A 72089-nucleotide genomic window follows, 5' to 3' on the forward strand; every position below is an offset into this window, starting at 1 on the left:
CAGGAGGGCCTAACTCCAGCTCACTCCAGAAACTGGAAAACCTAATACTGGCTCCCTCCAGAATCAGCAAGGTTTAACATCTGCTCCCTCCAGAGTCAGGAAGTCCTAACACCTTCTCCCACCAGAGTCTGGCAGTCCTAACACCTACTCACTCGAGAATCAGGAAGTTCAAACACCTGATTCGTTAGAATCAGGAAGGCCTAACTCCTGTTCCCTCCAGAAACTGGAAGGCTTAACACCTGCTCCCTCCAGAATCAGGAAGGTCTAAGACCTGCTCTCTCCAGATTCAGGAATTCCAAACACCTACTCCCTCCAGAATCAGAAAGGCTGTACATCTGATTCCGACAGAATCAGAAAGACCTAATGCTGGCTCCCTCTAGAAACAGAAAGTCTTAACATCCGCCTCCTCCAGAAACAGGAAGGCCGAACACCAGCTCCGTCCAGAACAAGTCAGGCCTAACACCAGCTCCCTCCAGAAACTGGAAAACGTAACACCTGCTCCCAGAATCAGGGAGGTCTAATACCTTCTCTTCCCAGTGTCCAGAAGTCCTAACATCTACTCCCTCCAGAATCAGGACAGTTGAACACCTGATTTGGCTAGAATCAGGAAGGCCTAACACCATCTCGCTACAGAAACTGTAAGGATTAACACCTGCTCCCTTCAGAATAAGGAAGGTCTAACACCTGCTCCCTCCAGAACCAGGAAGGCTGAACATCTGCTCCCTCCAGAATCAGGAAGGGTAAAACCTGCTGACTCCAGAATCAGGAAGGCTCAACACCTGCTCACTCCAGAATCAGGAAGGCCTGAAACCCGATTCCACTAGAATCAGGAATGCCTAATAACCTGCTATCTCCAGAATCAGGACGGCGTGACATCTCCTCCCTCCAGAACCAGGAAGGCCTACCACCTGCTCACTCCAGAATCAGTGAGGCTTAACATCTGCTCCCTACAGAATAAGGAAGGTCTAACACCTGCTCCATCCAGAATCAGGAAGGTCTAACACATTATCCCTCCAGAGTCTGGATATCTTAACACCTACTCCGTCCAGAATCAGGAAGGTCGAGTACCTGATTGCTCTAGAATTAGGAAAGCCTAACATCGGCTCCCTCCATAAACTGGAAGGCTTAGTACCTCCTCCCTCTGAATAAATATGGTCTAAAACCTCCTCCCTGCAGAAACATGAATGTCTACCACCTGCTCCCTCCAGAGTCAGGAAGTAGTAACACCTACTCCCTCCTGAATGACTAAGGCCAAACACCTGATTCCTCTAGAATCAGTAAGGCCTAATACAGGCTCCCTCCTAGAAACCAGAAGGCTTAACAACTGCTCCCTCCAGAATCAGGCAGGCTGAACACCTGCTCCCTCCACAACCAGGAAGTCTTAACAACTGCTGCTTCCAGAATAAGGCAGGCCTAACACCGGCTCCCTTCATAAACTGGTAGGCTTAACACAGGCTCCCTCCAGAATAAGGAAGGTCTGACACCTGCTCCTCCCAAAAGCAGAAAGGCCGTACACCTGCTGACTCCAGAAGCAGAAAGGCTCAACACTGGTCACTCCAGAATCAGGAAGGCCTGATACCCACTTCCACTAGAATCAGGAATGCCTAATAACCTACTCTCTCCAGAATCAGGATGGCGTGACACCTGCTCCCTCCAGAGTCTGGATGTCCTAACACCTACTCGCTCGAGAATCAGGAAGGTTGATCACCGGATTCCTCTAGAACCAGGAAGGCCTAACATTGGCTCCCTCCAGAAACTGGAAATTTAGCAACTCCTCCCTCCGAATGAGGAAGGTCTAAAACCTCCTCCCTGCTGAATCATGAAGATCTAACTGCTGATCTCTCCAGGGACAGGAAGTCCTAACACCTACTCCCTCCAGAAGCAGTCAGGCCAAATACCTGATCCCTCCAGAATCAGGGAAGCCTAATACTACTCACTCAAAAACCGGAAGGCTTAACAACTGCCCCCTCCATAAACTGGAAGGCTTAACACCTGCTCCCTCCAGAATAATTAAGGTCTCACACCTGCTCCCTCCAGAATCAGGAAAGCTGTACACCTGCTCCTCCAGAGTCAGGAAGAGATTAACAACTGCCCCCTCCATAAACTGGAAGGCTTAACACCTGCTCCCTCCAGAATAATGAAGTCCTAATCGGTAGCCTTGGTCCAAATCCAGAAATGTAATTGTGTGCTTCGAGATCCTGGTGTCAGCTGACACTCTAAATATAAGCCATGACTGATTATGACATAGTGGTCTCTAGGAACCCAATGTTAATTACACTAGCCACAACCTGGTGCCAGATGAAATTCCAAGTATAAACCAAGTCTGATTATGGCATTATTGTTATTGGAATTCCACAACTATACAGGCTAAAATAATTTCATATTTTATTGTCAGCTTGGTGCCTAGAAATCTTCCTGTAAGGAGCCCCTGTGTACTCCCTCTCTGGGACTGACAAATTGACCTGAGGCCCAGAAAAAAAAACCTTGTCTTTCTTGGGAAAGGGTTGACACCTTCCAGGAAGACATGAAGTGCCCCAGGGCCAGGGAGAGAGCCAGTGCCTCAAAGGACAGACATTGCTAGGCCAAAGAAAATCATATCAGGGTGGTAATTAACATAACTCTTTGATGTAGACACACAGGAGAAAAGGAGGCAATAGAGTAGTCCAGCAGAGTAGTTTCAAGCAAGAGAGGTTTCACCACCTTGGGAGTTCCTAGGGCTCCTATCATCCTGCCCGCCTCCATACTACCTGCAACATGGCACCTTGGGTATGATATTACCAGGCAGAACAGCTGCCAGGATTGTTCCCCTTACAGAAGGCTAGAAAGGAATTGATCCACTATACAGGAATTTCTATTTTTGGAGGTTAGACCACCCCCATTGATTCATCGTTATTTATTATTATTTATTTATTTATTTATTTATTTATTTGTACCGCACCATAACCCGCAGGTATTAGGGTGCCAAAACAGAAACAAGCATGAACTAAAAGAGTAGGGCCAGATTTTGTTAAACATTGTTGGACCACTGAAGAAGAAGCAATGTGCTCACTGAGGGTGACAGACCCTGCAAGTGCTCTCTAGAAACCTGCTGAAAAAGGTACTTTGCTTGCACTTGGATACACAAATGGACTCCCAAGACAACCTGAAGACAAGAAACAGCTCTGCTTTCGAGCTGCGCGTTATAAGAATATAAATAAATAAATAAGATGCTGCAACCACAGCATGATGATTTTCGAGCCGCTGAAACCACCCAGAGCTGCCTTTGACACTTGCTGCTTTCAATCTGTTGTAGAGCCGTCAAACCACTTACTCGACCAATCACCTGCCTGACCTCCAGTCATTTTCGTGTTGATCGTCATTAAAGAACTGCATTGCATCTTTGAACTCTGCCAGCTGCCTCGACAAATTTCAGAAGCCCCATTGCTGGATTGCCTTGAATCGACTCTACTGGCTCGACACCCGTGATCCATTAGGAACCATCGACTTGAAGCGTCTCAATGCCAGCTCATCCCATTTTAAGCACCTAGAGGCTAGGCCCTATGCTGAACATGCATTAAAGGTATTTGAAGTTGTTCTGTCCACCTGGACTGCCTTACATGACCCTAGTGACCAGTAAGACCACGTGCTGTACCTTCCCTAAAGACATATTCAGTGAACTTTACATTGCAGTTAAAATCGTTGCCTGTGCACCCTGTCTTCAAAAATAGAGTGCCCACTTTCATTACAAATTCTGCATATGTTGTGTCTTCCATTACATGGGCGGATTGTTAAAGTATTTTTGATTTGGGTGCTTATATTTTTTGTTTAATTAATGTATCCTATTAATGTATGGCCTTGGTTGGGCATTCTTTTATTTTGGTGCCCCAGTATTATCGTTTTTCGCTCTGCTTCTCTGCTACCACACATCCCTCCTGAAGAGTATACCCTGCCGGTGGCCCAGGCTTTCTTAAAGAGGCAAAGGAGGTATACATGTCAGGCTGTGCTTGTTGCACCTTTATTATTGGGGTCACTGCTGGTTTACTTGGAGTGTTATGCTGGGCAGGATTGTCATGGACTTCTCATTCCTGTACACATGCAGAGCAGAATTAATGTTGTCACAGATTCTACATGTATTATATGTCTCGACATTTTGGAGAGAGCAGGTGTTAAGCCTTCCTGATTCTAGAGGAAGTAAGAGTTAGAACTTCCTGACTCTGGAGGGAGCAGGTGTTTGGCCTTGCTGATTCTTGAGGGAGCAAGTCTTAGACCTTCCTTATTCTGGAAGGAGCAGGTGTTAAGGTTTCCAGTTTCTGGAGAGAGCTGGTGTTTAGGCCTGCCTTATTCTGGAGGGAGCAGGTTTTACACCTTCCCGTTGCTAGAGGGAGCCTGTGTTAGGACTTCCTGATTCTGGAAGAATCAGGTGTTTTGCCTTCCTCATTCTGGAGGGAGTAAGTGTTAGGACTTCATTATTCTGGAGGGAGCAGGTGTTAAGCCATCCAGTTTATGGAGGGGGCAGTTGTTAATCTCTTCCTGACTCTGGAGGAGCAGGTGTACAGCTTTCCTGATTCTGGAGGGAGCAGGTGTGAGACCTTAATTATTCTGGAGGGAGCAGGTGTTAAGCCTTCCAGTTTATGGAGGGGGCAGTTGTTAAGCCTTCCGGTTTTTGAGTGAGTAGTATTAGGCTTCCCTGATTCTGGAGTCCTAACACCTACTCCCTCCAGAATCAGGAATGCCGAACACCTGATTACCCCAGAATAAGGAAGGCCTGACACCTGATTCCTCTAGAATCAGGAATGCCTAATAACCTGCTTCCACCAGAATCAGGAAGGCTGAACACCTGCTCCCTCCACAACCAGGAAGTCTTAACACCTTCTCCCTCCAGAATAAGACAAGGCTAACACTGGCCCCCTCCATAAACTGGAAGGCTTAACACCTGCTCCCTCCAGAAAAATGAAGGTCTCACACCCGCTCCCTCCAGAATCAGGAAGGCCATACACCTGCTCCCTCCAGAGTCAGGAAGAGCTAACACCGAATCCCTCTAGAATCAGGATGGCCTAACACCGGCTCACTCCAGAAACTGGAAAGCTTAACACCTGCTAGCTCCAGAATCAGGAAGGTCTAACACCTGCTCCCTCCAGAATCAGGACGTCATAACACCTACTCCCTCCAGAATCAGGAATGCTGCACACCTGATTCCCCCAGAATAAGGAAGGCCTGACACCTGATTCCTCTAGAATCAGGAATTCCTAATAACCTTTTCCCTCCAGAAACAGATAGGCCAAACACCTGCTCCCTCCAGAATCAGAAAGGCTTAACACCTGCTCCCTCCAGAATAAAGAAGGTCTAACACATGCTCCATCCAGAATCTAGAAGGTCTAACACCTTCTCCCTCCAGAATGAGGATGGCAAAACAGCTGATTCCTCCAGGATCAGGAAGGCCTAACAGTGGCTCCCTCTAGAAACCAGAAGGCTAAACACCTGCTCCTTCCATAATCAGGAACGCCGAACACCTGCTCCCTTCACAACCAGTAAGGCTTAACACCTGCTCCCTTCAGAATAAGGCAGGCCTAACACCACCTCCCTCCAGAAACTGAAAGGCTTAACACCGGTTACCTCCAGTATATGGAAGGTCTAAGACCTGCTCCCTCCAGAAACAGCAAGGCCGAACACCTGTTCCCTCCACAGTCAGGAAGTCCTAACACCTACGTCCTCTAGAATCAGGAAAGCTTTACACCTGCTCCCTCCAGAATACAGATGGTCTAACACCTGCTTCCTCTAGAATCAGGAATGCCTAATAACCTGCTCCCTCCAGAGTCAGGTAGACCAAACACCTGCTCCCTCCATAATCAGAAAGGCTTAACACCTGCTCCCTCCAGACTAAGGAAAGTCTAACACACGCTCCATCCAGAATCAAGAAGGCTTAACACATTCTCCCTCCAGAATCTGAAAAGGTTAACACCTGCTCCCTCCAGAGTCAGGAAGTCCTAACATTTACTCCCTCCAGAATGAGGAAGGCAAAACACCTGATTCTTCCAGAATCAGGAAGTCCTAACACAGGCTCCCTCTAGAAACGGGAAGGTGTAACACCTGCTCCCTCCAGAATAAGGCAGGCCTAACACCAGCTCTCTCCAGAAACTGGAAACCTTAACACCTGCTCCTTCCAGAATAAGGAAGGTCTAAGACTTGCTCCCTCAAGAATCAGCAAGGCCAAACACCTGCTCCCTCCAGAGTCAGGAAGTTCTAACTCCTACTTCCTCTAGAATCAGGAAGGCTTAACACCTGCTCTCTCCAGAATACGGATGGTCTAACACCCACTCCCTCCAGAATCAGAAAGGCTTAACACCTGCTCCCTCCGGAATAAGGAAAGTCTAACACATGCTCCATCCAGAATCCGGAAGATCTAACCCCTTCTCCCTCCAGAATAAAGAAGGTCTAACACCTGCTCCCTTCAGAGTCACGAAGTCCTAACACCCACTCCCTCCAGAATGAGGAAGGCAAAACACCTGATTCCTCCAAAACGAGGTAGGCCTAACACTGTCTCCCTCTAGAAATAGGAAGGCTTAACACCTGCTCCCTCCAGAATCAGGAAGGCCGTACACCTGCTCCCTCCAGAGTCAGGAAGAGCTAACACCTAATCCCTGTAGAATCACGATGGACTAACACCGGTTCACTCCAGAAACTGGAAAGCTTAACACCTGCTAGCTCCAGAATCAGGAAGGTCTAACACCTGCTTCCTCCAGAATCAGGAAGTCCTAACACCTACTCCCTCCAGAATCAGGAATGCTGCACACCTGATTCCCTCAGAATAAGGAAGGCCTGACACCTGATTCCTCTAGAATCAGTAATTCCTAATAACCTTCTCCCTCCAGAAACAGGTAGGCCAAACACCTGCTCCCTCCAGAATCAGAAAGGCTTAACACCTGCTCCCTCCAGAATAAAGAAGGTCTAACACATGCTCCATCCAGAATCTAGAAGGTCTAACACCTTCTACCTCCATAATGAGGATGGCAAAACAGCTGATTCCTCCAGGATCAGGAACGCATAACAGTGGCTTCCTCTAGAAACCAGAAGGCTAAACACCTGCTCCCTCCACAACCAGAAAGGCTGAACACCTGCTCCCTGCAGAATAATGCAGGCCTAACACCACATCCCCCCAGAAACTGAAAGGCTTAACAACGGTTCCCTCCAGTATATGGAAGGTCTAAGACCTGCTCCCTCCAGAAACAGCAAGGCCGAACACCTGCTCCCTCCACAGTCAGGAAGTCCTAACACCTACTTCCTCTAGAATCAGGAAGGCTTAACACCTGCTCCCTCCAGAATACAGATGGTCTAACACCTGCTTCCTCCAGAATCAGGAATGCCTACTAACCTTCTCCCTCCAGAATCAGGTAGACAAAACACCTGCTCCCTCCATAATCAGAAAGGCTTAACACCTGTTCCCTCCAGACTAAGGAAAGTCTAACACACGCTCCATCCAGAATCAGGAAGGCTTAACACATTCTCCCTCCAGAATCAGAAAAGTTTAACACCTGATCCCTCCAGAGTCAGGAAGTCCTAACACTTACTCCCTCCAGAATGAGGAAGGCAAAACACCAGATTCCTCCAGAATCAGGAAGTCCTAACACAGACTCCCTCTAGAAACTGGAAGGCTTAACACCTGCTGCCTCCAGAATAAGGCAGACCTAACACCAGCTCTCTCCAGAAACTGGAAAGCTTAACACCTGCTCCTTCCAGAATAAGGAAGGTCTAAGACCTGCTCCCTCAAGAATCAGCAAGGCCAAACACCTGCTCCCTCCAGAGTCAGGAAGTCCTAACACCTACTTCCTCTAGAACCAGGAAGGCTTAACATCTGCTCTCTCCAGAATATGGATGGTCTAACACCTACTCCCTCCAGAATCAGAAAAGTTTAACACCTGCTCCCTCCAGAGTCAGGAAGTCCTAACACTTACTCCCTTCAGAATGAGGAAGGCAAAACACCAGATTCCTCCAGAATCAGGAAGTCCTAACACAGGCTCCCTCTAGAAACTGGAAGGCCTAACACCTGCTCCCTCCAGAATAAGGCAGTCCTAACACCAACTCTCTCCAGAAACTGGAAAGCTTAACACCTGCTCCTTCCAGTATATGGAAGGTCTAAGACTTGCTCCCTCCAGAAACAGCAAGGCCGAACACCTGCTCCCTCCACAGTCAGGAAGTCCTAATACCTACTTCCTCTAGAATCAGGAAGGCTTAACACCTGGTCCCTCCAGAATACAGATGGTCGAACACCTGCTTCCTCTAGAATCAGGAATGCCTAATAACCTGCTCCCTCCAGAATCAGGTAGACCAAACACCTGCTCCCTCCATAATCAGAAAGGCTTAACACTTGCTCCCTCCAGACTAAGGAAAGTCTAACACACGCTCCATCCAGAATCAGGAAGGCTTAACACATTCTCCCTCCAGAATGAGGAAGGCAAATCACCTGATTCCTCCAGAATGAGGAATGCCTAACACTGGCTCCCTCTAGAAACCGGAAGGCTTAACACGTGCTCCCTACAGAATCAGGAAGGGTGAACACCTGCTGTATCCACAACCAGGAAGGCTTAATTCTGTTCCTGCCAGAATAAGGCAGGCCTAACACCATCTCCATCTAGAAACTGGAAGGCTTAACACCTGATTCCACCAGAATAAGGAAGGTCGGAGACCTGCTCCGTCCAGAAACAGCATGGCCAAGCACCTGCTCCCTCCAGAGTCAGGAAGTCCTAACACCTACTCCCTCTAGAATAATGAAGGCTTAACACCTGCTCCCTCCAGTATACAGGCGTTCTAACACCTACTCCCTCCAGAATCAGGAAGGCTAAACACCTGATTACTCCAAAATCAGAAAGGCCTAACACTGTCTACCTCTAGAAACCGGAGGTGTTAACAACTGCTCCCTCCACAATCAGGAAGGCTGTATACCTGCTCTGTCCAGAATCAGGAAGGCTAAACACCTGCTCTCTCCAAAATAAGGCAGGCCGAACACCGGCTCCCTCCAGAAACTGGAAGGCTAAACTCCTGCTCCCTCCATAATAAGGAAGGTCTAACACCTGCTCCCTACAGAATCAGGAAGGCCAAACACCTGATTACTCTAGAATCAGGAAGGCCTAACACTGACTCCCTCCAGAATAAGGGAGGTATAACACCTGCTCCCTCCAGAACCAGGAAGGCTGAACACCTGCTCCCTCCAGAATCAGGAAGGGCAACACCTGCTGACTCCAGAATCAGGAAGGCTCAACACCTGCTCCCTCCAGAATCAGGAAGGCCTGGCACCTGCTCCCTCCAGAATCAGGAAGGCTTAACACCTGCTCTATCTAGGATAAGGAAGGTCTAACACATGCTCCATCCAGAATCAGGAAGGTCAAACACCTGATCACTCTAGATTCAGGAAAGTCTAACACTGACTCCCTCCAGAAACAGGGATATGTAACACTGCTCCCTCCAGAATCAGGAAGGTGCCACGCCTGATTACTCCAAAATCAGGAAGGCCTAACACTGTCTCCCTCTAGAAACCGGAAGTCTTAACAACTGCTCCCTCCCCAATCAGGAAGGCTCTATACCTGCTCTGTCCAGAATCAGCAAGGCTAAGCACCTGCTCTCTCCAGAATAAGGCAGGCCTAACACCGGCGCCCTCCAGAAACTGAAAGGCTTAACTCCTGCTCCCTTCATAATAAGGAAGATCTAACACCTGCTCACTCCAGAATCAGGAAGGCCTAATACTTGCTCCCTCCAGAGTCAGGAATGTTTAACACTTGCACCCCCCGAATAAGGATGGCCTGACACCTGCCCCCTCCAGAAACAGAAAGGCTTAATACCTGCTCCCTCCAGAATAAGGAAGGTCTAACACCTGCTCCTTCCACAATCAGGAAGGCCGTACACCTGTTCCCTCCAGAATCATGAATGCCTAATAGCCTGCTCCATACAGAATCATAAGGATGGCCTGACACCTGCTTCCTCTAGAATCAGGAATGCCTAATTACCTGCTCCCTCCAGATCGTGGTCTCCTGTCACATGAGCCAAGGATAAAAATAGAGTTCGAACATTGAGTCCCAAAACACGATAGTGAGTGCCCGCAAGCTCATGCATTCTAAAGATAAGGATACTTTTGCAAGGCCAAGTTCAAAGACAATCTTCATGGCAGAAGGCTTTGGTGATGAGAGATGCAGGTCAATTTGGGTGTGGAGGAAGTGTCATACAAGCGTGCCAACTAATTGTAGTGGTCCATATAATGAAGGATCTTATAGTTTGAAAACCAATGAGAAAATATGGGCAGCCAATCACAATCCTAGTTCCTATAGAAAATATACTTAGATGTTCCTTTTAAGTGAAACCCATCCTTTAGCAGGTTTTTCATTATTTGCCACATAGTATGACATCACCTCTGATGTATTTTTGATATATAACGTTTGTTTTGTGAAAAAATCACTGAGAGAAATTGAGCATATGTCCGTTGATGTTTGTTGTAACTCGCTGTTTTAGATAATTGTTAATAAAACAGTACTTTGCCATCCTCCTGAGTTGGTTCGGTTATTTGGACTTGGAGTTATTCTGTGTGAACCCATCAATTGCATACATTTTCCTAAAGGGCCCTAAGCTCATGTGGTAGCGGTGCAGATGGTTCAAAGCTCCAAACCAGTTTGGCTCCAGAGTTTCAGATGAACGGGCATCCTCTGCCATTAGCTGGAAGATTGCAGCGTTTCCTGTGGAGAATGGCCAAATAGAAATAAACTATGAACCGAGACCGTGTGCAGGTCCCCCTTTCCCTGGGCGCTCTGCGGATGGAAGGTGAAGTTGTCGGATTGGAGGAGGAGTCGATACCGAAGGACTTGAGTCGATTAACGAATGGTGAGTAGACTAAAGGGAATGGCAAAATAAAGGGACAGGATTGTGATAATTTTGAGTAACAGGCAATAATTGTAGAGATAAGAGAGGCTGCCTAAGATTCCTAATTCAAGGGAATTAGAAGGAGACATTTCAAACTCCAGTGGGAGTAGGATAACATATAAAACGCATTGATCAGGACTGCGTAAGGTGATGTCTGAAACCCTGTACAAGGTAAAAAAGTAAAAGGCGAGGGAAGACGTGATCACAGTGTTTCATAGGTGTATATTTCTGAATAGTCTAAATGTTCTCTGCTGAGTAAAATATCAAGGAGCGATAGAAATTGTGAAGAATTGAAAATGTAACATTGGATATAGATAAAGTGTAGTAAAACTATTGGTGCCAATCAAAAGAATAGATAGGTCACTGAAACAAATGGATTGAGCAGCGATTGATGGTGCTTGATCATATTTGTAGTCTAAAACATTGAAAAAGTGGTGCTTTAAGCCAAGGTAAATGATATAGTATCGACATTTAATTGAGACTTGTCATTTTGGGGGATACTCCTCTCATGCACCTTTGCAAGACACTGCCAAAACATATGCCCAAGCTCAAACAGTACAGTGCAAAATTGGTAAAGGGCAGTGCAGATAAAATGTTCATGCCAGGGCCACAAGGGGGATTATTGTCAAGAGCGGTATTGCAACACATGACGACATACTTGCACGCTGTGTACACAGGGAATAAATTAGAGAAAAGATTTGCAATTTTAGAGCTTCGGGAGATGTATCAAGAGAAAAGAGAAGACCCGCCACCTGAGGAGTGGAGGCTTAAAACGCATAAGGTGGAAAGTGTTGAGCCCTCAGCTCCCCTTACCTTGCCTGGGGCAAAGAGTACTGATACGGAGGAGATAGGAGTGTATCCTTTAAAGAAATTAAAAGCAGCAACGAGTACAGTAACCCGATATATATGAACCCTCTGCTTACACTAGAGATGATAGTCCGGACGAGAATAAAAGAAAGGAAGAGATTTATAAGATTATACAAGATAAGGAAGACAAAAGTGAGAGGTCAAATTTGTTGGCAGAAATAGACAGAGAGAATAAGAGTTGGAAGGGAGAGAAGGATAAGGCTGCCAAATTAGCACTTGTACAAAATGAATGGATTGGAGGACAGATATTACTCAAGATAGATGGGAAAAGTACTGAGGAGGCTAGGCAAAGAGATGATAAGGACGAACAAGAAAGAAAGAATAAGGAATGAGAGCAGAGATTGAAAGAGAATGAGCAGGAAAGGAAAAGCTGGGAGTGACAATAGCAGATATAGCAGGAGGAGAAAGAGAAAATTGAAGAATGGACAGAGGAACAAAGAAAGTACGACAATAGACTAAGAGCAATAGAAGAAAAAGATAAAAAGGAATGAAAGAGAGAGGAGGAAGAAGCACAAACACTAAGGGACAAAAGATTACAGAGACGAAGAGAAGAAGAGGACAGAAGGGAAGGAGTAAGGAGAGAAGAGCAATGAAGGCAAGAGGATGAAAGAATGAGAAGGTATGCAAGAAAGCAAAGGGAAGTAGGCGAGGAAATAGAACGAAAAAGGAGACAGCGAGGTTTTGATACCAGTCTGATTCATAAAGAGCAAATGAGGCTGAGCCCAGAAATACGATGGGACAGAGTAGAAGAGATTCTTCCGATAATGGAAGTAGGGCCAGCTGTATCTAGTGCAGCTCTAGAAGAAGTAAGATTTGATGCAGAAAGCATTGAAGAAAGGATTGATAAGGTATATCAACAGTTAAGATGAGTTACTGAGTGTGGGACTCGAAGGAATGGTGATCTCTCTCCAGTATCACAATTACAAAGTGAGGAATGGAACTTGTTTAGTGATGAACCAAGGACATTGGGCCTCATTACAAGTATGGCGGTAAGGCAACAATGGCGCCGGTATCGCTACCGACACTGTTGCTACCGTACCGCCATACAAGGAGTGCTGGTCGCAGGTACCCTTGCACCCACCAGGTCTGACCAGGTTGCGTACCGGCACCGGCGGGCAGAACAGGATGGTAGCACCGACACTGGTTCCGTTATTAACGTTATTAGCGGTACTAGTGCAACCAGCCTCCCCTTCACCATTCAGCCCTATGGGGCCGAATGGGGATGGGGAGTCCCTTATTCCCGGCACCCGTGAATGGGTAATTACTGGGTCCATCAAACTCAGCATGACCCAGTAATTGTCCATTCTCGGGTGCCAGAGAAAAATGGATACCGGAGGCAGCCGTGCCTGTGCTACAGGCATGGCTACTGCCAGCCTCATGATGAGGCCCATTGTCTTTGAGCAGATTGAACATAGGCATGGGTGAAGGGGATGATAGTCACACTAGTTGGGGCCTAGACATATCAGACGAGGAAAGCCAGTCTGGTCTTGGGGCAGGAGGAGGGAATGCATGCGCTCCAGACAGAGGCCCGCAAATGGATAAGGTAGTGAGAAGGTCAGATCTGCAACAACCTAAAGATAGAACACCAGATCCCATAGCATATCCTGAGCATCCCTGAGTATGGTCACATAGTGAGAGGAGAGAGTCTCCAACATATGTAAGCAGGTTAAGGTCGTTACTGACAAGGAGACAGGCAGGGACGATTATCCCTGCCATGGATAGACCAATAGTGGGATATGACTACGGGATGTGGTTCACACAGTTCCCCTTATTAGAGAAAAGGGGAGCAAGACCGCGATATATATTCCATGGCCACAGATGGACAAGGAAAACCTAAGATGCAAGCTCCCTAGTTTGACATCTGCTCCTGGGAAATGGATATACAAATTAGAGAAAATGACAGGAGGAAATATTTTTGGCCATAGGGGACATAAAAGGTCTCCTGACAGCAATTCCTGGGGAGAGGGCTGATGATATATGGGGAAGAGAGGGATGTTCAAGTGTGACTGCGTAAAACACAGTTCATGATGGAGCGCCGTTTAATAATTGTAAGCTAGTGTTTGGAGGGCTCACAGGGTACAGTATCCTGACAGATCAGATATGGGTGCAATTATGACACATAAATGAAGGAAGATGAAAACCCTATTGCTTACATTCAAGATATTCAGGTGAAATGGCAACTTGAAAACCGTGAGCTGTGGGTAAAGACAGTGGCATTATTTTACCACATTTTATGTCAGGGTTTGCCTGATCCAGTACAAAGGCAGATGAAAAAACAAGTAGGTATGGAAGTGAAGCCATGGGATGAGATACAGTTGACAATAGTGCACCATTTTCAGTTATTACAAGAGAAAAACAAGATGAATGATGAGAATAGGAAGATCGAGGAAGCCAAGTTAGATCAGAAAAAGTTGTCAAACCTCCCAATAAAAGGGGTGGTACTGACAAGCGGAGAAGGTTTCAGAAAGCATGAAGCAATATGTACATTGCAGGCAAATAATTTGCGCCCGAAGGACCAAGGTGGACATGGGTTTACGTCACGAGGCAGAGCTATGGGTTTTGGAGGAAGAGGAGGCAGATTTCAGAATCAAGGTGGGTTCCAAAATACACAGAATGAGAACCAGAATACTCAGGGAGGATATAACTAAGGAGTGATTAACAGGAGGGTAAGTCCAGTATGTTGGAATTGTGAAATGACAGGACATATTGCGCGCTTATGTGAGTGCCATGGGAATGTGTAAAATGGCCAATTTTCCAGAGATCACACATCTTATCAGGCACATCCACCACAAGTACAGCAAGTCCAACAGCAGGGACAAGTACAAATGAATCTGCCACAAGGGCAGTCACATCAAAGCCCCTATGCAGATCCAGCAGTATGCAAATACAGGACACGTATTGATACCTAGAATTGGAGGTGTCACTGTGGTATGAGGAAATCCCTTAACAGGGACAGTGATGAGCTTGTATCTACAATAGGACAGCTCAGAGGGTGATCTGATGTGTTCAATACTATGAGTGACACCAGACCCTCAAGAGGAACCAAGGGTCGATGCAACGATAGGAGTCAAATCCTTTTCTTTTTTTGTAGACACTGGAGGAACTTGTTTGTGTATATGAGAAGGAAAATATCCAATGTCAGGTATTGACATGAATACTCAAGAGTTCACTGGAGCTACGAGCCGAGTTTCTTTTACTGAAAAATAACCAGTATCCATAGGAGAATGTAACATGTCCGTTCCTCTGTTACATTCACGACAGATACCGATTAACATTTTTGGAAGAGACTTAATGAGGAAACTTAACATGACGATTTCATTTATGGAGCAGGAATAGTGTGCTCCACTCCAGGAATACAATATTTAAACATGGGAGAGTTCATAATGATGTTCACAGGGCAAGTGGCTCTGTGAGGCATTCATGCAGATCCAGAGATTGTTCTATATGGGGTAAGCATTTACTGACATGACTACCTGGTCTGGTAGGAAAAATTGTGAGGATACCTGATGATTATTTATTTATACCACAAATACTTATGGATGAGGAGGGTGGATCAACTATTCCTAAAGAGCTGGAAGCAGCTATAGTACGAAAAGAAATGTCAATGCTCGAAGGAGTAGATGATGACAGAAGACCAAGGAGAACAGTGATTGCTCTTGAGGAGGGGTATAGATTGAATGATGTAACTGATGATGGTATGTTCAGTGAGGACCAAAGTGATGATAAAGTAGTGTTCTTTATGAGCATTACGTACTGGATTAGGATAGAGAAAAGGGAAGTTCCATAAAGAATGGTGATAATGCAACAGTGACCAACATTCTTTCATGAGGATCTTGAAAAAGTGCTGAGTGCCTTATGGGCTACAGTCCCTTGTCTCGAGAAGCTGATAAAGCATATATCAGACTATTTCAGCACTGATGAATCCAGGGATTCTTGTCCCATCAGAGTCATCATGTAATACCGTGGTGCATCTGATGAAAAAATCAAAAGGAGGGTGATGGAGATTTAACCAGGATGTGAGACCTCTTAACGAGATTGTAGATGCTGAGTTCCCTTTAGTTCCTAAACCAGCGACAATAGTGTGAAGTATCCTAGTAGAAGCTTGATACGTCACAGTGATCAATTTGAAAAATGTATTTTCATCTATCCCGTTGCATAAGGACTCCCAAGACTTGACCTCATATACGTTTCGTCAAAAGAGACTAAAACATTTTAGATTGCCTCAAGAGTACTGTGAGTCTCCATCAATCTTTAACAGTGTCCTACAGATGAATCTAGGCAATCTCGAAAGTGCAGTGATAGAATATGTAGATGACCTGTTGATTTGCAGTAAAAGAGAGGATGAGTGCAGACAGGACTCTGTCCAATTAATGAATATTCTAGCAGACAAGGGATATAAGGTGAACAAAGAGAAGTTATAGCACTGCCAAGAAGAGGTGTTATACATAGGTCAGTTAATTTCGCATGAGGGAAAGAAAGTGACATCTGAGAGAGCTGAGATGATCATGAAAACATCAAAACCAAACACAGTGAGACAGCTGGAACAGTTTTTGGGTTTGTGCAATTATGTCAGAGCCTGGGTGTTTGATTATAGTATGTACACAAGGCCACTTCTGCAAGCATTAAACAAATCATAAGTTGGTAAAACAAAGCTAGAATGGACCGAAGAAATGGAGGAAGGATTTGAAGAATTGAAAAAAGCAATTTGTACAGCCACAGTTTTAGGAATTCCCAATTATGGTGAGTAATATAATCTATTTTCACACACAGATGAGTCAGTAATGACAGCAGTGCTTACACAAAGAACCACATTGTGGTACAAACCTTTGGCATATATCAGTGGGATTTTAGACCCAGTTATGAGCGGACACTTCCCTTGTGAACAATCTTTGGCAGCCACCGCGTTTACAATTGAGAAGTCCATAAGTATTATCATGGGCTGCTCTATGACCCTTTTCCTAGAGCATGCTCTATTTGCCATTCTAGAGAAACCCAAGAGCACATTGACATCCAGAGAGCTTCAGCTTACGAAGTAATGTTTTCCAAACCCAGCAATTAAAATTATAAGATGTAAAATAGTGAACCCTGCCTCTTTTCTAGCTGAGCGCATAGAAGAAGGTGATCATGTGCATGAATGTACAAATTATGTTGAATTTTATGATGATATACCCCGTGTGAAGGAGTGTGCTTTAGCGGGAGGGGAGATTCTTTTTACTGATGGTTTTTTGAAAATTGATCATACTAGTGGGGAAAGGCATTCAGGTGCTGCAGTAGCGAGACACAGATGAAATGGAGAATTCAAAGTAGTAGGAAGTGCAAGGCTACCGTCTCATTTTTCAGCGCAAGTAGCAGAATTAGTAGCGCTTATTGTCATGCTTGGAAAACATGAAGGGCAGGAAGTGACAGCGTACAGTGATTCTGCCTATGTGACGTCAATGGTACACGCAGGGTTGGCACGTTGGAAGAGGAAGATTTACCTCTGCACAGACGGCTCTGAAGTACAGCATGCATCCTTATTGGAGAGATTCATTAAGGCACTACAACTCCCAGTACCCATAGCAGTCATTAAATGCACAGCGCATACTAAGCAAACAGATGTTATCTCTTGCAGGAATGAAGCCGCAGATGTAGAAACCAAAAGTGTTGAACATTGTCCTGAAATGTTGAGTAATACCTCAACTGAATGATGTGTTTCAGAATTTACATATCGACTATGTCGATATGCTGCAGACATGTAATGGATATAGGTATCTATTAGTGGTGGTGTGTCCCTTTTCTAGGTGGATCGAGGCAGGTCTGAGTACACACCCTGATGGCACTTGTACAGCAAAGTTTTTAGTGCACAAAGTATTCCCGAGGTGGGGTGTGTGTGAAGTACTTAGCTCTGATAATGGGCCGCATTATGTTAATGAGCTATTCGACCAAATAAGGATTTTACTAAGTATAAAACACAAGTTCTCTTCTGCCTATCACTCACAAGTGAACAGCAAATGTGAGAGATCCAACACCCTCCTCAAAGAAAGGATCAGCAAGATTAAATTGATGGCAATCAATCAATCAATCAATCTTCACACTTTCTTACAGAATCTTAAAAACGGTCCAGTGATAAGAAGATACCTTATTGCTAACATTGAACAAATTATACAGTTGCAGACAAAAAAGAAATGTGATGATTGTATTAAAAATGATTAATGAATAAAATGGTATGATCATAGAGGGTGAACAATTACAGCAAGTAAGGATGGTGCGAGAAATGGTTGCCCAGATTTATATGCATGATATATATTTGCGTGATTGTAGTCATTGTCTTTCTGTTCCTTATTTTTCACAGTCTCTATCATCTTAGTACTTCTGCTCAAGGAAGAGTTGCTATGGTTCTCCTCTCTGTGAAAACAAATAATGACAAACTCTTTGATCTCTATAAGTATATTGGGAGACATAAACGAGATGCAGAGGAAGATAGAGAAGGGATAAATACCTTTCTAGATAATACAGCTCACCTGGGGAATAACATGTGGTACCAACACATGAAAAAGGTGGGGGTAAAAGCATATAATGGGCTCTGCTATGTCTGCTCTCTCATTCCCTATGCCATGACCACAGTAAGGACTTTAATTGCAAAGGAGGTTCCAGAGCATCATGCAAACTGCCTCAGCTGCATTGCAACATGTACTACTCAAGGACAGTTCGAAGGAAGTTGGGCGACCTTGCGATGGAGATAGATATTGTTGTATCCATGCCAGGATGACTACATCAAGACTCTACAAATGGAGAAGGAGCCTGGGTAGAAAAGCAGGATGCTTGTGTAGCCTGCCAAAGGACAGGATGAGGTGATCATTGAAGAAATGAAAAGGATGAATTGCCCAGATGTGACAGAGGTAGCCGGATCACCTGGATGTTGGGAACAAACTCAATTATGTCCTATGTTGCTCATCTTCTGAACACCGATTACGTACAAGAGGTGCAGAAGGTGAATGATGGATGCTTAAAGCCATGGGACAAGCACTCCAAATTGTTGACATGGGTAGAAGATGAATCAGGCCCAGTAGTTGTAATTCCAGTGGTTAATGCAACACTATGCTTCTGAAGACACAGAAAGAACCATGTAGGATATAACAAAGAATGCAAAACTGCAATTGACATTGCTGGGGTGGGAGAAGGGACAGCCGTCCAGATGGATAGATATTGGGCTTGTGGATCTAGAGCCTATTTGAGGTTGCCCAAGGATTGGGGCAGAGTATGTTCTTTGATGTTTATCCACGTCCTAGCGTTAGTGATTCCTCAAAGTGATCTGAAAACTGGAGAATTTCCAAAAGTGGATACCCATTTGAGAAAAAGAAGATCACTTGAACTTCTCTGAGGACAAAAAGATAACATTATTTCTTAGCCAAATCGATAACAGCGTATGAAACCATTCCTGAAGAGCACAGGTTGTTCAGCAGGACTGCTATGATAATGATGACTATATTTATGCCTGGAATCTACACAGAGACGAATGCCAAATGGTAACAAATCACCAGATGGGAGCTTTTGCAGACAATCAATTCTACCATAAAGGGATTCAATACCATTAAAGAAGAGCTGAGGGCTATATGACTGATAACCCTCCAGAATGGGTACATCCTTGATATGATCACAGCGATGGAAGGAGGAGTTTGCACCAAAATCGGGCCATCATGTTGCACATGTATACCTTCTCGCGACCTTGGCAGAGGCCATACCGTTGTTGACAGACCTGCATAACAAGATGGAAGATGAGACAAATGATATTGAAGATGACTGTTGGTTTGCTTCCTTGTTTTCTTGGATCCCTCAGTGGTTGGCAAACATATTCAAAGTTCTTGGAGTAATATTGGTGTTGGTGATGTTTTGGAATCTGATTAGTCAGGATGGTGATTTCCCAATGCAATAAAATGGCAAAGAAGGTGGTAGGGATGAAGATCATGATGGATATCAAACCTGAACCAAATGCAAAGGAGCTGACTGAGGACACTGTCAGGAAATACATACAGGCCAGCATCGTAGCACCTGAAGGAATGAATTTGCTGTATACAAAGAATCATAAGAAGTACGTGGGATGATGGGTCTATTGTACCCCGAATGGACATTCTAACTACATGACCTGGAGTGTAGATGAACATGAACATTTTACATCAGCAGGCACCCTAAGGGCGGCGACGAAGATATGGACACCAAAGAAACACTTCTTCAAGAGAAAATACCTGGATGTGGAAACAATTGAGGAGGTGGTCGACCAGAGGGGGGAATGTAGAGGAGCAGAGGCATGCCTCTGCAGGAAACCCTGCTCCCCTGCCCCCTGTCACATGAGCCAACAATGAAAATAGAGCTTGAACATGGGGTTCCAGAACACGATAGTGAGTGCCCACACTCCCATGTATTCTAAAGACAAGGATACTTTTGCAAGGCCACGTTCAAAGACAACCAGAAGGTTTGGGTGATGAGAGATGCTTGGCTAATTGGGTGGGGCAGTAGTGTCATGCCCCATCGCCTTATACCTGCATCTGGGTTTACGTGCTGCTAAGTGAACCGAATGTTCCAGACATTGCACAAGCGTGCCAACCAATTGTAGTGGTCCATATAACGAAGGACCTTATCATTTGAAAACCAATGAGAAACCATGTATCTAATGTTTTGTAAAGATTACATCTTTTAGAGGTCAGCATCTATTGCCCACCTGACAGTGGGCAGCCAATTACAATCCTGGTCCTATAGATAATATACTTAGATGTTCCCCTTAAGCCAATCCCGTCCTTTAGTAGGTTTTTCATTATTTGCCACGTAGTATGACGTCACCTCTGATGTATTTTTGATATATAACCTTTGTTTTGTGACAAGATCACTGAGAGAAATCAAGCGTATATCCGTTGATGTTCGTTGTAACTCCCTGTTTTAGATAATGTTTAATAAAACAGTACTTTGCCATCTTCCTGAGTTGGTTTGGTTATTTGTACTTGGAGTTATTCTGTGTGAACCCATCCATGGCATGCACGTTCCTATAGGGCCCTAAGCTCAGTAATGGCTGTGCTCACTGCCCACATCAGCCTTAATATAGTTGGACCTGCAGGTTGCTCTGTCGGCATCCATGGGCGAACTGGGGCAAACAGGGAGGTGAACTGCCCCGTGGAGCTGCCCTTTGCCTCTGTCCCTTACCCAACTGGCTGCCTGGGCAAGGCTGCCCAGGGTACTTCTGTTAAGAAGTGAGCTATCACTGTAAACAGTCAATGAAAGAGGAGGGGGGTGGCAAAGGGAGGGGTGGGAAATGGGTAAAGCAGTGCAGCAAATGAAACAAAAGGAGGAGAAGAAGTGAGAGAAGGGCAGACAGACAAAATGGAGGGGCCAAGAGAGGGGACCCTTACCGCAACGTCGACTAGGATGGAGCAGCAGGACCCTATTTCACAGGCCTGCTTCAGTTCTAAACACAGTACGGGAAACAGATCGGGTCCGGAAGCTAAGCTTCCACGGAACAGCCAGTCACAGCAGAGGGGGTGGGCAGCAGGAGGAGGGGTCAGTAACAGGTACAGGAGCACAGCAAGTGATATGAAAGAGTGGGAAAGAAGAGAGAGAAGGGGCAGACAGACAAAATGGAGAAACCAAGAGTTAAATAGAATGTGTGATAGAATTATGGATGAAGGTGTGGGGCAAAGAATGAACACAGTAACCTGTTACAGCACCTAAGCAAGCCCCTCAGAGTCTGTCAGCTACTGGTAAAATGCACTGGGCACAATGCTTAAAATGATTAAAAAGCATTGGGTAAGTGGATGTGTGTAGATGGGCCTTTAATCACCTTAATCCAAACAAGCCCACCATTTAAGAAGTGAATGCTCAGTTGCACATAAAGCAAGGTTATTGTACAATCGTCCGTGGAGGAGCTAGATGACACTGCAGAGTCAAACTAACCAAGGGTTCACTGAACCACATAAACTGACAAATTATGTGCATGTTTGCAATGGTTAAAACTCTCCCATATTTTTAATTACAACCCACACCCAATACATGATTGGTCAAGACCTATAAAAAGAAAGCCCCTCTTTTTCCAATTCCTCCATTCTCATTGGTAGCCATTTACTTAACTACTATCTTCATTTCATGTGTAGAACACAGCTCCTTTTTGGATTTGTCTGTGGTAGGTCATGATATTACCACACAATAAAAAATGCACTTACAAATATAATTCATTACAAGTCCCAGCTGGTCTGGGATCTTTTTATCTTAAATGTAATTTGTACAATACTTCAACAACATGAGAAAAGCAGAAAAACAAGTTCCATTTGAACTGCCGATAACCATCTCATCCACCCTAACTTTTCCTGGTGTCCCAAACATTCTAAACTAAATGACTACCATTTCAACAGACACACACATCTGAGAATACAATTGAAACGTCTAGGTATCGATCACTTCTCTTCACACCAATGACCGGGCAGGAGCCCCCCACCCTCCATCCAGGGCTGCAGGAGCAGCACCATCTATGGATCAGCGCGACCGCCAAGCAGCATCCGAGCTGCAAGGTCAGCGCGACGTGTGCTCCTTCCTCGCAGCATTATTGTAGAGGTGCGCTGCATCTTGTGTCTAATTGTGGACTAATTATGCCAGATACTGCCTCCACAAACATTCTATTGGGACCATTGTGAGAGTGCCCCTCTTACATCCATGCACGGCCTCCACGAAATGGCCTGCACCTTAAGATGGCCGCTGCCCAACAAGACTATGTGTTGTTTATGCTGGTTGCCTAGCAACCTGCTCTTCTATGGCTTCAAAGCCAACAGCGAGCGACCAGAGGCAGAAGCCGGCCTCACTCGACTAAGGCCTCCCGAACAAGGCCTTCACCTGTCCCTGCCTGTCCCTGCCTGTCCAGGATGGCCAGGGGCCAGGGCACTGAACGCTGCCCAGCACTTAACAGCCTAAATCCCTCTAACCCAGGAAGCGACCTACTTGCGTGCTACTGCCAGACATAATTGTGCTGCTTATGTAAGTAGATGTAGCTTCATGCAGTCGTGAGTTTTCTAAATGCCTGCTGTTCATCAGCTTGCTGCATATGCATGTTACATCATATATGCCTCACCATTCGGGGTGGCCTACTGTACGCCTATCAGCTCGCTCCGCCGGAGCATTTAGGCTCACTGTAATCAATGACACATGCCAAAACAAAACACCATCACCTGCTGTTCTAAAACGGTCTCTCTCCGCCTTTTGTTAACACTGCACTCTCAAACCTACACTAGTGCCTTGAGGCTACCCATGTGGTTAAGAGTGCCGTTGTAATAGATTCCAGTCTGTGATGCCATCAATGTTGCCATGTTTGCTATCTTGTAACTAATGCTCACGCTCACCTGCATTTATCATTGCGTGTACTCTGTCCACCTAGCTGAGATTAGCATGCCTCTGAAACCCTAGGCACCCACATAACGTGCACTAATCCTGCCCCGTGAACCCTTCTGTTCATGCACCACAAATCCTCTCTACCTAGGCTGCCGCACCACTCCACTGCATTATGTTTGTTCCTTACTTCCACACATACCGTTTACTGCAACCTGCTCAAACGTATGTTCACTATTATTTAGCAACACTTACCAGCAGGTCCATTGACTGATTGCTTGATTGGCAGCATCTAATATCTGATACACCTGCTTGTCCCACTTCACCTACTGTGTAAACAATACCTGTTGCTTTCACTGCCATCTGCCATTACTAATTAGGCAGTCTCAACCCAGTTGCCTGATTCAGCTTTTAATGATTGTGCTATCTGCTGCATTATAAATTGCACCTTATTACACCCATCTGCCAATGTGGCTTATTGCCCTGATTGGCAAGCCTTTGTAACTCAACTATTATCTCACTAACCCCACTGGCCTGGGCCATTGTATCCACCTCCCTCACCACCTGCCTACTAGCTGCTTGCCACTACTGCATAATACCTTGTTATCTCCACTACCTTCGGCCCTCCCCACATCCGAATGGCCCATCTTTGCCTTGTAGCTCTCACGTTGGCTATCCTTCTTCTAACTCTCTTCGCCATGACAACCGCAAATATGCCCCCCGCCATCCCTCCCAGGGGTCTCAAATCCCCAGACACATGTAGCCATCTCACCCCTGATGAATGGATCCGCCTCTTCGCTTCCACAACCACCCCACTCATCCCATGCTCACTCATTATGAGAAATACACACACCAGGAACTATACCAGAGGCCTTCAGATCCTATTACTAGTCCAACACTAGACGTAGCACAAGGCAACCCACACCTAAGGTCAACAAACACAGCCTCACTGCTCCACGGGATGTCAAAGGAGCCCGGATCAATGCCTGCTCCCTAGGAGCTCACTCTACGGACATTGCTGATTTCATTATCGCCTACTAACTGGATTTTCTTGTCATCTCAGAAACCTGGCTTAACCACACTTCAGGACCAGCACTAGCTCTAGCCCTCCCAGACAATTACACCATCATCAGAGCAGACAGAACCTCGGGGAAAGGAGGTGGCGTAGCGTTCATTGCCAAAACCCACCATGGCCTCAGAGAATTTGCTAGTACCCACATTCCGTCTGCAGAACTGCTCTCAGTCAAACTACCCCTCTCACCAACAATCACCATACTCTTGCACCTTATCTATCGTCCACCCGGCCCCATCTTCTCATTTGAGGAAGACATTTCAACCCTTCTCACCCAAAACACCAAACCAGGATCGCATATTATTTTGCTGGGGGACATGAACCTAGGCCTCCATGACGCCAAACACTCAAACGCAACTGCACTAGAGAATACGATCCCCCAGATTGGCTTTAAATCACGCATCCTTAAACCCACCCATGACAAAGGCAGAACCCTGGACTGAGTGGCCGACCTCAACTGCTCCAATACAATCCTCAACAATGAACCTTGTGAATGGTCCGAGCACCACTGCATCACCTTTTCCTATCCGGGAAAAGCTCCCCTTAACTCTAACATCACAACAACCCATCCACTCTAGCGAGGAATAAGTGTAACCTAACGCCAGACCAATTATTACCTCTGCTACATCCTATCGCCAACATTCCACTGAATGTCGATAAATACCCTACCGAGCTAGTCGATAGTTACAACACCACAATGAAGCAAGCAATCAACCAGATTGCACCGTTAAAACTACGAAAGGCTAAACCCACCTCCCACCTAAATAAATGGTTTACCCCTGTTCTAAAATTATTCCGTAATGAAAAAAGATCAGCTGAAACTATGTGGAGAAAAAAACCCTCTCCCCTCTATCACTAATGAGGGAAACTATGCAGCCATTGCCTCTGCTTACAAAGCAGCTCTCACTAGGACAAAACAGGAAATATACAATGAAAGAATCCAAAATGCCAAATCAAGTACTATGGAACATTTCACAATCCTTAGGGAACTTGAGTCCCCTGCACCTATCATCAACCACTGCTCCTCAGATGAGGCATGGTGCGCAAACATCCAAGAGACTCTCTCAGATAGAATTGCACTTCTACAATCTAAAATGATCACCAAAAGAAACAATCTACCGCCTATCCCACTCATCTAAAATCACTAATCTCAAAGCTCCACCTTGTACCCCCTTCCAATTCTACCCAGTCTCCATCAAAGATTTGGAAAAGATTATTCTAGGAATTAAACTGTCCAACTGTCACCGTTACATATGCCCCACGACGATCATGAAGGACAGTGCAAGAGAATTAGCCCGATTTAGCACAACTCTGATAAATGCATCATTCAAAAACTGCTCAGTCCCTGACAACATCAAGGAAGCTTGGGTCATGCCACTACGAAAAAAGCCAAATCTAGACCCCAATGTGCCCACAAATTATAGGACCTTCACAACGGTCCTGTTTCTCTTAAAGATTTTTGATCGTGCGGCCTACATACAAATTCAAATACACCTTGAAGACAATAATTTATTAGGCCTTTGGCAATCCGGCTTTAGACCTAGACATGGCACCGAGACATCACTGTTAGATCTCAAGATTCAGATGGATGAACTTAAAGACAGAGGCAAGCTAGCCATCCTCCTGCTCTTGGATCTATCAGCTGCTTTCGACTTGGTAGACCATGAAATCCTGACCCAACACCTAACCTCAGCAGCCGCCTTCTCATCGAATGCAGCCAGCTGGATCAAATCCTTCCTCTCGAATAGAACCACAAGGGTCTTCTCACCCACCGCTTCAGCACCTTCAAGTGTGGAGTCCCTCAAAGATCGTGTGTATCGCCCACGCTATACAATATATTCACGAAACTCCTATTCAACCGCCTTGACAATCTGGGTGTCTGTCACGTATACTAACTACGCGGATGACACCCAGATTCTCGTCACACTCACTAGATGCTACACTCAAGACACTAAACTGATCAACAACATTTATCTAGAGATCCAAGCCTGGATGGCTACTCATAGCCTTTGTTTAAATGATGAAAATATGGAACTACTTATCATTTGATCCCAAACTCGTTTAAACAAATTAGACACATGTTATGAATCCTTCAACATTGATGGGAATGTCATTAAAGTCTTGAGGAAAGTCAAAACACTGGGTATCTACCTCGACTCCATTTTGACGCTAAATAAATAAGTCAACTCTTTAGCCTCCTCCACCGCCTACCCCTACAAACCTATCAATGCGTGTAAGCCCTTCTTATCTACCACCAGCTGGATTACATTAGCAAGAGCACTAATCCTCTCTAAGCTTGACTATTGTAACACTCTTCTCATCGGGACTTCTGCAGAACTTAAACAAACTCCATGTTCTGCAAAACAATGCTTTAAGATCGGCCCTAAATATCCTGTGCTCCAGTCAAATCTCTTTCTTCAGAAGAGAGGCTCATTGGCTACCCATTCGCGACAGAATTACACTCTGGGCACTTGTCATCACCCATAAGTGCCTAGCCAACAGGGCTCCCCCTTACTTGACAGCCAAATTCGCGAGACATCAGACCAATAGACCCACCAGATCCAACTACCTCAACCAACTCACCATCCCTAAATTCATTCTAAAAACAGCAGGAGGGTCCAGCTTCCCAGTGCTAGCTGCCAAACGCTGGAACTCCCTCCCCTCTGAGATCAGAGCAGAGTCTGCATTCTGGACCTTCAGCGACCAAATCAAAGCATGGCTCTTCAGCTCAAACAACTCCTGAGCATGACTAAACTCCAACATGGAGTGCGTTCATACATAGTTTGTCCGGAAGTACTTCCTTGTAATTGTAACTGTTAGTGTTCTACTTCCTTGTAAATGAATGCAACTATAAATGCAATTGAAAAGTAATTATAACTGTAATTGTAACTCAGGTTTATGGTACTTCCTCTGTAAATCCACTTGTTTGTTAGCTGTTTCATCTATGCTCTTTGCTATCCATTGTTCACTGCTTATGCCTACAAGGAGATCTGTAACGCACCTCCACTGCCATTTTCTGCAAGGAAGGTGAATTGTAACTCACCTCCTCCCCTGCTTTGGGGGGTCTGTGTACTTTCTCTGTAACCATGTACCTAAGTAAAGCACCCAGATACCCTTGGGTGGGGTGCGCTATACAAGTAAACAAACTAAACTAAACTGAACTAAACTTTAGCGTTACTTCACCCTATATTTAATGCTGGGCAAAACAAATGGTGAGGTGGTTTGTCGGAAGCGGTTACTGTGTGGTGCGGCTGGACAGACGCTTTCTAGAATGCTGCCGGGTCCCATTTTCTAGCAACTCTGAAGCGGCGAGCAGAGGTGAAATGGGAGAGTGCGCAGCAAATACAGTTTGTGCTGCCGGAGTGCGAGCCCTCCAATCTAGATCAGCAGCATGGTGCACGGCATACCAGTGTACCAGCTTGCCATGTAGAATTAGCGTAAACTCTGTGTTAGAATTAGAAGCCCTTGCCATTAAATGGCCCATCGCCCATCTAAGACACTATCTCCCAGGAAGGAAGTTCACACTCGTCACACATCATTCTCCATTAGTATGGATAAGCCAATGAAAGGACTCTAACCCTTGAGTCATGCAATGTTCCTAGACCTGCCACCCTACTGTTTACTGTGGAGCACCAAAAACGTAAAGATCAGGGGAACGTTGATTTCCTTTCTCGGCTTTCCTGTGAAACAGATGTGGCTACATCGCATAGGGGAAGGGCATGTGAGAAACCAGAAGGTATGATATGATATGGCATTTGTAACACGCCTATACACAAGTGTTTCACCCACTAGTTCCCGGGGATCAGTCATCCAGGTGGCTTGGACATGGCCATCGCTTTTGGTTTTTTTTTTCTGGTTCCTAGGGGTAGACCAGTGTGGGAGGATCACCTGAGTGAGGGGTCTTCGGGGAATGTGAGTGGGACACCGGATGGTGAGACATGGTAGTCCCTTCCCTGTAACACCTTTACCCCATCCTTACCAGGTAGGATATTTAGGAACTCTACTTCTCTTTTACAACATGAACACTTGCACATGCCCGCTATGAGAGAAAACAGACTACTACCCGAGCGGTACACCTGACCTGTCCCAATACAATGGTCAGGCGAGGTCAGGCATTGATTGATCCTCACAAACACCTGACTTCCATTAAGCTTCATGTTAAGTCACAGCAGCAGGACACTGAAACTTCTAAGAAAGCTTTATTAACAAGCTTTATGCAAAAAGGACCCCCAGCACAGCCAAGCACAACCACTGCTCAGGCTGATGTTCTCCAACTGTTGTCCATAGAATCCATATCAAAGTAAAACAAAGAAATAACATTCATGGAACATAAACACTCACATAAGATTCCTACGCATCATAAACTCCATACCAGATCATAGCATTCTATCCAGCAAGCAACACGATAACACATCTCCCTCAATTTACAATCCCCTTCATCACACATCACCCCTTTTCACAAATGCAACCCTGTCTTTATTCCATACCCGACCCCTACTGATCCGGAATGCCCCCTTAAGCACAGCCACCACCTTGACAGGGTTAGAATATAAAGGTCCCCCTTTCCTTCTGAATAAACCCTTCTCTATTCTCACAATAATCGCCACACTCAATCCTCCATTCCTTTTTACCCCTCCTTCTGTTCTCTCTCATCACCTATTCCTCTTCCTTCTTCTCAAAGTCTTCCTCACCCCATCCGCAACCAAATCGGATTCTCTACTCCTCCCCAACCATGCAGGACTCACAACAGTGTTCACTTTATGCCCTCTCATCAACTCAAAGGGACAAATTCCAGTTGTGGAAACAGGTGACATTCGCATGGCATACATCCTCTCCTGAATGGCGACCCTCTTATCATACCCACAAACGTCAGCCATTTATATACTCTCCAACATGCATCTGTTCATTCTCTCCACCATGCCGTTGGTTTCAGGAGGATATAGAGCTGATCTTTTGTGCTCCACACCAAATTCCTTAAGATACTTCACAATACATCCTCCTGTAAATTGCATGCCGGTATCAGTGAGTAAATTCTCCGGCACACCCACCCTAGCAAAAACCTCTTGAATAAGGTTAACCATACTCTTCCCAGAAATGTCCCGGACAATTTTAAACCCGCACCACCTTCAGAACAAATCCATAAGCAACACAACATACCTTCCTCTACCATAACCGAGGTCAACAGGACCCATAATATCCATGGCCAATTCACTCCAAACACTTGCCGGGACATCAAACCTCATGAGGGGCTGTTTCTTCATTTACCCCCCTCCCCTTATATGACACAAAATTGACACTCCCTTAACCTTTCCTCAATATCCTTGTCAAATCCAGGCCACCAGTAATCATTCCTCAACACACCTTTCCTCTTTGCCACGCCAATATTCCCACCATGGGCCAAATCGGTCACTCTACTCCTGATTCCCACAGGATCCACAGTGCGCTCCCACCTGAACATAACACCATTAACCACACTCAATTCGTCCTTTACTTCCCAAAAAGCCTTTTCGTTTTGCCGCAAATCACCTTTTCTGGGCCACACTGCCCGCTTGACATATGTCATTAATTGCATAAGCACCATATCTTTCCTCGCTTCCTCCATCCACTCTTCCCGTGACACAATTCCTTCATTGTTCACAAACACCATTTCCCTGTCTCTATCCTCATTACCATCATCAACCGACACCCTCAACCTCGTTAAACTGTCCGCCAACATGTTTTCATCATCATGACTCAGCCAGCCACCCGCCTGGAGATCTTATCGAGCCCTTTATTCTCAAAAATAACTTTTAGAGGCTTGTGGTCCATTCTGAAAATGAAGTCCGAGCTCTGTAGAAAATTCTTAAATTTTTCCACAGCCCAATAGCATGCAAGTGCCTCTTTCTCAAGTACAGAGTAGTTTGTTTCTGCCCCTCTCAGTCCCCAAGAGGCATGTGCAATAATTTCATCACTCTCTCCCTCACACAGTTGCGATAATACAGCGCCAATTCCACCTTCACTCGCATCAACAGTGATTACACTAATCCGGCTTGTATCAAAACAACCCAAAGGGCACGCCAAATCGATCTCATTTTTCATGCTTTGGAATTCCTCTTCACACCTCTGGTTCCAAACAAATTCCTCACCCTTCTTCAATAGCTTCCTCATTTCAATTACCTTAACTGCATAATTTTCAACAAACGTCTGGTAAAGTTCTATCATCCCCAAGAACAACCTCACTCCAGCCTTACTCTGGAGAAGTTTCACCTCCTTGATGGCATTTACCAAACATTCTTTCAGCCTCACACCATTCCTGGACACCTCATGTCCTAAGTACTCTACCTTATCCACTCTAAATTTACATTTCTCCTCCCTCAAAGTGATTCCCTTCTCCTCGAATATTTTGAGTACCTTGTCCAACACCCTATCATGTTCTTCCCTCCGATTCTCCACATACAAGCACATCATCGTGAAAGCAAAAAAACATTCTTCTCCCCCTTAAATAACCTGTCCATGACCTTCTGAAATACGGACGAGGCCGACACTAGCCCAAACAGCATCCTTTGGAACTGAAAGACACCCTCATGAGTGATAAAAGCAGTGAGTTTACGGCATCCCTCCTCCAAACTCAATTTGGTGATAGGCCGAAGCCATATCGAGTTTCTAAAACACTTACCCTTGGCCAACCCTGGCCAGCATTTCCCCCATATTGGGTAGATGGTGTCTATCTACTAACACACATTTATTAAGTTCGCCCAGGTCAACACATAACCTCAATTCTCCTGACCCCTTCTTGACAACAACCAGAGGAAAAGTCCATTCCACTCCCCCTGCCTTCTCAATGATACCCATCTGCAACAGCTTATCGAGTTCCTTCTTCACTCCTTCCCTCATAGCCAACGGAACAGCTCTCAATCTGGCAGACAGAGACACGCTTCCCTTCCTCAAGATAATCTGATGATGTACCCTTTTACTTTTCCAATGCCCTTCTTGAAAACGCTACTAAACCTTTCTCCAACGGTGGACCACACCTGCAAAACCTGTTCATCTTCGTTGGATCTAGTCTTATTTTAAGTTTCTTCTATTCTCTCCACCCTAACAACGTGAGACCCTTTCCTGTCACATACATCTTTCCTTCACTATGTCGACCCTTAAATTCAAATTTACCATTGAAATACCCAAGAAGCTCAATCCTGTCCTGATTATAGCCTACTGGGCTGATATCTGGTCTCAACAGATTGCGTACATCCCCATTCACCTCTTCCTCAAAAACCTCTCTCGACATCAGGGACATTTTCGAGCTGGAATCGGCCATCATCAAAACCTCTCTACCATTTACTCTGATACAGGCATACGGATGCTCGCACTTATTATCATCACTCCCCACAACATTGACAGTGTTAACAGTTATGTTCTCCACTGGATACGTTTCCTCCTCATCTGATGACTTTTGCCCAACCTCTTCATTTACATAGAAAACCTTCTTCTGATTGAATGGATAGTTTTTGCAGCAGTTCGCAAAATGTCCCTTCCTTTTGCACTTTGCACATATAGCTTTCCTTCCCGGGCTCATTAGCGATGCTGCAAAATGGGCATCTTGCTCGTACAGCGGGAAAAAAAACGATCTTCCTTCCTTTAGTTTTTAAATTCAGCTCCTTCTCAAATACTCTGTTTGTCCTTAGATTCTTCTTCTGTTTGGACGCGCCCACATTGAACACTTTTGCCTTCCCTTCAGTAGTTTGTTTCTTTGTCAGCTTCGCCACACATGCTAAAGATTTTTCCACCCTCCTCACAATGTCCAAAACCTCATAAAGTGTGGGTTCATCCCTTAACCAGAGCTCTTCTGGGATTTTGTTTGAGCTGCAATGAGTCATAAATTGGTCACGGATATATGCTCGTCAAACAATTCTTGAAATGTACAAGATAATGCCAGGTGGCGCGGGGCTGTAACCTATTCTTCCACAGACTTGCCCGCTACCTGTACTCTGGTGCGAAAATTGAATCGCTCTAGTATGGTACTAGTTTTAGGATTAAAATGCAAATCCAGTCTGAGTAGGGCACACTCCAATTAATTTGCTGTGTCCCCTCCACCATCACCTGGGAGCTGTGGTAATGTCTCAAATATCCGCTGCCCTTCATATCCCTAGAAATGAATCAGTAATGAGAGCTTCCTTTCATTGGAGTAAGAGTTTCCACACGCTGCTTTGATGTAGTGCATGCATCCCTTTCTCCACTGCGACCATTTTATCTCCACAGGTCCGGGTGTGGCCATGAACATGGGCAGACCTGCTACTCCCGGCATTGCCATCATTTATTCACTTACAATGTGTGCTTCACTCCAGACAAACTCCCCTTGCTTCATTTTACCACCATCAGCTGGCACGTTTGTGTTATCACCTTTGTCTACCAATACACACTTTATTTCTCTTGGTTTCTTGGTTATGTCTCTGTGGTAGCCCCTCCTCTGCTTGATGCACTCTCCCCCTCTCTGTGTCCTCCTTTTTTTTGTATATGTGTGATTTCTCCACTGACACGGCTTTTCCTGTAGTTGCTCACCTACACTTTGTTATGATTCGTTCTGTTGTACTCCCAGCCTTGGTTGATAGGAATGGGAAGCCTTTATTTTACTTCACACTGGTTTCATCAGGCTCCTTTTCACGAACTATGTTTACGCTCTGCATGCGGTTGGAGCGTGCACCTTTATTATTGTTGGGGGTCTCTGGGTGCCCCCAATGCGTGCACGCGAGCCCCTCCACCCACAGACTCCACACGGACGCGTCTGTGTGTTTCGGGCTCCCCGGTCGCTCTGACGCGGCCGGGAACGCCCCGTTTATTTAAGGCGCACGCGGCGACGTGCAACGTCACGCCGCCGCGTGCGTATCCCCTCACGGGGCAACGCCACACTCCTCCTTTTTCCGGGAGGAACAATAACAAACAGACACGTCAAAACATAGCACTGCACACACTGTCACTTGCGAACTTACAAGGCCCATGCCCCCTTTTATTATCAGCCTCCCAGGTCCCCTTCACTCCGGAACACAGTCAATCGGCCCCAGCACGTATTCTCCGAGGTAGGCAGGTCTCCCTCGCCCAGCCCTCTGGGGGTACCTCCCACCTACCTCAGCCGCCGGACTCCCCGCTGCTCCAGTGCCTCGTTCTGGTGACCCCACGAGTTCCCCCCGGGGGGTATCTTCATCCGGGAGGACAGTCTCATCCGGGTCAGGCGGGAGTTCAGTTCGAGAGTCCCCCAGTTTCTTGAAGAAACTCACATTCCGAGTGACGGCCGACTTCCCGTCCGAGGCCGTTACCATCGATCCCTTTACTGCCACTACGTCCAGCGGCTCGGGTTCATATGGGAGCGAGAGCTTTCCGTGGGGATGCCGATTCCTGATCAGCACTTCGTCGCCCGGTTCCAGCCGCTGCGGACGAAGACCCCGCCGTATGTTTTCTTGATGTGTCCTTGCTTGTCGCTCCGCTTCCACCCGTTGGTCATCTATTACGCCGGGTACCTTTTCCTGTACCTCCGGGAGGAGACCTCGGGGGCATCTTCGGAATAGTGCTTCAGCCGGGGCTACCCCAGTCGAGGCGTGTGGGGTGGTGCGGTACACTCTTAGAAACTGGTATAGCGCCCGCTGGAGAGGCTGGCCTTGTCCCTGGGCTATCCGGAACGTTTTGTTTAATGTCCTCATCAGCCTCTCGGCATCCCCGTTCGTGCGGGGCCACAGCGGGGACACCTTCCGGTGGGCCACTCCACAGCTCTCGAGAAACTCCGTGAACCTCGCGCTCTGGAATGGGGACCCATTATCCGAGCACAGGGTCACGGGAAACCCATGGGTGGCAAAGATTTTCTCCACAGCGCCGACCACGTGCTCAAATGCCACCGACTCGACGAATTCCACCTCCGGGTATCGCGAGTATTCATCGACGATGGCTAGGAAGTGAGTACCCACGGCCGTGGATCCGAAGTCCGCATGTACGACCTCCCACGGGCGAGTCCCCCGTGGCATTACTTCAATTTCAGGCTCCCGCTGTACTGGGGAGGCCGCCTGGCACCATACACAGGCCGCTACAAAGTCGTCCACTTTCCTTTCCAGCTCGGGAAACCACACCTTCAGCCTCAGTCTCGCCTTCGTTTTGGCGGCCCCTTGGTGTCCCTGGTGTGCCAGGTTGATGACTTCGTGGACCTTGGAGCCCGGCACCACCAGGCGATCGCCCCGCAGCAGCAGGCCCGACTCCGTGAAGGACAGTTTGTCCTTCACCTTCCAAAGTTGCTCGAGGGTCACTTTAGCCTCTTGAGTGCGCCCTGCCACCAACTCCAGCACGGCCTTCCAGGACCCCGACTGCATCGAGCTCCTCAGGATGCGGAAGCATTCGTCGTTGGCCGCAGCACTCTCCAGCTCGGGTAGCGGCATTGCATTGGGGGTGGCGCTCTCGACCACCATGCTGACGTGATCATCGGCTTCCTCCGCACACGACTCTTGTGCGGGTCCGCCCCTGCCCACCGGATGCCTGGACAGGTAGTCCGCCGCATTGTTGGCCCCCGGCCGGTAGATTAGGGTGACGCCATATTCCAGGAGGGCCAGCATCCATCGCTCGATCCTGGCTGGTGGTTTGGAAGAGGATCCGGCCATAATCGGAATCAGTGGTTTATGGTCTGTTACCACTGTCACGGGTCTCCCCAGCACATAGAGCCGAAAGTGCCGACAGCCCCACAGAACCGCCAGGGCCTCCCGTTCAATCTGTGAGTATCTCTGTTCGGTCTCGGAGAGGGCCTTGCTCGCGTATGCCACGGGCCTCATTCCCCCATCTTTGCCCACCTGGGTGAGTACCGCCCCGAGGCCAAACGGGCTGGCGTCCACGACAATCTCTGACTCCAGGGCGGGGTCAAAGAAAGCCACTGTGTCATCTGCTGTCAGGGCACCCTTGATGTCCTCGAATGCCGACTGTTCTAACGGGCCCCACTGCCAGATGGTATCCTTTTTCGTCAGGGCCCTCAGAGGTTCCGACCTCGAGGCGAGATTCTTGATGAAACGCCCACAGTACGTCACCATTCCCAGGAAGCTCCGCACCTCTGATGCCGACTCAGGGGGGCGTGCCGTCTTGATGTCTTGGACCTTCTTGGGGTCAGGAGATACCCCGCCCTCCTTGAAGATGAAACCAAAGAACTCAATGGTCGGGCGGAGGAACTCACACTTGTCCTTGTGGAGGGTGAGCCCCAGCGACTGCAGCCTTTCGAGGGTCTTGGCTAGGTGTTTCAAATGGTCAGGTTCAGTCCTAGCAAAGACCAGAATGTCGTCGCTAATGTTTAGGACGCCCTCCAGGTCTGCGAGAGCGCCACGGATTAGGTTCTGAAACACCTCGGCTGCAGACGACACTCCGAAGCTCAGCCGCTTGTATCTATAGAGTCCCCTGTGGGTGGTAAAAGTTGTGATGTAACGGGACTCTGGGTGGAGAACAACTTGGTGATACCCAGCTCGTAAGTCCAACTTCGAGAAAAACCGGGCCCCTTGCACTTCAGCAATGATGTCATCGATCGTCGGGGTCAGGTGTCGTTCTCTCCTGATGGCCTTATTGGGCAGCCGCATGTCCACACAGATTCGGACGGAGTCCGGTTGTTTAGGTTTCCTCGCCACTACGATGGGGGATACCCATGGTGTGGGGCCCTCCACCTTTTCAATTACGTCCAAGTTCACCAGGTTATCGAGTTCCCTGTCCACCTGGTCCCTTAGATGAAATGGGATCCGCCTGTGCTTCAGGGCTATGGGCTGTACCGACTCGTCAATGTGGAGCCTCACGGGGTCACCGTTCATCCTCCCAATCCCTTTGAAGATGTCAGCATACTTGTCCAGCAGGTCGTTAATGTCCTCCAAGTATACTGAATAGGCGAAGCTGACTATGCCAAGGGCCTCCGCTGCCGCACAGCTAAGCAGGGTGTTGCTGCTCACCGGAGTCACATAGAAACGGGCCCTGATCTTCGACCCGTCATGTTCCACCTTGGCGACAAACGCCCCGTCAAGTGGCAGGGGCTCACGCCCACCAAATGCGAAGATGCGGGCTCTTGGCGTCGCCAGCCTCGGGGGTGGGTTGAGCGCAGCATAGTGTCCTCTCGCCATTACATTGACAGAGGCCCCCGTGTCGACTAACACCGGGACCAGCGAGCAGTTTACCTCTACGACACATCTCGGCTGTCTTCTGCTCCTCCCCTTGAGGACCTCCATGCTGGAGACGAAGAAGATGTTCTCCTCATCCTCCTCCTCCACTTCTTCCGCCAGCGCCTCCTCGGGTTCCGCTTGTTCCACTTGAGCTACATTCGGCGGGCGGTATTGCCGCGGGGCCCATAGACGAGGCTGTCCTCTTGGAATAAGTACAGGCAGGGTCGCCCTGCACACCCTCGAGAAGTGGTCAGGCACCCCACAGCGTCCACAGATCTTTCCTTTTGCCATGCACTCCGATGAGTGGGGGAGGTCATAGCCGCACTTCTGGCACGACTCCACCGGCTTCCCCGCTCTGTCTCTGGGAGGTATACCGGGTTTTCGCACCCCTCTGCCGCCCCGCCAGACAGCGCACACCTCCTCTGGTCTCGCCGCGCGGGATCCGGCCTCCATCTTGTTGGCACGAGCCTCCGCCACCTCATGGCACCTCCCGAGCTCCAGGATTCTGGGCAGAGTGAGTCCGGGCTCTCTTAGGACTTGTCGCCTCAGCTTGCCAGATGAGCATGCCTGGATCAGCATGGTCCTTATCATGTCCTCCGCATCCCCCCACGCACACCCTTGTGACAGGCGGCGCAGGCGGCCATAGAAGGTGTCAAGCGTCTCATCCTCCTTCTGTTTGGCCGACAGCATGACGAACCTTTCGAAGTCCACGTTGGCAAGGGGGATGAAATGCGCGAGGAGGGCGGCTTTGGCTTGATCATAGGAGTTATCCGTTGGAGTTAATGATTCAAAGATCTCCTGCACGGTCGCTCCTGCGGAATACAGCATCGTGGCCACCTTGCTGTCATCGTCCGTGACCTGGGCGGCCCGAAAGTACATGTCTAGCCGTCCGATCCATCTCCTCCATCGGGGCCCCAGGCTGGATGGGGGGCCCGTAGCATCAAACTCCGGAATAGGCTGTAGGGCCGCTTGCGCCCTGGCTTGGGCCATGGCCAGGGGTGTTGGTTGAATCGGAGGGGAAGCGGCACCAACCGGGCGCGCAGGCAGTCCAGACGTCGTAGGACGCGGGGTTAGCTGTGGGGGGTCCTGCTGAAACAGGTCTGCTAGGCCTTCATCCTGCGAATCTTCCGAGGCCGTGGCAGTCGCACCCTCCAGGGCGCCGGGATCACTCACAGGCGCAAGCGCACAGGCACCCTCGTTCCAATCCTGAGGGCCGCAACTTGCACTTCTCCCCACACTGCCACCACCCACGTGATGATGAAAGGGTTAAAGGAGAGTACCTCGAGGCGCCTTGTGTCCACGTGGGCCGCAGAAGCGGGAGCGTCATCCCCCACGTGATGATGATGAGGGGGTTGAAGAGGGTCCTGAAGAGGATCCGTGGATAAATGTTCCCAAAAATTGAGCTTTGAAAAGGAATGGGCTGAGAAGGCCCAGCCACCTCAGTCCATCTTCCAGCTACAGCACGACGTCATCGTCTGAAAAATGGCCAAAACATCAAAATTCTGGCATGGGCCTGCGGGTTGTACTGCCCGCAGTCAGTAAATCCAAAAATTAGGCTTGGATGGCCTTCCTACTCCAAACCGGAGCTTTCGGAAGATCCTCCACCTCGTGCGCAAGATGGCCGCCAGCCGCGTGTGGTCCGCGGCCTCAGCGTGATGCGAAACATCCGCGGATGCTTCACTCGTCGAAGAAAAATTGTCCGGGATCGCGCTCACCGCCGGGCCCGGGCATCCGACACTCGTCGCCACTGTTGGGGGTCTCTGGGTGCCCCCAATGCGTGCCCGCGAGCCCCTCCACCCACAGACTCCACACGGACGCGTCTGTGTGTTTCGGGCTCCCCGGTCGCTCTGACGCGGCCGGGAACGCCCCGTTTATTTAAGGCGCACGCGGCGACGTGCAACGTCACGCCGCCGCGTGCTTATCCCCTCACGGGGCAACGCCACAATTATATACTTTACGGAACCTTGAACATTGCCATCTGACTGTGAGCTCCTGCGCATGCCTGGAAGGGGGCTTTCTTCATGTACTCGGCTTCTGACTGTGAAGCGCAGAAAATACTTTGGCTGCATCGATCCACACCGAGTGAGTCCCCGATTGGTTAACACACCCTCATAACTTTCGTTAGCTTTTCGCAGGAAGTCACAAAATGTTTTGACACACGACCCGGAGGTTTTGATACAATATCTATGGGGAGGAGCGTGGCTCTGGATGCGCCGAATCCTCATAGGGACGAGGCTGGGGAAGGCACTGGCAAGCTGGGGAGGGGTTGGAACAGCACTTACTTGGCCAATCACACTGTATAAATGATGGTGTGTACATGCGCCGAGCTGAATCACCTGCGCCCTCATTGGCTACTACCATGTAGGGAAACAGAGCAGCATTCCTGTCTATACCTTTGCTAGCCACTGCAACGGGTTACAGATCAGCACATAGACACTCTGATGGGGGTTCAATCTAGTAAATCCATGTCACCAATGTTTAGTCACAGAAGCAGGACACACTGTAACTTCTAAGAAAGCTTTATTAACAAACTGTATGCAAAAAGGACCCCCAGTACAGCCAAGCACAACCACAGCTCAGCCTGATGTTCTCCAAATGCTGTCCATAGAATCCCAATTAAAGTAAAACATAGAATAACATCCTTGGAACATAAAACCTCACATAAGATACCTACGCATCTTAAACTCCATACTACATCATAGCATCCCATCCAGTAAGCAACACCATAACACTTCCCCACATGGATAAAAGGCGGTGCACAAGAACACACTGGGAGTGAGGAAAAGCACACAAGGAAACAGCCGTTTCTGACAGTAGCTGAACAAGAGAAGAAAGATGACAGAACAGAAGTGGATTGCAAGGTGGGAAGTTCCCTTGACCTTTTTGACAAATAACTGTTACTTCCCAGAAACTGCGAAAATAGAAAACATAAGACCAGGAAACCAGGCTGAAGAATCCTGCATTGTGTGTCAGAGATACCTGGGGGCCCTCTCAAGTCAATAATCAAGGTGGAGAGAAGCATCAGCCACTGTGGTACCGTCCTTGACTCCAAGAACAAAGCAGCGCCAGAGAAATCAACAGAGCCGGTGAGTTGGGGAGACCAATACAAGACGGTCTGTGTTGAAGCCAAGGTTGCAAGCAGCAACATTGTATGGCAAGAACTGGAACGAACATTGTTAAAAAGTGTGTGATAAGAGGCGCAAGTTAAGTTGAACTGCTGATGAGTGATTGAACTTTAAAAGCAAGATACAATAACTTTGACAGAGTGGTCCGGCACTGTTTGTTTACTCAATTGAAGGTCTCTGTAAGATATCCAGTTGAGGAGTGGCAAAAAAAGCGAAAGTGAGGAAAAGGTTGTACCAAGAAGAAAACGAGTAATTGTGAATCGAAGTGCTCCCGCGACAGGTCGAGCAAAATCCATTTGTGATGTCATCTTTGATGTCCTGGGTGTTAGTCTTAGCATTGTACAGTGGTGGTGTGAGTCATGCTTTGGTTACCATAACTGGCAAATTTCTGGGATTTTTTTGTTTTTCTTGTAACCATAAGATGGATAGGTTGTTATTAGTGCAAAGTAAGTGTAATGTTCCTTTCAAGTACTTGTTGCACTGAATTTGACAGGTTTTACTTAGAGCAACTGAAACATATCGTCCCTTTAACAACGTTTTTTGTCAGTGAATTACACAGCTTTGTAGTAGTGCAACTTACCCATAACGTCCCTTTAACAATGTTTTTTGTGAGTGAATTGCATAGGTTTTTACTAGTGCAACTTAACGATAACGTCCCTTTAACAACATTTTTGTAGTGTAACTTAAGCATAATGTTCCTTCTGTAAACGTTGATATTTAAATTGTTGCTAAGTGTAAATGTAGTATTGTTTGTTTTTTGAAATGCCATAGGAATGACCGTAATTAAGGAAAAGGTGGGTGTCCTACGGACACCGAACATGCCCGGCCTATCCACAATGACAATCGAGGCATCCGTACCACGCCAGCATGATCCGCATGTCCGCATGTTGTGCACCCCCTATAATTACATGTAGGAGCAGACATTTGTTTGTTGTGCAATTAGACGCATGTGTATGTGTTCCTGTGTGTCCTGGTAACACTGCCACTGTGTAGCATATGCAAACAAACTTTTATTAGCTCGAGGCGCCCACCCACATCCTACAGGTAGCTATACAGATAAACATCCCACCTGCTATACCCTGTAAACAACCAGCGTCTTCCAAAATGGTCGGCACACATGTGTCGCACTATTATTCAGTAGACAAGTGGCAACGGTGTACATCATACAGCCGTCCCAAGGGAGAACAGTGGCAACGTCACCAGGCAACCGCACCCCCTGCACGTGGGCTCTCATTTCCGGGGCACGACCCGGACCCTCGAACAGCAGAAAACTACAGTGTTGTGCAATGTACAGAGTCTTTTTCGGAAAAGTACACGCTTGCAAACACACCAGATTGTGCGGTTGCACATGTATGTATGTTTTTGAACAATGTAGGCCTGTTTTCCGAATTTAAGTTCTCCACTGCTTGCAAAGGCAGTGTAGCACAGCACATTCGGTCCAATATCAATTACTGGGCAAACTTATGTGGCCTGCTACAGAGCAGCTCTGGGGGGCAATCTTTTGTAGCTCTGCTGTGGAGAAACTTTACTTTCAGCTGCACAGAAAAATGATTGACTTTTGGGCGACAAAATGTCAAAAATCTATGCTTCAAAAGAAATCCTAGCTCTAAGGGCATATGTCAATTTCAGTGGACCTGTGTCCTGAACAGATTGCTGTATAAGAGAAACTGATTACGGCTGCAAGTCAGATGGAAGAGAAAACCTTTTGAAAGGGACACCCCAGCAGACTTAACCACGTGTTATCTGTTTGTTGCCTGATATCCCTGGCTCCCTGCTGCTTCTTTCTATCCACTCAGAATTTGGGTTTGAGGAAACATTGCAGGGGAAACCTTAACTCTGGTGCTATCTACCCAAATAGAAAAAGTGCTCCTAATCATTTGTGCTTTGGATATGTTCTTGTCGAAGGTTACCCAAGTGTATTTCAGAGGTTTTCATTGTAATTATCATCCCATTGGTGATTGCTGCCCAATATGAAAATTGTGTGAATTTAAAATAAATAAATATTGTGTTACCACCCACCGGCCTAGTTCATGCTCCATTGTGACCCAGGGTATTTGAAAAAGGGGGTGTGAGATGGGTTGGGTATCAGCTCAATTTGAATTCGTAGAAAATAAAGAAAAACTATTCTCATTGAGCGCTACATCCTAGGCTAAGACCAAGAGTCATGGTTTGGTGTATGACGCCCGATTGGAATCCTTCACAACCTCACCCACATGAGAATGTATCACAACACACACACACAACCACCCACCCACCACAGATGACTCCACTCCACAAGACTGCACATCCCACATTTATCAACCAAACATGACAGCCCATGACCAAGATATCAGTTGTTTGAACATCAGTGCACCTACCTCAACAGTCGTAGGACAACGCCCCAGACAGACTGTTGTAACGCTCCATGATACATCAAGCAGTAGGTTGCAACAGGACTCCTGCATGCACCACATGTAATGACACCTCTCCCCACAGCCCTGCATTCACTCACAACACTTGCATTGCCACCCAACAAGCACGTGAGTGAAGCAGCAAGTAGCCACATGTGCACAAGAGCAGCAGCATGAGCAACAAACACCATGTACGACAGGTAGACAACTCCATGGCGCCAGGGGCGACTGTACACTTTATTGCAAATCTCCCACATTGCATCACAGAGGCAGGAGGAGTGTGTTGATCACCATGTATAGCACAGCATGCAGGCAAATCAGCCTGTTAATGTCACTGTACATGGTCAACAGAGAGCCACCTTACGGCAGGTGAATGGTTTCACTTCTCGGAAAAATACATCTTGGGGGACAAATATTCCTCAATGTTGACAGACAGCAACAATGTATCTGGGAATAAGGAGAGGGACATAGGACATCAGATGACAACCCTTCCCATGGCTTGCAGAAAGACACATGCATGCAGCCATAAAGAAGTGTGTTCACATCAGATTATGAGTTCCCGAAGGATTGATCTGTGACAGCATCCCTGCCCTCTGCACGGGTCAGATACAGGCTCTCTAACACATACTGGAAGATGTTCGTGCAAGGGCTCTCAATGCACACAGTTTGTCATTGTGGGACACATAGTTACAAACATACTCGCAACATACCAACCTGCACTGCGATTGTATCCTGAAGCAAAGGAGCCTGATGTCCACGGTGCACCTCTTCCAGACCCCTCTGGGCAGGGAACTGGGTGGACAGGACCGTTTGCACATATTCATAGGCATCCGGTGAAGGGCCCCCACACATTCTGAGGAGAAGTCAAATTCATGACTCCCTCTACTCTCTAATGAGTCGTTGGTGGCGGCATTGAACAGCGGGTACTTCACTGTTGCAGAAGAGCCTTTCAACCTGTACGATTGTTGGAAATTAGGGCTCATTCACCTTATCGACATAACAGACAAGTGCAAGGTCAGTGTGTTACCCCAGGATGCAGGCAGCCATGGCATATGCACACAGGAATGCATGGTACCAAACTGCCTCATGTTTACACACCACTCCTCCACACTCCTGGAATAGCATACACATGACCCATCAACTCGGGAACTCGCTGTCGCTGTGCATATTGTCTCGCCCATGCATGGATACCACAGAAGATGATGTGGACCTGATGTAAATACACATCCATGGGCACGACAACCACATGCCTGCACATGGTAATCCTGATGGCCGCATGGCCGGACAGTCATATCGTCGATGGAGTGGACACACTGCCTCCAGCACAGCACTACTCACCTGATACACATGGATTCCCATGTTGTTAGGTGTATTGACCCACGTTTGAGTCATTAAGCTGCAACATTTGGTGCTGTGGGCTTAGAAAATCCAAGATGGCCAAAAAGCCCACATGTGCGCCAGAATCCAGGAGAACCAGGCAGTTTGTGCGCACACCAAAATGGTCGCCTAACCTTCCACCCACCAGTGCGAGCGTGATGGGCCAGGGGTGCCATGAGTGGAATGTGTGCCAAAGGAAAAACAGCAGTGCCTGTTAGCTTAAAAAGCCCTTTGAAATCACCTTGGTTTCTCTGAATGCAAGCTAAAAATGTCTATGTCAAACATTGCAGGATATTCAAAAATCTCACTGAACACCAGCAGACATTTGGCAGAATGAAGTTTTGTGTGCATACAAATTCTGGAAAGAAAAAGAGCCCAAAACAATGTTCATAACAAAACTGGCTGAGCTGTGGAGGTCAGCAGCTTAAGTTAAACTGAACTGAAAACCACTAAAATCGAAATGTTTAAATTAAATGAGGGACCTACTTTTGAGTATCACATAGTTTGTAACTGTTGAAATGTCATAGTTTTGAACTTAGAATCAGCACTCTAGCTGCATGTGTAAAAATTGTCAGTTTGATTTGAATGTAGAAAACTGGGAACAAAAAGTGACATTTAGCTGAAACCTGGCTTAATGAAACTGGATTCTCCCTGACAACTACCCCCGACAGGAGTTGAAACTGGATCAACAGCTGTGTTCCCAGGCCTGGTTGCATTCTGATGCCCCCACACAAAGGAGGTGACACCTCTCTGATTGAATTACCTGGGGACTGCAGGAAACTGAACAATGGACTCAGGCAAATGTTATATTGGGGGGGCCGTAAAGTGGCTTCCTCTTGGGAGAAGTGGGAGGAGAAGTGCCTGTGAGAGCCAGCTGAGCTTATGGGAAGTGGATAAACCAGTTCTTCCACCATGTAATGTGGGAAGCCACACCCCTTTTTGACCAGGGCATAAGTTAAAAAGATAGATAACTCATAGTGCGGACTGGTCAAAATTATATAAGTAATCTCATTATTCTTGTGATTTTTCTGTGCACGTTTTAAGAGGCATTAGGACCCTGTGGTGTATTCTGGGGGGTTGCTAGCGGAAAATAGGGTCTCACTCCAAATGTCTGCATGTTAAAAATCTGACACTTCATCAATTAATGTCCATACTCCTTGCGCACATGTGTGTAAATTTTGGTAAATGTCCGATATTGGTAAACCAGTCAAAAAGCGCAAAATGTTGTCATTTTTTAATGCAAGCCCCCAGGAAGATCAGAGGCGGATAAGCATGGACCATAAGGAATATATAATGTGTACATGTAATTTCAACAAATTGTGTATCTGGGAAATATGTATTTGAATCAAATATAGATTTGTGGGCAAATTGACCAGGGGAGGATCCTCTGACCCATAAACAAACCTCATCATGATGACAATCCATTTTCTTCCCCCAATCATGGGAGAGGGGAGAATTGGGCCAATGACAAGTAGAGAGGGGCAGGCTCAGTTATGCCACGCACACACCTACTTCCAAAACACATAAAATGAGACTGCTGGGACAGGTAGGGGCATTCAATTCCATTTTCTGCGGGACACTCTGCCGGGAGACTCCAGACTTCACATCCATCAATCTTCAGAGACCAGAAATTTATTTCAGAACTTAAAGCAAGGGCCTAAACCCACAAACTGAGAACTCTTCTCAGCAGGCCTCAGCATCCTTAAAATCATTTGCAAACTATTCCACAGCCGGGCGAGCTGTCTGAATTCTTTTGCTAAGAACTTTTGCCAGTACCCAGAAAGCAGTGTTACATCCAGAATCCACTTGATCTGGACCGGAAGCAGACCAGAGATCCAGAGAACCACAGGCCGCTGTATCCAGAGAGCTGACCCAGATTGCTGTGAAGTGCCGCGACCCGAACCGGAGTCCAGTCCAAAACCTGACCAGATCCGTGGCGAGGCCCATTCCTGCCCAAAATATATTGTGAGTACCGCCAGAACTGTGCAGAACCCAATCTCTTTGTTAAAATAATCTAATCCAAACTATTTTAACCTAATTAGAACAGCCTCCTAGAAATCGTGTCATCTGTCATTTGTAAAGCTGCACAACTGTCACCTGTCAATTCTGAAGCTGCAAGCTGTCACCTGTCATTTTGAGTTTTACTTTAAATCGTCTGTATCTCCGGAACCGTTTGTCCCAGGAACGTGGTTTAACTTTCATTTTAAAGCTGTGGTTCTAGGCTTTCCAACGAACATAGAACCGACCTCCTACTCCTTATACATTTTCCGTAATCGCGAGACACGCACACGTGAAATTTACCGCGATTTGCGATTTGGCCCGAATTCTTCATCTGTAGAAATCAGCAGCTTTTTGCTTCTCTTTGCTAAAATTCGTTTGCAATCTGCTAATCATTCATAGAGTATTGTTAAAGTGAGCCTGAACTAATATAAAGTAGCCATCACCTACCCTGAACCTCTACAGGGAATTAAAAGCAATTTTAGCACCTTTTCACTTCCCTGCAAACCACATTAAAGTAATTTGCATATGTTTAAAACACATCCCTGTTTTCCCTAAGCTTGCTGGGAGAACTGGAACTGGGTATTGCATTATAAAGTGTGATGTGTTGGGATTCTTGAAGACTGTGTGCTCTCCTTCCATTTCTTGTATTGCATAGGGGGGGAGTGAATTGTCAAAAGAAAGAGTGATCATATTACCTTTTGCTAAAATCATAACAAGTTATTTCGGTACTGCATTTTATTCCACCTTGCGTTTCCTTGAACCATATAAAGCATTCTTTCCCACCTTATTCTTCTGTTCCTATTAATAAATTACCTCTTGCTAACTACTGCTCATATTCACAAGTGTAATATCCATTATCAATGTATTTATAGAAGTGTGATATATATATATATTGTTTAAATTTTCAAATAAACCTTTTAAGTCAGGGGGATTCTAAGAGGGGGGTGTTATACAAGGGTTGTCATCCAGAGTACTGAACTGGATATAAAAATACATCAATAAGGGTTTTCCTCAGCATCCCAGACTAGGCATTGACTTAGCTGTAGTGTTGATTGAATATCGCTTACAATGTGCATCATGACAGTCACACACACGAACCATGCGTAGGTGCACACGTCTGGGAATGAACATACATGCTTCCCATGTAAATGACTCACAACGCCATGCCAATCGACACCCCTGCCATGATCATGGGCAGGGTTAGGTCCCACAGCGTCCCACACAACACAACCTACATGGTCACATGGCACACTTCCTTCACAAATTGAACATGGGTCGTGGATGGCACATGGAAAAATCGTGTATTAATATGTAAATAATAAATCTAAAGCAGTCCCATGCTTGACATATGGTGCTCATAACTTATTATATTTTAAAACCATTCTGTGGTTTCGCCTAGAAGGTCAATTTTGGCGGAAGGGTTTATTCCACCCTATGGGGGTGCCAATAGCAAATATTCGTCATCAATCAGGCCTCCTTTCTCCCTTAAGTGCCAAGGACGAGTATGCTCGTCCTTTTTGCATAGACTTGCATAGTAGCCTGCCACTTATTGTGCAATAGAAATCACTGTCACTTTATAGAAATGTTCTGTTAGCAGTTCCAACCACACTTTAAGCATTTTTTAACAATGAGATAGAAAAGAAGCTCAATAAGAGTGTAACGCTGTGGGTAGCCATGTGCCTGGAAGTTTTAGCTGCAGCGAATGTAACCATACAGAATCTTGTAGAGAATCGTGAAGCAGCGAAGGCTAAGATCTAGCGGTGTGGTTGGACACTAACTACTGAGGACTGTACACAATATAAGCAGTCTCAGTATGAGATTTAGATGATAAATCCTAGAACACAGCGCCAGATTATTTACGGAGGTTTCCTAATGCCCAAAGGAGGTCTCCGTTTTTAGGTTCCCGTCTCAATCTGATCCACACAATATAGGTTTGGGGCGCTCGCAGTAATCTCTCCTGAGAACTGAGATGCTGTCGCTTTTCTAATAATGTCACGCAAATTGAGACTTTGAGACATATCACAGTGGAATGCCTAGGTTTCGTGCAGCTTCGGCAATTCTTTTTTGAACATTTCTTAAAATGTTATAGGGTACTATCTTGTGATGATTGATGGCTTATGCTTCAAGTAGGTCCCCGAACTTCGATTGCCTTGACTGTTGTAAAATGTTGAAATGCTGTGCTTTTGACGCCAGATAATAGTTTGATGGCCCAGGTAGGGCAGATGCAATGTCCTACACCACACCCCAGACCTCCCACGCAAGTGTGGAAATATAAAACAAGAAAACTCGTTTAGTAAAGGTTTTGAGGCCTTCTGTTGTTGAAAAGCTGCCATGTTGTTTTGTGTATTATGGACACAAGTAGAATAGAGTTAGTTTGCCACCCTTCAGCAAACTAGTTTTGCTGCACTTCAGGGTTTCTTGGGTTGTTGAATAGACAGACAATATACAATACAATGGCCCTCGTTACGACCCTGGCGGAAAGGTGAAAACGATGGCGGAAATGCAATTCCGCCATCGAATAGCGCTCGTTGCGACTATGACCCGTCACCGGAAAGTACGAAGCCATTAGCGACACCGTAGTGAACGCCAACGCTAACTGCACCAAGCACGCGCGCGCGCGCCATGCCAAACCGCAAACACCACCATGGCGCAAGGGTACGCAAATTCCGACCCTAGCGGACATGTACCTAACGCCATCAGGCATGGCGTAATGTACCATTCCGCCATGGCGAGAAGTACGGCATCGCGAATCAACCGTAAACGGCCCCACTGAGTGCCTGTACACCGCTCCCTGCCCACAAAGTACAACACCCCATAGGTGCAATGAAGTCACAATGCAACCATTGAAATGTACAAGTCACCCCTGCATGGCAACGAACAAAAGAAACACAAGAGGGGCCAATGGGAGCTGCAGGGCACAGATGGCACGAATACAGAAGCCATCCCAATGGACATGACCACAGTCCCCCACCAAGAAACGCACGCAAACACAGGCACCTGTGACCAGCAATATTCCGAAAACACATCATTCCACCAGTCCACCTGGCTGACCGGCATCTGTTACACAAAACCCAATCCCCCGCCCCTGAGCATGACAACATTCAAACAGTCATATTGGCAGCCCCCATCCCTGACCTCACTGTGCTTCGTAGGCAAACGCGCCCAGCACAGTACCACGCAACTAAACCCCGAAGCTGGAACCCAATGCAGATCTCCTCACAATACATCGCCCCCCAAATAGGCATATGCCACATCACTTGCAAAGAAAAAAGCTACACGGGCCAAATCAGAATAGAAATTTAATGCACATCAAAGTCACCAAGCCCATACAGCCATCAGGCCATGAACTACAAAACACTAATCACCATTGTGGGCTGCATCCGCATGAAATGACCAGCCACTACCTGTGTGTCGCCCTGTTCCCCCATGGTACACAGAGCCACATTCACGTACGAAAAGGCAACATGGAAGCGCACACAACCGCAGGGCCGACCCAATGGGGAGGCACTAGTCCAGCTGAAAGGCCGAAATGTTGCTCCGAGCCACCAGTACTGCGTAAGGGCATGTGGGCCATTGGCGATCGTCCCATAAGATCGTAATGCTGCTCCACCGATTAACACGAAGCAGCAGGTGTCGGGAGTAAAATCCATCTGCAGGAGTGGCATACAGATGGCAGTGGCAAAAGGGGAGGAGATACCTGTCAACCAAAAGAAAAGAACAAGAACAGAATGGCCATCAGAACTGCATTCGAACAACTCACTTCAATGATCACACGAAATCCACAGCCATATGCATGCTAGCCCACTCAAAAGGATCATCACCACCCCAAAACCACTTGCGACTCATGACCATCTATATCGAGGTGCAAACACCATCACAAACGAGTGTACCTGTGCATGCGTCTGTCAAAACAGAATCCATCAGATGGGAATGTTAACGTGCATGGACACAAGTGTCTGAGGGCGCGTCGAGACAGGGAGGGCTCAACAAGGCCAGATAGACGATGGTCCCACTATGGCAGCCCTGCATCACATAGCGTAGGGGAGGTGGATAGATCCCAAGAAGCCCTGTACATGGCAAACTCTGTATCAAATCACCTGCCCATGCATCCATTCATCATTCCCTCATCCCGGGATCAAAACGCCTGAATAATTACTCACATAACATTAGAAACATCCATTGAGTCTGTGCGTAATGCAGCCTGCTAAATCCACAGTGCCCCAGCCCGTAAATCCAGTGTTGTGAAGTAACATGAATTTTGGAACGGAAGGCCTCATCGCCCACGTAGCTATTGCGCATCCCAAACTATTCATATCAATCATTGCTCCCTCGCCATGGGCCCTGTCTCAAGGACATAGTACAATAGAACGTTATATTTGCAGTCAGACCTGTGGGCATCTCCTCGCCGCTAGCTGGAAACCGAAAGCGCCGCCCTTCGAATTCCTCATTTGCAACATCACGTCGAAAAGGCATCTGTGGCCGTTTGAAATCACTAATTATTCCATCGAGTGCGGCTGTGTGTGAAAATGGCAACTGCCTTCACCCACAAATGGGAAGCCACGCCCGTCGTTGCAACTCGGTACAGTGATGCATGAGGGCCCACTGTTACTCGAGTACTACGTTCCACTGACCCTTCACAAGTCCGTTCGCGACTGCACAGATAGTATGGGAAACAATGGGACCACAGCAGAATGAACAAATCAACCAATCTTACACGGCCATCGGGTACAAATACATGATTGCAATAGCAAGATACCATTCCCCGATTTGCAGCGTTGTGCGCGGGACGTGCTCGGCCAAAGGGGAGAGCAGTTTGCACAGGTGGAATTAATCACCACAGGTGGAGGCCATACAGCCTGGAAACACATAAATTGCACAGCCAGTCTCCTCCCACAACCACAGCGAAATGCTACCGGCAGGACTCGCGATGTTGGCCCTGGGGGACCTGATAGCACTGCAAGTGCTCCGACTCCAAGAAGAAGACGAACAACAACTACAACCAGCCGCACGGAGGAGACGCAGGAGGAGGAGGAGGCCAAGGCAGGGCCAGCAAGGCCCAGCAGCACAGCCACTACCACCACGCAGGCAGCCCGCAATCCCACGCCTCCGAGCACATCCGTTCAACCTCACTGATGAGCAGATCCACACCCTCTACCGTCTGGACCGGGACACCATAGCCGCCATTGTGGACATGACACAGGCTGACCTAGTCAGCATGATAGATAGCCCAACCGCCATCCCACCCCTACTGAAGGTGGTGTCTGTACTCCACTTCCTGGCCACAGGCACCTACCAGCACACAGTCGGACAGTTGCATGGCATTTCACAGCCACTGTTCTCACGGACACTATTCCAAGTGCTCGATGCCCTCCTGCAGCACGCAGACGACTACATCTCTCTACCACGCTCGGAGCAGGAAATTACCAACACAAAAGTGGGATTCCATGCACTTGCCGGCATACCGGGTTGCATTGGTGCCATCGACTGCACCCATGTTGAATTGGTCGTCCCACATGCCATGGAGGCCCAGTACCGCAACCGAAAACAATTTCATTCCCTGAATGTACAAATGGTGTGTGACTCCAACAGGATCATTACGCATTGTTGTGCCCGATTCCCTGGATCAACCCATGATTCTATGGTCTTGAGGAACTCTACAATACCACGCTACATGGAGCGACACGCAGGGAACAGATCCTGGCTACTCAGTGAGTCTCATTACATGCATGATGATGTGGGGTATGTGAATTGGCAATGACCTGGCAGGAAGGGGGGGGGGTGTGCGTACGTATCAATGGCATTCCACATCATACGTTTCTCGTCCACATACAGGTGATGCTGGATATCCACTGAAGAGATGGCTCCTCACACCAGTCCGGAACCCACGGGACCAGCATGAGGAGGACTACAACCATGCCCACTCACGTACCCGTGTAGTCATTGAGCAGGCATTCGGCCTACTGAAGGGCCGTTTCCGCTGCCTCAGCAGGTCTGGCGGGGCACTCCTGTACCGCCATGAGAAGGTTGCAAAGATGGTGATGGCATGTGTCATGCTCCACAACATGTGCGTACGTAGAAATGTGCCCATGCCCCCTGACGCAGAACTGCAAGCACCTGATGATGGTCATGATGAGGGTGGGGATGTGGCAGCACCTCATGGAGTCTGCGAGGCACCGGAGGCCCGTGACATTCGTCAGCATCTCATTGATGCATGCTTCTAGCACTCACACCTGGTGGCTGATACATGGACACGGGACTCGTGGCACTGTGTGTGTCTGGGACATGCACAATATGGACTGTACGCCTATGATGGCCTAGTACACAAAGATCAATGTCCACACATCTCATTGGTTGATCGTGCACTGTTTATGGCATATGTGATATCATGTTGAACACCCTATCGACCCGCCACCCAAGTGAGCCCAACACACCCCCTCCGCCCTCCTACCTCCCCCCCGAACACCAGTGTCCAAAGATGCTCATTGTAAGTGGGCTGTCGCTATTGCAAGCCCCCTCTGCGGGTATCAGGGGCACCCCTGCCTGTGGAGCGCAGGTTCCTTCCAGATCTACGTTGGGGGCTGCCCTGGACGGAACTTGCAACGGATGATGTGTCTGCCTGCTCACGTCCATGCATGTCCCTAAGGGTTTGCGAGAGCTCAGTGAGCACACGGCGCACTGCGGCAAGTTCGGCACATACGTCTTTGGACGTCGCATGCAGTTCCCCCCTCAGGCTCTCGGTGCTTCTCTCAATTTGTGCCCTTAGCGTCTCTGTGCCTCTCTCCATTTCTGCCCTAACTGTCTCAGTTGATGTTTCTATGTCTGCCTTAGTGCCCCCACATTCATCGGCATGGTCCTTGAGGAGTGTGGCCAGTTGCTGCTGTTGTTCGATCAACTGGTCGAGGGACTGTTGCCTCTGCTGGGCCATGGCCATTTGCGGGGGTGTCGCAGAGGGGCTGTTGTCCTCATGTTGCCTTGCCACAGGGCTTGTGGGGGATGGCCAGTCGTCGTCTTGTGGGTGCCCCTGCGTGGTATCCTCATGTTGTACGGGATGGGACAGACAGGGGGATTGGGACAGGTCATGGATGGATCTGACTTCGGCATCCCCGTTTTCTGTGTCCGAGCATGCTGCCATCAATGAGGTGTCGCCTATGGTGCTGCTGCCACCTGAGGCAGTGCCTTCTGTGGCATCCATTAGGGGGACCTGTGGTGGTGGTGTTGTGGGCATGCTGGCTGCTGGGGTGCCTGTTGATGTTCCCTCCTCTGTGCTGCCACCTGATTTGTGCTGCTGCCGTGTCTTGATGCGTGCAGCTGAGGTGGAGGGTCTCTGGCCGTTGGTCTTGGCCCTCTTTGCAGGTGTGCTGGTAGGGGTGTCCTGTAGCTCGTCGTTTGGATCGGACCCTGTGGTGGAGTAAAGGAGGGCGAGGGTTATTGATGGGTCTGTGGGAATTGGAATGGCATTGTATCACATGCATTGTGGTGGTACCTGAGGGTGATTTGGGTCGGGGCCTTGGAGGTGCTTTGATTTGTGTGTGGAGTGAGGGTGCAGTTGTTTGGCAGCCTGCAGTTAGGGTGTGCCTGCTGCACGTGTAGTGCGTGTTTTAGGGGTTTTTAATTATTTATGTATTTATTGTGGGTTTTAACGTGCGCTATCAGGCCGATGTGTGTGGACGTTCTCCTGGACATGTGTTTCTGTTGCACTATGTGGACGCATGGTACTTCACATGGATGGACTGTGTGGATTTGGCATTGTTTTATCTGGTCCACCTACCTGATTCTTCGGATGTCTGCACTCCTTTCTCCATCCCTCCGACTCCCTCTATGCTCTCCATTCCGATGGTGGAGGCACAGATTTCTTCCCAGGGGGTCAACTTGATGGGTGATTCAGGACCTCCCCTGGTGGCTGTGGCGATGTTGCGGTTGGCAGAGAGTATGCTGCGGACGCGTATCCGCAGGTCGTCCCATCGCTTGCGGCATTGCTGTGGGGTGCGGGGTGCGGTCCCCACCGCACTTACCCGCTGTGCCACCAGAGCCCATATGGCCTTCTTGTTTGCAAGTGCCGTCCTGGTCATTTGCGTGGAGAAGACGACGGCAGCATTCTCCTGGAGGGTCTCTGTTAGCACGGTGAGTTCCTCACGGGAGAAGTGGACCTGCCGCTTGCGGTCGCACGCTTTCTTCGCTGCTTTTCCCATTTTTCTTGGTTTCGCTAGGGTGGTTGACGGGTTGGGGTGGGTTTCAGGGTGGTGATTTTAGTGGTTGTGTGGTTTTAGTGTTTTTATAGGTGTACGCCGGGATGTTTCCCGTTCCGGGCCCATGTTTTAGCTTCCGTTTCCGTATATTTCCGGTCACCGTACTTTCCGGTAGGCGCACACTGCGGTGACCGCTGAGAGGTGTGGCGGTAATGCACCTAGGGCGCCGTACGGCGGCGGTGTGGGCCGTTTTGGGGTCATTTCCGCCATCGCGGACTTTGCACTTCCGCCGTGGCGTGGTGCTCGTGCCCGATGGGTCGGAATGGGCCGCACTTTGCTCCTTCGTGCAATGGCGGAAACGCTATTTACGCTGTGGCGCTCCGGTCAGTCGATTTCCGCAAGGGTCGTAATGAGGGCCAATGAAGAGTGACATGTATAGCTGTACAGGGTATATATTAGAACATTAGTTTTGTTGAATTTTGCTTGCAACATTGAGCCAGGGTATCGCCATTTTGAGACAAGGCCCCCATTCGAAGATGCACAATTTATTTGTTCTATTAAATGTTTTCCTTATCACTTCTATTTGGAAAACACTAGACAGCCAAGGTCAGGAAAGAAGGGAGAATAGGATGGTGTTTATTGTTTGTTTATTGCGCATTTATTAGACGCTTGTACAACAAGTAAATTGTGTTTCAAAGCAGCCACATGGCAACAGGGAGGGAACATGGGATTGAACAACAATATATACACTGAACAATAAAGACAGACCGACTATGCCTTGTGAGTATTCAGAACGTGCAAGTGCAGAGAGATAAGAAGGGGAAGAAGGAGTGGGGGTAGGTGCTGGAGTGTCCATGCTCATGGGTGCGCAGTAGATGCAAGTGCCAAGTTTAGTAAGTGCTAGGGAGAGGTTGCGCTGCAATAACCGAGTAAGTGCAGGTCTACTATGGCATTGTCCAGCCGGTGCCGAGGCAAGTGCTATGTGTAAACAGAAGCTGAGGCAATTGGGTGTGGCAGGTCAGGGCCCCCGAGGACACATAAGGGTCCGGTATCCAATCACAGCGACTGTGAGGTTAGCAGAAGAGGGAAGGAGGAAAGGAAAATGAAAGTCTTGATGAGCTTCCGGAATTTCAGGAGGTCCGGCTCAAGATGAAGAGGACGAGGGGAGGTTGTTTCACAAGAGGGAGCCAGCAGAAGCAAGAGATTGGCCTTTGGCCCTCGGTTTAGCAAAACGCCTCACACACAGAGAGTTGGTTCCAGGGGAACGTAGAGGTCTAGAGGGAGAATATTTAGTAATAGCAACTAGCAGATAGTGTGGTCCCTGGCTCCAGGCAACCTTGTGGATGATGCAGAGGGATTTGAATTTAATCTGTGCTCAACCGGGAGTCAGTGAAGAGTTTTTAGGGCAGGATAGATGGGGTCCCCTGGCTTGAGGTGAAGGATAAGTCTTGCTGCCGTATTCTGGATTAGCTGGATGGGTCATAGAGAGGAAGAGGGTAGATTCAAGAGAAGGCTGTTGCAATAGTCAAGCCTAGAGGTAACCATAGCTCTGGTAACATTGAGCTTCTGGGGGAAAGTGAGAAAAGGGAGAAATCCTTTGAGAAGGAAGAACTGAACATTGGACATCTTGACAATGTCCTGGATTTGAGGGAGAAAAGATAGAGAGGAGTCTAAGATGACTCCAAGGTTTCTGGCTTCAGATGAAGGAGAAGTGGAAGAGCCCATACAGGATGGCCAGAATGAGGGGAAGAAGGAGGGGCTAGGGGTCCCAATAGGAAGAATCTCAGTCTTGCTGACATTGAGGCAGAGATCATTGAAGTACATAAGGACTAGATGGCAGATAGGCAGTCCGGGATGATGGAAGAAGCAAGAGAGTCAGTAGGAGGTTTAATAAAGAGTTAAGTGTCATTTACATAGCACAGGAAATTGGGGAAAAGGAGGAAATGATGCATGCCAGCAGAGCAAGGCATGTGTTAAAGCCAGCGGGAAAGGTTGGAGCCCTGTGGGACCCCACAGGTGGAGAAGGAGGTAGGTGGTTAGAAGGTGCCCAGAATAACCTGGGATGGACGATCTGTTAGGAAATAATTCAACCAGTCCAGTGCCCGCTCCAGGATACCCAGGTAATCATGGAGTCATTTTATGAGGATAGAGTGGTTGACTGTGCCAAAAGCAGATGAGAGATCAAGTAGAATGAAGACAGCTGCAGGGTTGGGATAAAAGGATGAAAGCAGTTCTTCATGGGTGTTTTGAAAAGCAGTTTCCGTGCCTCTGGATGCTCGGAAACCAGATTGATGGAAATGGAGACCGGCAACAAGTTTGGTGTGTGAGGTAAGTTGTGGGAAGGCCAGCTTCTCCAGGATTTCCCAAGGAGGTAAGTTGTGGGAAGGCCAGCTTCTCCAGGATTTCCCAAGGAAGGGGTTGATAGAAATAGGGTGGTAGTTAGCTGGACAATTAGTATTGCTGATAGTATTTTCAGGAGGGGGTGCACAAGGGGGGTGCTTGTGCGAGGATGGGAAAGAGCCCGTAGCAAAAGAGTGGTTGCAGAAATCAGCAAGACCTGAGGCAAGAGAGCTAATGTTGTCCTTGATGGTTCTTGAAGACCAAGTGGAAACCTCTTTGGAGGAGACTTACATATAGCAGACTACTCTAGCAACCTCATTGGGTGTGACAGGGGAGAAGGAGGAGCGAGAGGAAGAAGGAGGAGGGTGAGAGACCATAGGAGGAAGAGGAGGTGAGAAGGATTGGGGGAGTGGGTATCAAGGGTGCTCAGGATGTCCAGAGTTTTAAAGTGTGTGCCCAGTGCGTTGCAGAGCGATTGGGAAGGAAGCGGGGAGGAGGAGACTGCGGAAGGTTTGGCTAGTTCCCTGCAGATTTTAAAGAGTTCAGCCATGTTGTTGCTGAAGCTGTGAAAATCATCTGTTTCCAGGACCCGACACTAGATATGGAACAATTATTTTTGTTCCAGACGATATCTAGATGAATACACAGAGCTTTAATCACCTGGTGCATAAGGATCTATTTAGTAACATTGCCAAAGATACAAAACTAAGTTGCATACACAGTGCCATTGCACCCAAGGTAGTATGTATTGGTGGGTGAGATTTAAGGAAATTCCAAAAAGGCACATTAAATCAGCCCAATATATATCTATAATCTATATATGTTGGGCTAATAGACTAAGTAAATAAATAGGATAAGTAATGCACCATAAAATGACTTACGTTTTCATATAAGCTACTTATGTAGCTGAGTAAATCGGCACTTCATGTCTTTTGCTGGGAAAGTCATGTTAAAAGTGGCGCTGCTTTTAGTTTACATTATGAGTTTTCTCAGAGGATCTTTGAAGTTTAAAAGTTTGTGTTTTTCTGCACAGATCTGCATTCCAGCAGCTTGCTTGATCCTGGGGGGAGCAATGTATAAAATGTGGGGGCACTTTATGTGTACTACAGACGATCAAGCTTTCAACTGCACTTCAGAGTGTTTTCCTTTCAAATGTACTTGTCATATCATTCAAAGGGTCTGTTGGCCCATAGCAGTGTTTCATTTGTCCATCCCTGATTGACTGTTCCACCTCTATTGTTCTGTGTGCTGAAGGTATTCCCTAGACCGTACATCTTCTCTACTCAGTCCTCTCTCAGACTTCCTGTTCCCTTTCTACCGCGATATCCGCCTCTTCACTGGCTCATTGTCCCCACCAGCCGCTTGACAGTGGCAGCCAGATAGAGTTACTATATGCGCTATTCTGCGGAAGCCACAGTTCACAAAGGACCAGGGGGTGATAAAGGCAAATGGGACTGAGAGGGGGTGGGGCATGTGGGGGAATGGCGGGTCCTGTGTCACATCACAGATTTCCGGTTCATAGTCTTGGGGGTGCAGCAGCATTGCATGAGACTTGCAAAATAATCACAGTTTATGTCTGAACCTCGGGTCTGGTGTCAAGGGGTAGGCGGAGCATAGCTACTGATGAAGATACCTAACTTGCGTGCACGTTTACAGTGCACTTTAATGTGGCACACTGTGCTACTCACTGGATGGCACCAATTGGTGATGACATGCACAGACTTGAACTCTGCCGTTGCAGCAAGGAAATAACCAGAAGAGCGGTTTTCTCTGTCTTTGCCCCAAGACACTGGAACCTCCTCCTGGTCAACATCAAACTCATGCCCACACGTCAACAGTTCAGGAAAGAGCTCAAGACTCTCCTCTTCAATCAAAGGCTCCTCTCTAACTCCTAGCTGTACACACCGCCCACTCCCCACCATACCTGAGACTGGGTGATCTGACCCCCACTGTTTCCTGCCCTGATTCATTGTAGATCCATTGCTGACAATTGCCCCGTTAGCTCCCCGGTCCCTTGTTTCTCTGCTTTCCTCACAGTGTTCTTCCCCATATGATAGTAAAGCACTCCATTGCATCCTGAAGCTAGATAGGAACTCAACAAATATCCTAATAATAATAATAATAATAATAATTAGAATAGCCTGTAACGAAGGAGTTTCATTTGCTTTGAATAAATCAAATATTATTATACTTTTTGTTGTGCTTTGATTTATAATAAAACCTATTACAAAATATAAAAACAACAATGACCATAAAATACAATTATCAAAATACTCATTTTGCATACAGTTAATAACAGATTACCAATAACATCCTTATTCAAGACAAGTTATACATACAACAATTGAGTACAACAAATGAATTATATAACATTGATTTCACAAAAGCTAAAACCTCTAAAGATAAGGAAATCTGCTGAGCTCTACGAATTCTTTCCCAAATGTCTTCCATCTGAAAACTCTCCTCATTCTGGCCAAACTTGAATAGCAATTGATTTAGCTTTAAAGACAACATGTGATAATCGATAAGTGCTTTAGAGATTCAATATCAATTTTGCAAAATCGACACAATCTCTCTGTTCTGGGGATATTATTTCTAGCACCAATTATTCCATTTGTAGGCAATAAATTCATCTTTAAACACATAAAATCATTTCTAAACACGCTAATGGATAAAAGGAAATGTCATTGAGAGGTATAACTTCTATCCATGAATGATAAAACGGATAATACTTCACAAGGCGTTCCCTATTGGCAATCCAGTCCAGTATACACCATCTCGTTGTTACTTTCCCGGAGGTAGTACTGGCTCTCCTCTGCTTCCATCAAGAGCAAGTCGTCGGTTCGTACAGTACTCCACCCACTGATTCACAACCTGACACACATTTGTTTACATACAGGGCATCAAAATCAACAAATAAACAATTTGGAGATAGGGTAAGAATCCGATAAAATAGTTGCATCCTTTCCCAGTTCACAACTGATTGTATCGATTGGAGCCCCAGCTCCTGCTTGATCACTCTCATGGGTACCCCATTTGGGAGGGCTAAACATCACCTCCAGAATGAGGCCTCTAAGGTCTCCCAAATTAGACTTAACAATAATGTGTCTGCCCCAAATAATATACTGGGCAGTATCTATATAGCAGTATAATCAAATAATAACAACAATAATAATATTAATAATAACAATAACTATAATAATAACAATGATGTATTCCATAGAGCTTCGTGCTGGATTCCTACCACTTCTGGGTGCTGCATTAATAGATATTATCATCATTAGCCATTTTATTGATTCCCATTTCACTGACTTTTGTCTAATATGGATTCAAACAAAGGTGGGTACAATAAGCAGGATTTCCCCGTGGTGCAGGATGCACCTGCTGTCTCGATCTTGCAGCTTCATAGCTGTATAATGGGCACCTTCTTGCCCTGGGAGGGGCCCTCAAGAAGCATGATTAGTCCCCTTTACCTAGATATCGCCAGCTTTCACTGCATATCGCTGTAAGTATTAGCTGCTGGGCTCTGTCGCCAGGTGCTCCTCGTCGTTCGCCTGGCATTACAGCTGGTTGTGCAAAGGTCTAAGATGCTGCTCCGCTCTAATGGCTGCGATTGTAAATTGTTTCTCTTAGAACTCTAGTCTCCTATCTCTTAGTAGTAGAAGCACATGGAGATCGTTATTGACCTCCTCTTATCTAATCAGAATGTTTACAGTGCAGTCCATGACTACTGGTATTGACTGCATTCTGAACATCCTGTCTTCAGAAGCAGACAGGGAAACAAAAATGCAATTTCCAGGCAAGATTTTGTTTCAACAAGACAATTCCTCTCTGAGAGGACCTTTTCGCCGGTGCATGCTATTTAACACACAAAAGAGCAAGGGAAAACAGTGGAAAATGCTCTTATTCCTTATAAGGAACCCCTTTACATTTCCATGACACCTAAAGCATTCTCAACTTAAACCTGTTCCAGCTCAACCAAGATGCCATTAAATGCTTAACTTATGAAGACAACCATGTCATTTAAATACTTCAAAATTAAACCACATTTAATTTACCAACTCAGTTTGCTTATTTACTTCACTCACTCTTAAAGCACAAGTGATTACTTTACCACGAGAACTCCAAGACATGTCTTGCTACTACCACCATATGCTAATAGCCTAATGCAGCTCAGGAGGGGTCATTATCGCATGGGATAATGACCCTTTCCCCAACTTTTATTATTCCGCGATAACGCCCCCTCCCTCAGCCTATTAGGCTACATTAACAAATAATATTAACCGTGGTTATGGCTTTCCTTGACCATTGAATGTAGTGGACCGTGAACAGGAGGAAAGGGTGTGCAGAGAGTAGGCCTGGCTGATCTTCACACCGGAAATCCTTTTATTCTACAGCAGGTGCATTAACCCACTGTGAAGACTTCCCTGCTGGTCGCCCAGCACTGACGCTAGAGAGTCGTCGGATTACCTGTTTACTAAACACGGGCAGGTCGCTCTATTCAGCGATGAGCTTGTATAAAATAGGACACGATCATGTAACAGCCGCGGAGGCCTTCTAAGGACTGCAACGGCTGGCAAAGAAGGAAGTGCAAGTTCCCGGAGGGTATCCGGTTCCTGACGCCCGGAGCTGCGCGCGTTCATCAGGGCTGTCACCTACACCAGAACATGTCATCCAATACCGTCTGTGTGGAAGAGAACGCTGCCGGAATGAGTGCGCTGCAGGCAGAGAGAGGTCTCGCTTCTGCCTGCAGGCCTAGCTCTTGCATCCACCTAGACACGGGGCTAGGGAACCGAGCAGCAGAGATGTGCTCAGCGTGAACTAGCCCCCCCGCCCACCGGTCCCCCCCGAGCCTGGTGCTGTGAACTCACCAATAGCACTCATCATGCCCTGTCCTCAGCGGGGGTCACTGTACATTCCAGGACCCTTCCTTTAGGTGCCCACAGAGAACTCTGTGCAGCCAACAGTCGCAGGTTCAAGACCCCTCGAGGCATGATGTAATTTCTAGTTTGCACTACACAAGTGGTTTCCGCTAGAATTAATACGCCCAGTTTTCCGTTTTTACTGATTTTTACACATAAATGAAGACGGAAAATCAATCTGCGTTCTGTGTTTATTTATTTGTTTGTTTATTTTATATATATAGCGCTCTTGACCCAGAGGTATCTGGGCGCTTTTAGTATATTGTTACATACAAAGGAAATGCAGTTAAGAGTGGAAATTGTACATACATAGAAGTCAGAGACGTAAAGCAGATAGGTAAAAATATTTATAAAAATTGAAAGAAACGGAAAAACAAGTCTTTCTGTCTGGTTCTCTGAAATGTCACTCATACATGGCAGGCCAATCACATTGCAGATTGGCAGCATCGGGAGTGTAAACGTTGTATCGAAATAGCATTAAAGTTCTTCAAATTGCTGGCAGCATATCACAGGATCAACCGTTTGTTGTTATGGAGGAAACGGAGCCAGCCTTTCTTTCCTATATGGCTGCATGTGATGAATGCATTTTTTATTAGAATACATGCATAAAAATGACTGGTTGCAAATTCTCTTTTTATATGACTAAAAATAAATGTGGATACATACAGAAATAAGGGCAAATAATAAATATGGATAAATACAGGTGTAAGATAAATACCATTCAACCGGACACATTACTTATAGTGCACATATTAGCACGATATCCATATAAATAATGGAGTATAACATTTCCTTACAAGGGCCCAAGCCCTAAAAGAAGTGCGAGGACTGTAACGTACGCCATGGGAAGTGACGTCGGGGGAACTGAATGTATCCTAAAGACATTTCTTTCCCAATTAAACAAAGTGCACAGGACAAATAACCATTAGCAAAGAGGACAGATTTGCCTATAATACCGATGGCTAAGGATAAAAGGTGCACACTTTGTATGTCTAGTTATCTGTAACAAAACATGCCCTGTATGGCAGAATATCAATAGAAGACATTTGGCATCTTCATGGCGAGCAGTTTGAGTGGTCTTGGGGATAAGTGTCTGGCCTCCCAGATGTGCTACCTGGATTTGAATCCGGGTCATACACTATGTTGTTGTGGGCATTTTTATTTAGTCTAATTACTGGAAACCACACATTGTTGATGGCGTCCACCCTGTTAAAAAAATGGGACAATACCGTCCGCCCGCGTGGTCCCTCCACTTGTGCCTTGATCCTTAATAACTTTACCCGGAGTATCATACGCCGATCTGACTATCTGCACTCTCTTTCAAACTCTGTCTCATTCTGTGCATCTCTCTCTTTCTGTGGGCGATAGTTGCTTTGTAAGGGGCACATCTGTTATTTTTTCTGTGCATGTGTAGAGAGGTCCCAAATACGGCCTGCACTCCAGCCACCCATTTTGGGATGCCAGAAGCATACCCGCCAATGTATGTGACGTACAAGGAGCAAATAAACCAACAGCGACCCACAGTAGGGCTCTGTCCAGTGCCCATCTGAAGGAATTGTATACATATTGAAGCACCAATAACCAGACAACCATGGGCCGCACGATACCCATTGACGCGAAATGAAGACTACTTACAAACTGTCCCATAAGAGATCCAAAGGGCTCTTATTCGAGGCGAATGCTGATGTCACAATGGTCCGGACAGACTTACAGATGAAAGAAACGACAACCAAAAAGATGATAAACAAAGACGAAATGTTGCAAATGAGGATGTAATTAACATAAAAAAGAAACCATGAACTATAATGAAACGTAACCATTTAAGCAGATTGGAAGTATGTTAGTGGCTAAATGCCTGTAAATAGGCTTGGAACGCAAGAAGCTAAGGAACCGATACTGCTTGCAATGCTTAAGTAAAAGAATAGAGCGGCAAGCGCCAACTATATATCTACCTCAAGAAGCACATTATACAAGTGAAAGTCCATCTTTACGAAAGCAGAATTAAACCTAAGATGATTGAGGATGAACAGGCCAGGATTCATAAACTAGCTCAAAGTCAGACGAAAGAGCGGAATCGAAACTCAGTAAGAAGGAGGCCCAGGCAGGTGGCGTGGTAGAACAAAGAATCAAATTCACAAATAGAGGGAAAATGAAGCCGATCCACGGTGAACAGACATGTGGCCAGCCTGGCGCGGAAAGGTGCCCACATCTGATGTCATCCAAGCCCAGAGGATGCCATAACTTCACTGGATAAGAAGCACCAGTTCGAGGCCCCTCTCAGCCAACTAATTGACACATAACCCGAAAGTGCTGATTGATGGAAGGAAGGTAGGGTGAATCTTGGGGCACATCGCATCTGGGTGTCCATTCTGCATGCTGCTAATTAAAGTGGAGATTTATGTCTAGGGGTGTAACCTACTAAATCACGATGGACCAAATGATCTAGGGTCCTATAGCAAGTAGAACCAATAAGACGTCGTACTTTTAGTGAAGTCTTTCATGAGTGATGTAGAGGGATGGGCATAGACGCCCACCCGATAAGAGTTATCCAATCCCCACACTCTGTTAACATATACAGATATAGTACCTATACTTAAGTTACCTTTCCCAGCCAATAGAATTGCATGCCAAACTTAGGAGTTTTACAAGTCAATGATGACGAGAATTTGCTATAAAAGTTACTGTTTGCATGAAGAATTTGGAAGTTGAAGCAAATTTCCATTTGTTTCCCCGTTTTGTGTACTTGTCATTAAACGGACTTCCCTTTGCCAAACCATTGACTTGTCCTTATTGATTGGTGTTGGAATAAGAGAATACTGCACCCCATCCTCCTCAAGGTGCAGCTATCTCGACTTAAGGTGCCGGAGGGCGAGCTCTGAATCTCATGGGCCTGTTCAGAGGTCACTCCGCCCTCCAGTACACTTGGTAGCAACGAGGATGGTTTTGACCATCAACTATTAAATTTTAATTATTGAGAAGACACCTATGACCGTCGACACAAAGTAACTCTAGGTCTTCGGCAATATCACAAGTCCTTCGCCACTTTAGCCGAGTAGACTGTGAAGCTTCCCGTGGACAATGATAGCGTAATATTGTCCAAAAAACTGCAGTGGGTTGGAGGCACCCGTTTTAAAAACATAAACCCTTCCATTCATACGGGCAATTAATCAGACGAAAGACCAAAAAAAGGCGGTAAAGGAGGCAGTGATCCCGAGGATCCAGAGAGGAACGATGGGAGCAGTGAGTGAAATGAAAATTGATGCTTTGGCAAATGTCCCTAGGCAATAGAACAAGTAAAGGGAAAGTTAACGGAGGGAGGTGGAAAAATAAGAATAGTCAGAAGTAGAGAAGACTGTATATGTATATATATATAAGGGGATAATGACTCTAGAATAATTGAATAAAAAGAGAATATACCGGGTGGGACACCCGAGATAAAGAGAGAGTATACCAGGGAGGACACCTAAGATACGGAGAGAGTATTCCAGGGAGGACACCGATATAAAAAAGAGAGAATACTGGGGAGGACACCCGAGATAAAGAGAGAGGATACTGGGGTAGACACCCGAGAGAAAGGATACGCCTTGTTCCTGCACTTTAATATAGCGGTCAGAAGAAACGTGAACTCATAGTCCCACATGATAGGGAAAATCTAGGCTACTATGACGATTAAAGACGTCATAAAAGGAGTTTGTTTAATCTCCATGTTGGTGTATTGATTAGAAGGCAGAGCTATATATGTCCAGCTGGTGTCTGTCTAAGTCTCTTTAACGTTCGTCATACATGTTATGTTGATGTGTCACATGTAAGGAAGTTTGTCTCCTTGATGGTTGAAATTGATTAGGGGTTTTTCGCGATTCCATAGTTAAGAGGGAATCGCACATGAACTGATGTTCTTGAATGAATTGGTGATATAAAATTTGGCGGGAAAAGATTGGATTGGAGCTTGCGATATTTGGTGCCTGCTCATATTGTTGGGTGTGGTGAAGTGGCATGAAAGTATTGCTAGAACAGATTTAAGCATGGAAGATATTACTACGCTAGCACATTTATATAAACAATTGCTTAAACATACACCCAAGCTTAAAAAATACAGTACAGAGTGGGTTAAGGGTACCGCCCACAAAATGTTTATGCCATGGCCACAGAACCGGTCCTTATCTAAAGCCGTCTTACAACATATGATGACCTATTTGCATGCCACATATACAGGCAAAAAACTAGAGAAACGCCTCGCTGTTCTAGAACTTTGGAAAATGTTTGAACAGTCGAAAGAAGAAGAGCCACCTGCAGACTGGATATTAAAAATATGCACAGAGGGGGGTGAGATTCCTACTGTGCCACCTGCCCCACCTGAAACAGAAACCAAGGGAAGTAAGTCAGAAGGGCTTAAGGCAACCACGGGGTACAGCAACCCCGCATATGAGTCACCTACGTACAGTGATGATGAGACGTGATGATGAGAGGAAGGACCAGGCACAGATTAGTGCATCTCTCGATAAAGCGAGTGAGGGAGCGAAATGGAAAGGAAGTGAAGACAAAACTGATGAGAAAGCATTCGCGAAAGACAAATGGATGGGAGGACAGATATTGTTGAAACTCGATGGAAAAGGAAGGGATGATGTGAGACCAAAAGAACCAGTACAGGCAGAACCTGGAAAAACTGGAAGAAGAGCAGAGAACACATGAAAAAAGGATAAAGAAATGAGAAGCTGAGGAAGTTTGAAGGGCAAATGAACGTAGAAACGAAAGGAGAAGGGAAGTAGATAAGGTCAGAGAAGAAGCGAGGAAGCGCTATGAATTCGAGGACATTGAAGGTAAGCATAGACAAAGGTCACGCGATCTAGAATATCTGGAGCGGGGAGTTAAAAAACCTAATTCTGCTGTAGAATGGGAAGACATTGAAGAATTTTTCCCTGCGTGCGACTCAGTACCAGACACTAGTGGGGCGAATATTGAAGATGACATTGACAACAGAAGCATCGGGGAAACGATCTATAAGATATATGATGAAATGGGGTTAGAACCAGTATCCCACGGGGAAGACGAGCGCTTGGAAAGCACGCACCTGTATGACACTGAAAACGTCAAACAAAGTAGTGGGAGCAGGAGACTGTCCCTGAATAGTCTAGAAATCAGTAAGAACGAAGATGACGCAAGGAGTTGCGTGAATTGGGAACAGTCGATGTCCGACTCTGGACAGGATACGGAGTGCGAGACAAATGAAGAAGGGAGATGGCGCGAAAAGTGGCTCCCAAGGGACAACGGGGTAAGATGGTCAGACGCTAGCGAGTCCGCACCAAGGGCATCAGAATCTACATCACAGTCTGACCGATACGAAGGAACACCCCATGGTCAGAGGGGATGCCGGCGCCCACCTATACGGACAGGTTGAGGACATTGCCAGGTAGACAGCGATGCTGGAACAATACCCTAGCGGTAGACAAGAGAGCTATGGGGAAAGAGAAGGGAGTCTGCGCGTTCCAATTTCCGTGCCTAGAAAAGGGGGGAGCAAGACCGCAATATATTCCATGGCCACACATGGATCGAGAGAACTTAAAAAACAAGCTTCCAATGTTGACATCGGATCTGGGAAGTGGATACACGAGTTAGAAAAGATGACAGGCGGTGTCACGTTAGCTATAGGGGACATTAAAGGTCTACTGATTGCCATACTCAGTGAGAGAGCAGACGATGTATGGGCATGGGCTGGGTACCCTGGTATTACCATAATTAACACTACCCTCGACGGAGCACCATTCAACAATTGCAGTGCAGCAGTATGGAAAGTGCTACGAGTGCTTTACCCAGACACTTCCGATATGGGAGCTATAATGACTCGCAAAATGAAGGAATCAGAAGATCCATTAATTTATATCCAGAATTCCCAAGACACGTGGGTGCTCGAAACGCATGAATCTTGGACGAAATCTATACCCATATTTTATCTCATTTTATACCAGGGGTTACCAGACCCTGTGAAAAAACGGCTTAAGAAATTGGTAGGAGTTGAGGCTAAACCTTGGGCTGAAATACAGCTAACTATTGCACACTACTGTAGATTGTTGCAAGAAAAGAATCGGAAAAAGGAGGCAACTCGAAAAGGTGAGGAAGCAAAGCTAGTGCAAAAGAAATTATACAAGTACGCTCTCGAAGGAGCCATGCTAACTAGCCCAGCTGAAGAGAACGCACAACAGGTGATGATCCCACAGCAGAATAACCAGGGTATCGTAGGACAATACCCAAGGGAAAGGGGATTTATAGGAAGAGGATGGCAGAGTAATCAGGGAGGTTTCCAAGGGAATCAAGGAGGTTTTCAAAACATGCAAATGGGCAATACAGATATGGCGAATGGACAAATAGCTCAACCACCGCCGGTGTGTTGGCTGTGTGGAATGACAGGGCATCTGGCGCGCTCGTGCAGAAGTCAAGGGGCGTGGCAAAATGGCCAAGGAATGGGAGCAGGCACAGTGAATCCGCCTGCAATCCCACAACAGGGCAGTGCACAGAATCACACAGTACAGCAGCAAGCACCAGGCATGCAGCAGGGTGCACAGCAGGGGGTTCAGCCCCCGAGCATGGGGAACTTGCCACAAGGGCAATTCCAATAGGCACCACCGCAAATGTCACAGGGCACCAACTCCGCTAGGGGAGGCAACCCCGGGAATGGAGAAAATCCACAAGTGTACAGAGGACCGAACTTATATATGAACGAGGACAGCTCACTGGGAACCCTGATGTGCTCTATCCTATCAGTGACACCAGACCCTAATAGGGAACCTAGGGTGAATGTCGCCATAGGGGGTAAAGAATATTCCTTCTTAGTTGACATGGGGGCAACACGCTTGTGCATAAGAGAAGTCACATTTTCCTTGTCCGGCGAGGCTATAGATACTCAGAGTTTTACAGGAGCTCAAAGCCGAGTTCCCTTTACAGACGCACTCCCAGTCTCCATAGGGGAATGCGAAATGAATGTACCTTTGTTGTATTCGCGCCACACCCCAGTAAACATTTTGGGTCAAGATCTAATGACAAAATTGAATATGACCATCTCGTTTACAGAGGAGGGCATTGTATTCTCTACCCCGGGAATGCATTATTCAAACGTGCGCGATTTGATCAGAGCCTATTCAGGACACAGAGCCATGAGAGCTATACCACTGGAACCTGAGGTTTTCGCATATGGCATACGTGTGCTTATGGCATTTACCAGGCCTCGCAGACAAGGTCAGAAGAACCCCAGACACATTTTTTATTCAGGCCATGAAGAGGAAGGACAAATATTTCCCTTGATGATACATGCTGCAACAGTGCAAAGTAGGATAGCATTAGTGAAGGCTACGATGATGAAGGCAGACAATGGTGTGCGATTATCACCTTTGAAGAACGATATCGAGTGACTGACGTCACCGATGACGATCTGTTTGACAAACTACCAGACACAGAAGAGACGAGTATAGAAGTGAGTCTCATATTTTGGTTAAAAATGATAAAAAGAGAAGTGCCCCAGAGAATGATTTTGGCACTGATACTTCCTGAATACTTTGATGACGACATGGCCCAGGTGCCAGTCCCAGTATGGACCATAGGACCTTATGACGTAGGCTCCTGAAGGGGGTGGGAGAAGTGAGAATTAAACTGAAACCAGGAGCAATGTTACCAAGAGCACAACAAAACCCCATATCCAGAGAGGCAGATGAAGTAATCGCGAAGACCATTTCCGCCACCATGATGGACCAGGGCATCTTAGTGACGTCAGATTCACCATGTAATATAGTGATTTATCCTGTCAAGAAATCAAAAGGAGGGTCTTGGCGTTTAATCCAAGATTTAAGAGCGTTAAACGATATTGTTGAAGCCGAGTTCCCTCTAGTCCATAATCCTTCAATGATTTTATGTAATATACTCGTCGAGGAAAAATATTTCACAGTGATTGACTTGAAAAATGCCTTTTTCTCAATCTCGTTGCACCGTGATTCACAAGATCTGACGTCGTTCACATTCAGACAAATGCGTCTGAAAAGCACAAGGTTGCCACAGGGGTACTGTGAGTCCCCATCCATCTTTAACAGAGTCCTCCAAATGGACCTGAGCAATATTGCAGTAGAAAGCTTTCGCCTGCAGTACGTGGATGACATTCTAATCTGCAGCACAACAGAAGAACAATGCAGGCGCGATTCAGTTCAGCTACTGACTATACTGGCTGAGAAAGGTTATAAGGTTAACAAGGAAAAACTACAATATTGTCAACAGGAGGTGCTGTACATAGGCCAGTTAATTTCGCATGAGGGGAAAAAGGTAACCCCAGAAAGGGCTGAAGCTATCATGAACGCAGCAAAACCTCTCATGGTAAAGCAAATGCAGAGCTTTCTAGGTCTGTGCAATTATGTTAGAGCATGGGTCTTCGATTACAGCTCGTATATCAAGCCTTTGTTCTAGGCCCTGAAAAAGGCCCAGATGACAAAGGAAAAGTTGAATGGACCGAGGTCATGGAAAAGGGGTTTACAGAACTCAAGAGAGCAATTTGTACGGCTCCAGTTCTCGGGATTCCCAATAATGCAGAGGAATTCTACCTGTTCTCACACTCGAATGGCAGCGTTATGACGGCAGTGCTCGCTCAAAAAACCTTGTTGGGGTACAAGCCCCTAGGGTATTACAGTGGGAATCTGGACCGAGTAATGAGAGGCCAATTCCCATGCGAACAAAGCTTTGCTGCCGCTGCGTTCGCCATAGAAAAAGCGACAACCATTGTAATGGGATGTTCCATGATGTTATACATCGAGCACTCATTATTCGCCATGTTAGAGAAACCAAAGGGTACGCTGACACCTCAAAGAGCTTCTGCTTATGAGGTGATTATATCAAACCCATCGATCAAAATAGTTCGATGTAAATCAGTAAACCCAGCTACATTCATAGCCGAGCCAGTCACTGAAGGAGAACCGATAGATGACTGTGCAAAGTATGAAGAATTCTATTTAGAAATCCCCAGGGTAAAAGCAAACGCCCTAGCAGGAGAAGAGATCGTTTTCATTGACTATTTGTCAAGAATCGACCAAGCAGATGGACAAAGATATTCAGGCGTTGCCATAATAAAACACATAGGAAAAGGAGAATTTTGAGTACTCGTCAGTGCATGAATACCATCTCTTTACTCAGCACAGGCTGCAGAGTTATTGGCGTTGATACTCGCCATTGAGAATCATGCAGACCAGGAAGTAACGGTGTACAGTGACTCCGCCTATGTGACATCCACAGTGCACGCAAGCCTAGCACACTGGAAAAGGAGGGGCTATCTCCGAGCAGACGGGACGCCAGTGTAGCATGCAGCCTTATTGGACAGGCTGATTAAGGCACTACAGCTCCCAGTGGGCATAGCAGTCGTGAAATGCGCCGCCCATACTCACAGGACAGATTTTATGTTGCGCGAAAATCACGCAGCAGACATGCAAGCCAAGTGTATGGCATCCAAAAGTGAGACGATCATGGAAGTAGAATAGGCGTGCACCCATGAACAAATGATGGTGGCACGAACCACGCCCGAAACCTATAGTAACATGGGGCAGACACAACTAATAGAGCTACAAGGGGAGGCACCACAAGATGAAAATAATCTTTGGAAACGTTGAGGGTGTTCTTTAAACCCCTCTGACAGATTAAGGCGGCAAGTCAGCACTTATCCAGTCATGCCTATATCCCTACTAAAAATAGCATTGGGGCTATTACATTAACCAAGACATATGTCAAAAGAGAATCTAGCAGCAACGCTCGCGGAAGACTGGTTTATACCGAATTTAGCAGAGCATGTTGCATTCTTTGTAGTGAACTGTATATTCTGCCAGCAATCACCGCTGGGCACACATTACAAGTAGTGAGAGGAGCTCTCTCACGGCCGAATGGGCCTTTTTAGCACTTACATATCGATTATGTCGACATGATCCAAGTGTGTAACAGGTACAGGTACTTAATTGTAGTGGTGTGTCCATTCTCTAGATGGATAGAAGCAGGTCCTTGTACACACCCAGACTCAACCTGTGTGGCCAAATTCCCGGTGAGGGAAGCGTTCCCTAGATGGGGGGGGTGCGAAGTGATGAGGTCAGACAACGGGGCTAATTTTTTTGTTAACTCAATCTTTGAGCAGATCAGCTTGTTGCTTGGTATAAAGCACACGTTCTCATCTGCGTTTCATCCGGAAGGTAATGGTATTTGCGAGAGGCTCAACAGCTTGTTAAAGGAAAGGATAGCCAAGTTGAAGCTTACTCTAAAGAGGGAATGGTTGCAGTGCCTTCTACTGGCATTGTATGCTCTTTGGAACCAACCAGGCTCCGACCATCATCTTACGCCGCACGAGTCACAGGGACGAGAATGAATACCACCCTCACCCCACGAGATAGAGCTAGATGTGATGCCCAACCAACCAGAGAGGTCCTTGGAACCGAATTGTCAAAGTACCTGAACTGTATGACATCAAGCCTTACTGTAATTTCAGACCAGCTGCAGCGGTGACGAGAAGGGTGCAGCACAGCACAAAGCAATGCAGAAGACTCTGCAACAGACCCAGCTCAAGGTCTTTGTACACCACTTGTTTTCCCTGGAGACGCAGTCCTAATCAAGAACCACACAAGAAAAAGGTGGGACGAGTCGAGATTCAATGGTCCCTCCATCGTATAAGACTGCACTCCATCAGCAGTAAAATTGCAGGGCAGGAGAGCATGGATTTTTCTCAATGACATTAAGCCCTACATCGGAGAAAGTCCTCAAGCTGCACCCCACCGCGAAGAAACTACAGACAACGGGGTAGAACCTAAGCACGTGCAGACGAGATCCATGACGAGGACGCATGAGCAGCAAAGCCAAGACAAAGAACCCGCTTGCAAGTTGTGGCTTAAACTGGACAGTTCCTCTAAGCAAAAAAAGGGATAAGGACATAACGGACACTCTATGCATCTCAGTTGTAGGGTGAAGAAGACAATTGCGCATCTAAGCCACAACACATTTGTTGACTCGAACTTTTAAATCAATCACACTGACGCGTTGGAGAAAATAAGACTCAAATAGATTGTGATCAAATATTTTCACCTAAAGAGCTAAACACAGAATCCGGACTTATCAAAGAGAAGTTGGAAGTTGATGCGCACAGGAACCACAACAACGCCCGTCCACAGCAATTAAGAAAGCAAGAAGAAAACAGGTGGATGACAGTACAGCATCAAAGCTGCTGAACGCTGGGCAAGAGAACGGTTCCCTTAAAGAAACGGCACACACAAAAAAACGTGCAAGAGGCGACTGTAAAGAGGTCCCATGCATTAAAACTCCACCAAGAAACGAAAATATGCATCTTTTTTCGCAATGAAAAGGAAACAGAACCAAAAGCAACCAAGTGGATGAGTTACTCTAATTTATAAATAAGAAATCAGGAATCAACCGCCTGAAGAAAATTGACAGACTTTAGTCTAACCAACA

This window comes from Ambystoma mexicanum, chromosome 1q (assembly GCF_040938575.1).
Source record: "Ambystoma mexicanum isolate Mex_15411 chromosome 1q, UKY_AmexF1_1, whole genome shotgun sequence".
Lineage (NCBI taxonomy): Eukaryota > Metazoa > Chordata > Amphibia > Caudata > Ambystomatidae > Ambystoma > Ambystoma mexicanum.